The sequence below is a fragment of the Podarcis melisellensis genome, assembly GCF_964234715.1.
Source record: "Podarcis melisellensis genome assembly, chromosome: 6".
NCBI classification, from domain to species: Eukaryota; Metazoa; Chordata; class Lepidosauria; order Squamata; family Lacertidae; genus Podarcis; species Podarcis melisellensis.
Genome location: NC_138538.1, coordinates 18,602,146 through 18,674,234, shown reverse-complemented (window position 1 = coordinate 18,674,234; position 72,089 = coordinate 18,602,146). Strand labels below are relative to the sequence as shown.

The 72,089-nt window shown below is 46.0% G+C and overlaps 1 protein-coding gene across 1 annotated transcript; it reads right to left on the bottom strand.

The window, feature by feature from the left end:
- Positions 1-40,554: 40,554 nt before the first annotated feature.
- On the bottom strand, positions 40,555-54,533 carry LOC309372154 (uncharacterized protein; the record flags this gene model as incomplete). Its single annotated transcript, XM_081915457.1, has 3 exons — positions 54,155-54,533; positions 52,089-53,343; positions 40,555-40,580 (listed from the first exon to the last, which is right to left on the bottom strand). The coding sequence occupies exons 2-3, from the start codon at positions 53,269-53,271 to the stop codon at positions 40,555-40,557; spliced, it is 1,209 nt and encodes a 402-aa protein (XP_081771583.1). The 5' UTR covers positions 53,272-53,343; positions 54,155-54,533.
- Between the last annotated feature and the right edge of the window lie 17,556 nt (positions 54,534-72,089).

The window sequence follows — 72,089 nt, the reverse complement described above, 5'->3', positions numbered from 1 at the left end:
TGAAGGTCCCAGGCCACAGAGAGGTTAGGCTGGCCTCAACTAGAGCCAGGGCCTTTTCGGCTGCGGCTCCAACCTGGTGGAATGCTCTGTCACAAGAGACAAGGGCCCTGCAGGACTTGACATCTTTCCGTAGGGCCTGCAAGACAGAGCTGTTCCGCCAGGCCTTTGGTTAGGGCGCAGCCTGACTCCCTCCTTTGGCAACCTTTACAAAACTTTATGGCTGCCATCAATCTTGATTTTAATTAATTTTTATAATGTTTTTATAATGTTGCACTATTTTGGTGTTGTTAGCCGCCCTGAGCCCGGCTTCAGCTGGGGAGGGCGGGATATAAATAAAATTTTTTATTATTATTATTATTATTATTATTATTATTATTATTATTATTATTATTCTTTGAAGCGGTCTGAAATCTTATGATAAAGGGGGGTATATAAATAAATAAAAACAGTACTAAAATAATTGCATATTTTCCCTTCCCCCCTAAAATTTCCATTTCCACCCCCCCAAAAAACCCATAACCTGCCAGGCCCAAAATGTGGCAACTCTTATTTTATTCATAATTATTAATATTACCAGTAATAATGAATAATCGTATTATTTATATGCCACTCATCTGACTGGGTTGCCCCAGCCACCCTAGACTCTTATACATCTTGGCCTATCCTGCCTAGGTACAGAGGAGAAATTTGATTCCATACTCACCTGACACAAAACCTATAACATTTATACTTTCTGAAACAGTATGTGAACCGAAATACAACCATCTTTAAAAATTCACACGTAACTGAATTTTGCAATGCAGTTCTCGAAGCAACCAGTGTTTAAAAAGATGCACATTTCTGGGGGATTTAAGATCATGACATTAGTGAAAACAGCATACAAAATGCATCCCATTAAGGAAAATTGCTTGCAAAAATGTGTATGTGACTGAAAGCTGCATATAAAATCTGTCCATTAGGAAAAATTCACATTCAAATGTTGATGCTTTTTATCAGGATTTTTTTTTTTTAAAAAAATGCATTTTGCTGCAAAATGCGAAAAACTGAATTAAAAACTGGAAACATGAGAAACCAAGGGAGCCAAAACTGGCAGATCCTCCCATCCGTAGTACTGACTGCTGTTGGTCAATCTCAAGACCCTAAATTGGCTGAGCAAACAACATGATCCAGATGGGTGGAGGAAAACAAAACAAAACAAGAACTCATGGGGGATTACTTTAAATAGCTACATAAGACAGAAGTGAAACCAGCAATATCAGTGGATGAACCATCATGGAATGATTCATGCCATCATGATCCACCCAGGATCCCCGTTGTTTACAGGGCAACACATAATGTTCCAGGGTCCATCAGATCTGGTGGTTTGCCCAGCTGAAGCCTATGAAGCTCCAGAAGCTGATCAGCTGAGCATGGGTGCCCCAGCAGCAGGAGTGCAGAAAGCGAACATACTGGACTCTTCCTTTTGCCAGTGGCGAAGATTGGGGGTCTCAAATTTCAATGGCACCCTGTGCAACATCAAAATTCAAGACCTCTCTCTCTTTAGCACTCGATTCTAAGAACCGTAGATTCTGGAGTATTAGGTGACTGGGCATATAAGACAACCCCCTAAATTGGCAGCTGCCAGTCTTATTGCCAGTCTTATACGTGGCAGCTTTGCTGGGTAGCAGCAGTGGAGGGCGGGCTCTGCGCCAGGAGGAAGCTGCCAGGTGAAGCTGCCCAGCGATGCTAAGCCGGCAGCTTCCTACTGGCGTGGAGTCCGCTGACCACTGCTGCTGCCCAGCGAACCCATACCCGGCGTATAAGATGACCCCCGACTTTTTAGAGGATTTTCCAGGGTTAAAAAGTCGTCTTATACGCCAGAATCTACAGTAGCATATTTACTCAAATCTAATGCCCACCTTTTTTGGCCAAATGATTTGCAAAAATAAGGTGTGCATTAGATTCGATGGTGCATAAGACTCGAGTAAATACGGTAATAGTTGTGGCGCCCCCAGTGGCAGCTCGAGGCTCTGCGCCCAGTGCGCCCAGACCAGTCGCGATCCTATAGATCCACTTCAAAGCAGATGACTGGTGCTTTCTCTCTCTCCTTCTTATAGCACATTTATACTACTTTAACAGGCATGGCTTCCCTCAAAGAACAGAGCTATAATTCCCAGCTTCCTTAACGAACTACAGTTTCTAGGATTATTTGGGTCTGGGAGGGAAGGCATAACACTCTGTGTTAAATGTATGGTGTGGATGGAATGAAAAAGTTACAGGAAATGCAACAGATTCCGAGGCGCACCACCTAGGTTCTCTGTAATAAATGAACCAGCAAATAAGATAAAAAATGCAGAAAATGACTAGAATAAAAATTCCCAAAAAAATGGTCATTAGTTACACAGTGGAGGGAAGTGGTCTTCTTTTCTTTTTTTTAAGTGGTTCTGGTTTACGTTCAAGTTATTCTGTAATTTTTGCCTTTGATTTTTCTTACTGTTTTTAAAAATAATTGCAAGTTACTTTGCAAGGTGTCGTCCTAAAAGGCACTGAGCATAAACAACATTTTTTAAAAATAATAATAATAATAATACAACACACCTGTTCTTAAACAGATCTAACCTTTTATTACCTCTACATACAAAACCGGTACAAATGCGCAAAATTCTGGATATAAGTTATTTCTACAAGGTCAGTTTCCTCTTCCCCCTGCCTTGTATTGTCAAACAAGTCTGAAATATGTCCAGGTTTAAGGGTCCACACTACTTGAAAAGCAGGTTACCAGGGGTTTTTTGTTTTGTCTTTTTCTTTGCTTTTCGGTTGTTGTTTTTTTCCAAAGCAGCAGCAGCAGCAGTGGGGGGAGGAAACCTCACCGAAAAACCAAGCATGTTTTCCTTTCTGGTGCTGGGCCCTGTGACAGCCACTAGAATTAAAGGTCACAGCCCAATGTGACCAATGGGGTGTCAGGGGAGGAGATATACCAGTGTCCCGAAAGTTAGCAAATAGTGGCAGAAAGACGCACCAGTGCAACCCAATCCCTCCACAGAGGGGAGGTGAAAGCGTGGACTGGAAGAGAGCAGCAGTGCTCTGAAGGAAAACTCATGGCCTCAGTCCAGAGGAAAAACAAAGAAGTGAAAGGGCCCCAGGCTGGGTCATGCCTCGTGCAGATGACAAACAGCATATTTTTAAGTTAAACAGCTCAAAGAAGGGGGCAGGGGGAGGAAGAAGGGAAAAAATAATTCACTGCAACCCTCCCAGCCATCCTTTCAAACAAAACAATTGCAAAGGTTCAACAGGTGGGTGTTGGATGGTGCCTTTTCCAATAGGGGTGGGCTCTGTGGGCTTCCAGGTATTCCTGGACTGCATCTCCCCTCATGCCTCACCATTCGCCTTGCTCTTTGGGGCTGATGGGAGCTGGAGTACAGCAACAACTTATAGATGGCACCAGCTTCCCTATCCTTGATTTATTTGTGTGGAGGTGGGGCTTCAGAGTTCGCCATATTGTTAGCTTGAGCAACCAGCTACTGACGAAGGCATTTTTTTAAAAAAGGCAGGAAAGTGAAATGTGTATACATTATTTGACAGTTAAGAAAGCCTTGTGCATCATAAACAGGAAGGGAAGCTGTGGAATCTAGTGAGGCGTTTTCAGAGTTATTGTTAAGCACTTTAAAAACACAAGAAGAACCTGCTAAATCGGGTCAATGGCCCATCTAGCTTATCTAAAAGCTTGCTGTGCATCTAGAGTGCCATTTCCCGGGCCATAAAATCTCTGGCCTGCTACCCCGACTCTTCCCGCAAGATGAATGGCAGCATCCACCTGTGTCCAAAGAAACGTGACCAACGTAACATGTGATAATTCATGCATAAAAGTAAAGGAAAGGTACCCCTGACCGTAAGGTCCAGTCGCGGATGACTCTGGGGTTGCAGCTCTCATCTCGCTTTATTGGCCGATGGAGCCAGCGTACAGCTTCCGGGTCATGTGGCCAGCATGACTAAGCTGCTTGTGTTGAACCAGAGCAGCGCACGGAAATGCCGTTTACCTTCCCGCCAGAGTGGTACCTATTTATCTACTTGCACTTTGATGTGCTTTTGAACTGCTAGGTTGGCAGGAGCAGGGACCGAGCAACGGGAGCTCACCCGTCGTTGGGATTCAAGCCTCCAACCTTCTGATCGGCAAGTCCTAGGCTCTGTGGTTTAAACCACAGTGCCATACACCCAAATAAATACCTCTAAAACAAAACTTTCTACTTATGATACTTTAACCTTTGGTGTGTCGTCCCCCAGATGATTTGGTTCTTTGCAACCCAACATTTATCATTTTTTGCAGGTGAGATAAATGTCACAGAAGTCCCCACTTTTTAAGAAGAGGGTTTAATGCCAATGCATATCATCGTGTATCACCTGGCCAACACATTTTCTTTTCCATTTCCCAGCCTCAAACTCAACAAAGATACCAACTGACAGCAGTGCTTCAATGGCTGCTTCTGCATGTTCTTTCGGGATAACCATATCTCCTATAGGGAGATCATTCCCAGTGTTTGTGGTATTTCTTTTAAATTATGTTTAAGACTGCCTTCAGCTTTTCACAGGGTTGTACTGCTCCTTAAGCAAGGCAAGAGACCTTTAGCTCCAACTGGTTGTCAGGAGTCTTTAAAGAGCTGCACAAAGTAGGGACCCAGAGCTAAGCAATACGATACAATGAGAGAGCAAGCCTGCTATAGTTGTTTCTCTCCATTTGTTGAGAATGTGATTTTGTGACCAGTGCTATGCACCCAGTGGCGGAGCTTCATGCTCCAGCACCGGGGGGTGGAGAGCAGGTGGGATGGGGCTGGCGTGCATCAAGGGGCATGGCGGGCCGCCCACAGGAGCATGGTGCGTGTCCTGGGGTGTGGTGCACCACCTACAGGGGCAAAGCACCCAGTGGGGGGGGCAGCCGTGATGGCACCCTACCAGGATCACTCTGCCGGGGGCGGTGCGCTCCCCCGCACTCCTCTTCCTCCGACAGCGAACACATCCAGCCAAGCTACGTTTTATTGTCCTAAGCTCATCTGTTTTTGTTCCTCCCGGAAAAGTTCTTGTCAGCTCACCAAAGGCGAAAGCAAAACTGTTAGTACAAAAACGGGCTGTAACTCTACTGTCTGTTTTCTTGGAGAGATCTTTAACTGAACTTTGCATGCCACGCTTCTGCTTGTTTTACTCATGTGCAAAATGCCATTTTGAAAAGCTGTTGCCAAATAATGAAACTTCGTAATTTCCCATAAAATGATATAGACCATGTTAACTATACATGAAAATGAAAAACGAGTCTGCGGGTTGACATTTTCATGGACCCAGTACTATAGGAGCATTTGCTAGCTTCCATGTACATGGCTTAGTCTCACCAATGCACCTTCTATTGCTGGAGGTTGTGGACAGGGCATGAGCTGGACATGTGCATAATGTACTCAAGGAATAGCTTTCTCACTTGTCAGCAGGTTCAGAAGTGGCCATGTGATGCCCAGGGCATGTAAAGGGAAGAGCAGGAGTTTTCTGGAGAAGAAGGAGAGTCAGCAATACTTTTTACAGCCATGCTATCTTCCCCCATGTCTCTGGGTGTGCAACCAGAGGCAGAAGAAGTCTGGCCAACAATCTTTCTCTGGTCCCAGAAATGGAGATTAAGTAGCCTAGTGTTTACTACAGAGTCATAAATACTAAGACAGTAAATAGTTCAATGCTACCGAAATAGAATGAGACAAAGGAATAACAACTGTACAATGAGCAGGCATTGCCTGAAATCTGGCTGGGAGGATTTAACCTTGCCGCAGGAGTTCTTACACCAGTGAAATCAAAACAGAATGGTTTTTTCCCCCTCTTAGTGTCATACCCTAAAACTGGCCACACGTGGACTTTGGTTAGGACTACATCCTCTCCAAAGTTGCTGGGTTTTTCTGTGACACCTGATAGGAAAGAGGACCTAAAGTCAAATCCTCCATCACTATGTCTATTCTAAGCTAGGTGGGATCCTCTGTCTTTGTCTCCACCTTTCACTGGCACATACTTTGACCATGCAGATTTTAATTAGTCATTAATTAAAACAAACAAGCCAACCCTCACTTTTCGCCACATCTAGTTCTCAAAGCAGCTCACAAAAATAGAAACGCTGTGTACAAAATTTAAAACACAAATTAAAAATTCAGAGGCTAAAGCATTAGAAAAGGAGTCATGGCCTTATTTTCATAAAACATCTGCAGTTTGCTGGAGGTGTTGCATGGACAAAGGCTCTTTCAAGCATAAGTGTTGGACATGTAACAAAGTCTCAGATTTCTGGGATGTAATATTTGATGACAAAAAAATACCAATCGACAAATTATGAAGGCACCAGAACTGCCACAGCTTAAATGTATTTCTGAACGGCAATGTGGGGTTGAAAGATAGAACTTTTAATTGGTGTGTTGGCTGAGAGATCAATTCTTGCTTAAATTTGGAAAGCCCTTAAAGGAGGAACCTTAACTAATTGGTACAGGAAGATATGGCAGATAGCTCTTGCTGAAAAGTTGACACAGAATATGAGGATGGATAGGGGACAAAAGGACACCTTTACAGGGGAATTATTTCTTGGTATAAATAATGCTGATGAAAACAGAGAGCTTCCCAAAGCATTTTTGAATTTGTGGATAATGTAAAGTTTTTATTAGTACTGGATTTGAAGCAGCTCCTGCTGGTGGAGTTGAAGGAGCTATGCTACAATTCCCTGTCTCTCTGTTTGGGTATTGTTATTATTATTAATTTGTACACAACCCTTTATCCATAGATCTCAGTTCTATATTCATCTGTTATGCATATTTTGCATGTTCTATTGGGAAAACTCAATGGAAATTATGAAGGAAGGAAGGAAGGAAGGAAGGAAGGAAGGAAGGAAGGAAGGAAGGAAGGAAGGAAGGAAGGAATCGTTCATGATGCAAGGGCCTCCTAAAATAAAACCATTTTAGACCTGACATCTGAAATTCAGCAGGAATGGTGCCTGCCTGATTTCTAACAGGAGGGAGTTTGATAGAGCTGAGCACACTATACTGAAGGCACAACTCACTGGCGTGAATAGAGTAGACAAATGTTAGAATCTATCATTGTTCTTCTCAGGAGACCTTGAAGTGGGGATGCAGGAAGCGTGAATCATTCCCTTTCTTGCCACAGCTATGAAATGTGCGAAGCAGCCCTTGGTTATGAGCAAGACAGACCAGATAACTGGTGGGTATGATACATGGGGGAATGAATGCTGGCACTCTTGTGGTGTCCAGAGTTGCAACACAGAGAAGAGGAGCGGATGCTAAAATGTCAGTAACTGACCTGACTATTGCCCCAAATTTAGAACAATGCAACTGAGCTGGAAGAGTCCAAGAGGCTGCCTGAGCAGAGAGACCTTTAGCCTGATCCAGAAAGAACATTCTTACCATTTCTCTTCAGGCAAATATGAGGAATTTTTATGGCCCTCCAGAGTACAGCCACCATACCAACCTCCTGGCTCTGATGATGAGTCCAGCAGCCCCTGGCGCCTCAGAGTGAAGTTATAATGCTGGGCAAAATACTTGATCTTTGTTGCATAGTCATCCTTTGTATACACTGGAGTTTGAACTGGAGGCGACTAACTGCCAGGAAAGTGATCTTGGGGCAGTGGTTGGCAGCTCGATGGAAGCATCATATAAATATGATCAATATGTTTCATATCACTAGGCTGAGAGGAGACCCAGTACTATGACAGACCCTCCAAGTGTCCCTATTTTCCAGGGACAATCCCAGATTTAGGGAAGGTGTCCCAGTTTCTGATTTGATCCTGGAATGTCCTACTTTTCCTTTTGTTGTTGTTTAGTCATTTAGTCATGTCCGGCTCTTCGTGACCCCATGGACCAGAGTACGCCAGGCCCTCCTGCTCCAACACAAAATGCCACACCCCTGATTAGAATACTGTTGTTCTTTCACAAGCATCTTGTCTCTACCCTCATTAGTTCATGGTGTGCTAGTTCTCACGATCTTATGGCAAATTGACAGGCTTGGAGCAGGACATCATCAAAATGCTGATAACCTTCCTCTGTATTACAGGGGCCGGGTGAGGTAGGGGAACTAAGTTCTGTGCAGGTGTCTGAATCATAGCTGTCAACTTTTCCCTTTTCTTGTGAGGAATCCTATTCGGAATAAGGAAATTTCCCTTAAAAAGGGGAAACCTTAACAGCTATGGTCTGAATGCAGTGATAGACTGGCTAAAGGCATATAAGCTGAAACTTCATCCAGACAAGATGGTAAGATTCATGGAGAAGGAGACCCACAATTTCTGCAGTGTTTGACAATTACTGGGTTTTGCTTTTGTTTGTTTGTTTAGTCGTTTAGTCGTGTCCGACTCTTCGTGACCCCATGGACCAGAGCACGCCAGGCACTCCTGTCTTCCACTGCCTCCCGCAGTTTGGTCAGACTCATGTTCGTAGCTTCGAGAACACTGTCCAACCATCTTGTCCCCTGTCGTCCCCTTCTCCTTGTGCCCTCCATCTTTCCCAACACCAGGGTGTTTTCCAGGGAGTCTTCTCTTCTCATGAGGTGGCCAAAGTACTGGAGCCTCAGCTTCAGGATCTGTCCTTCCAGTGAGCACTCAGGGCTGATTTCCTTCAGAATGGAGAGGGTTGATCTTCTTGCAGTCCATGGGACTCTCAAGAGTCTCCTCCAGCACCATAATTCAAAAGCATCAATTCTTCGGCGATAAGCCTTCTTTATGGTCCAGCTCTCGCTTCCATACATCACTATTGGGAAAATCATAGCTTTAACTATACGGACATTTGTTGGCAAGGTTCCTTAGGGCATCCCTATTTTCAAGAGAGAAACATTGGAGGGTATGGTAAGAAGTCCCTATTTTCACTGGAAAAATTTTGGAAGGTATCTAGTTATGTGACCCCTGAGCCAAGGAGATCAGTAACTATACAACCTTTAGAAGATGTCTGAAGGCAGCCCTGTATAGTTCTTTTAATGTTTAATGTTTTTATTATGTTTTTATTTATGTTGAAAGCCACCCAGAGTGGCTGGAGCAACCCAGTTAGATGGGTGGGGAATAACAACAACAACAGGCATTCCTGTTTTAATTGGAGAAATGTTGGAGCATATGCCTTTAGTGGCATCAAGAGGAGGAGGTAAACAGGGTTTGCAGAGATGGCTTCAAGGCTGCAGATTTTCCCCCCACCCCCAGTTTAAGCTTCAGAATTTCTTGGCCTGGTCCCATTTGACCTTTAAGAAAACACTGCATGCATAACAGACATGTGAGTCCCAAGCAGACATATGACACTAGCTTTTTGTCACCAGATATCAATGGAGCAAAGCCGGATTTTCCCTTCTGTTGAATTTGTCCCAACCGCTCTTGGTTAACTGCAGGAGCCCCCGAGAAGCAAATATAGTTAAGATTAATGGCTCTTGACTGGACATGTTCCAGTCACACAAACTGGAGCCGACCCTATTATGGCACAAGGAGAAGCAAACAACTCAGGTGGCAGGTGCACGACATCACAAATGGAAACCTTGTGGGAAGCAGATCTCAACGGTGGGACTGCACCAGCTCCATTGCAATGAATGGGAGCTGCATGAGGGCAACCCACAAACTACACCATTGTGCTCCGACACAACACCAGTTCATTTCAATGAGGTTTGTGAAGGAGAACTTCACCACGGATTGTGCGCCATATGAATTAGCAGGAGAGGGGGCGTCCTTTGGATTCTCTACACTCAGACACCAAAGCATATTGAACACGACATGCTCAAAGCAAAATATTTTAATTTGGCAAATCCAGGCCATACACTTATACCACTTTAACAATCATGGCTCCCCCACCCAAAAAATATAAATAAAAAAATAAATAAATCATGGGAACTTTAGTTTGTTAAGGGTGCCAGGAATTGTAGCAAAACACTCAGAAAGGACAGCACCCTGCAGAAAATGGCACAATCTCTATTCCAGAATTAATTTTAGAAATCCTATTTCATAAATCAGAGCTAAGGAGGGGGTAAATGTAGCAACATTTCAGAATAATGAAAGTACAGGCTGGGGGCAGACCCACTTGCCCAAGACGGTTCATAATATCTATGCAACTGAGAGGAGATTGCGACTCTCACCAACATGTTGCCTGATTGTGGACTAGGCTGTACTAAATTATTATTATTACTGGACCTTGTCTGCTCCTTTTCTATGGGATTTGCTTGAACTAGGGTGGAAATGCAAAGACCTCTCCGCTACCTCACAGCCGACATTATTATTTCCATTTCCAGTTGGAAGATATTGCAGTTGTATCTATGCTGTTGCTTTAAAAGAACAGGATGTCATAAGAGAGAGAGAGAGAGTGAGTGAGAGAGAGAGCGAGAGCGAGAGAGAGAGAGAGAGGAGTACACACAAATAAAATAAAATCCTTCATCTTGCCAATTGGTCCCCCTTGGCAGCACTGATGGAATGAGGACCAGCCAGCTCAACATGCTTACTTTTGCCAACAGCCTGAGGCTTGTGTGGGTGATCTGAACAGTGTTCCATTTCTGAATGTAGAGATACGGTACCATAGCCTGACAGGAAGTCTTCTCCCTCACCTTCCCACTCCATAACCAACCCCAGGAACTGTGCTTTTTGCACATGCTCAGGAGCTTTCTCTTCTTCCTGACGGTTACATCGAAAACAGATTCTAGCCAGGGTTAAGTCCTAGCTCAGAACCAGACCTCCTTTTGAACTCAGCACGGTGATACATGAGCAGCATTCCTCTGTGGCTTTTCCTATCAGCTCTGTATACCCAAGTTGCCTTCTCCTGAGAGACAGGCAGGCAGTCTGATGTACAGAGATCTAGTGTGGTGCAGTGGTTATAATCTGGGAGCCCTGGCTATAAATCCCTACTTGGCTATGAAGAGTATAGAGGGACTGACTGTTAAACCACTGCAAATTGTAGCTCTGGGAGGGGAATCCTAACAACTTTGGGCACCCTTAACAAACTACACGTCCCAGAATTCTTTGGTGGAAGTCATGACTGCTTCAAGTGGTATCATAGTGCTTATTCTGTGAATGTGGCCTAAGTCCTACGCACTGGAGAACCTAGACTCGTTGCGATTAATGGATCTAAACTACTCAGAGCAAACTTCTTCAAAACAATGGGCTTAAGCTACTTATGACTATTAATTTCAGTGGGTTCACACTGAGTAGGACTTAGTTGAATACAACCTGTTGGCTCACGTCAGACAGCTACCTATAGCACAGGCAGTCCTGATGAAAAATGGTAAAACAATTTAAGATCCACCAAGTGTCCCTATTTTCAGGGACAGTCCCTGATTTATATCAGCCATCCCAGTTTCTGATTTGATCCTGGAATGTCCTGCTTTCCCTTAAGACGTCCTTATTTTCATCGGAGAAATGTTGGAGGGTATGCTATTATGTGAACTCCAAGCCAAGGAGATAAGGAACTATACAATATACAACCTTTAGAAGACATCTGAAGGCAGCCTATAGATAAGTTTTAATGTTTTATTATGTTTTTATATATGTTGAAGCTGCTCAGAGTGGCTGGGACAACCCAGTCAGATGGATGGTGTTTAAATATTATTATTATTATTATTATTATTATTATTATTATTATTATTATTATTGAATAGGATGTCCCTATTTTTACTAGTTTGACCAAACTGCGGGAGGCAGTGGAAGACAGGAGTGCCTGGCGTGCTCTGGTCCATGGGGTCACGAAGAGTCGGACACGACTAAACGACTAAACAACAACAACATTTTCACTGGAGAAATGTTGGAGGTTATGCAGTTTCTGTGGGTAGTGGAACTACTAAGTGGCACTGCCCTCTGCTGAACTTAACAGCCAAGACCAGGGGTCAGCAAGGTTTACCTCGCCTGGGCCGGTTCACTCCAGCGGAGATCCCTCCGTGGACCAGATCACGCATGAGCGTGAGCTTGTGTGACCGCGATTTCCAACGTCTGTGTCTGCGCAGGCATGATTTCCAATATCTGCGTCTGCACAGACGCGATTTTCGGTATCTGAGCATGCACAGACGTGATTTCCAGCACTGTGGAAGCAAGTCCCCACACTTTAGCGCAACGCGTGGGGACTCACTGAATGAGCACCTCGTGGGCTTGTGGCCCATGGGCCTTAGGTTGTCAACCCCTGCCCAAGACGTAGAGACTTCTGTAGAGAAGGGGGTGTCTCTGAGATATTTGGGGACTCCTCATTTAGGGTTTTAAATACTAGCACAAGTATCTTGAATCACAACTGGAAACCAGCTGGAAGCCAATGCAGCTGTTTTAGAGCAGGGTCAAAGTGGCTGGTGAACTCAAAAGAGAGAATAATCAAATAGGTCGTAAACCAAACAAAATTAAAATAATGAAAAACAGCACTAAGAACACAGGGACCAGGTGCTTTTTGCTTGCGGGGGAATGCCTTTCCACTACCACATGTGATATCTAGAAAACACCCAAAAGATCACCTCCAGCTCGTAAGTCCCATCAAGTAATTTCGAAATGTCATGTTTGAAACTGGTAAAACAACAATGCAATTGTTCCAGCTCTAGTCTGAAGCTCCTGTCCTGGGATTCTCTTTCATTTCAAGTTCACTAGTACATAAGCTTGAACATCTTCTAGAATCAATGAAACATTTCCTCTACGGGAAAATGTCTCATTAACAGATTAAACATTTAATTTGATAGTGTGTTGCTAAGTGTCTGTTTTTAAATCTATTGCCTTTTAGTAATCGATATTGTGTTTGGTAGTAGGAGTATGTGTCAATGAAAGTTACTAACTGTGTTGTGTGCATTATACAGTAAAAAAGAACAAAGGTCTGCACCAAGATAACTTAAATCCTATAAAAAAAACCAAACCAGAATTGGATTCTGCAACCTGCATACATTACAGTCATTTGTGATATTTCAGGTGGGACTGTGGAAATTAGTGAAGCCTCATGCACTAACCACTACTCTTTCCCCCAGGTGCTGAGATCCCTGATATTACCTTTCTCCCCGAGATGGTCTTAATATTCTTGGGGGCTAGAACCTTGAATATTAAAACAAAACAAAACCCTGAAATGATTTTTTTCGGGATGCCAAATTGTAGCAACAATATTCATTTCTGGGCTTGATCTTGATCAGGGGTCAGCAAACTCTTTCAGCAGGGGGCCAGTCCACTGTCCCTCAGACCTTGTGGGGGGCCGGACTATATTTTGAAGGGGGGAAAGGAACAAATTCCTATGCCCCACAAATAACCCAGAGATGCATTTTAAATAAAAGCACACATTCTACTCATGTAAAAACACACTGATTCCAGGACTGTCAGCGGGCCGGATTGAGAAGGCGGTTGGGCCTGATTTGGCCCCTGGGCCTTAGGTTGCCTACCCATGATCTTGATCATGCAAAAACATAACCTTGGTTACTATCACCAGCTCCGATCTCCTGCAGATGCCTTTGCAAGAGGGACACAAGGTGAGCTAGAGAAACGTTCTGAAAAATGTGCAGAACAGCAGCGAGAGAGTTAATGGGACCCCTGCATCTGTGTTAAAAGTCACTAGGCCAGAGCGGAACAAGATTGCCAAACTGGCTCTACTGCTGTGTGTGTGTGTGCGTGTGTGACTGCAAACCCCACCCCGTGTTGCCTGTCAGCACACAGCACACAGTGTTCTTAGCTCAAGCGACACAGTTCCCTCGCACACAGGAAAAGCCCAGCCGTGCTGCGGAGCACACAGCCTGCTTCCAGCCTTTGCAGGGGATTTCCCTTTGCCAGAACACGCCTCTCGGCTTCTTGTAAGCAGCCACACATGACTCTGACTCTTTGAGCCACTTACTGTTACTGCAATTAAGCTTGGTGGTAACTGAGACAGCATCACATAATTAAAGCTGCACTCGCAACTCCTTCTGTAAGCTGATCCCTAGCACCCGGCCTTCTCAGTGCTTGGCATTTGAACAGCTATATTTTTAAGTTGCACCTGTGCTGCATCTGGAGCAGGGAACTCACACACCAGGGCGAGGAGAACAAAGTGAGCCAGTGCCTGTTGTGTTGAAACAGAAGGGCCCAGCTAATACCTGGACGATGGATGGGAACTGCGTTCCATGATGCAAGGATGGAAGGATGCAGATGCAAGAAAATAAATCCAGACCAGTGTTCTGTTTCCAACAGTGGTCAGCCAGATGTTCTTGGGAAGAGCACAAGGGGCCTGAAGGCAACTGCCTTCACCTGGTGTTTTGTCTTAATAATGCAAGATGAGCATGTTGGGTCAGGCCAATGAGCCAACCAGTCCATTTTCCTTTTTCACACAGACACCTGCCAGAAACCAGCAAGCAGGATTCAAGCAAAGAGAACTCTCCCTTCCTGTGGTTACCAGGAACTGGCATTCAGAATCACTGCTGTCCTTTCCTATTCAGCACCAGGTGAATAGGGAGGAATACTTCATGGGAACACAGCATCACAGGCTAGGACCACAGAGTTAGAAGGGACCAGGCCACCTTATCCAAACTCTACAGCATCCCTGATGGGTGATGATTCAGCCTCTGCCTAAAAACCTCCAACAAAAAAATGCCACAGGAACACTTAGGGGTGGATTTAGATTTGATGAGGCCCTAAGCTACTGAAGATAATGGGGCCCTTTATATGTCCAGCTGTCCTTTGTCAACAACAAATTGTCACTGTTTTTTGTGTTGAATATATGCTATATGGTAATTTATGGACCTAATAGGTATCTAAAGCCATTTGCACATAACAAAATACGTATGTATTTTATCAATGTACATCCAGTTTTTTCCCTTTAAATTTTCTGGGGGGCCCCCAAGAGAGTGGGGCCCTAAGCTATAGCTTGTTTAGCTTATATGTAAATCCAGCACCGGGAACACTTTTCCTGAGTCATACCATTGGTCTATCTAGCAGTAATGAAGATTTCTCCTAATCTGGGGGTGTCAAAATTTGAAATTTTAACCCTTGGAAGCAACAGAGAACACATTAGCTCCATATTATCTATGTGATCGTTCATCGAATTTTGGGAGATGGCTATCACATCGCTCCTCGTTTAAGGCTTCTCTTGACTGAGTGTGCCCAACTCCTTACTTGGTCTCCAGGTCAAATGTAGATTCCACGTGACTATCGTGTCTATAGGTAAAGGTAAAGGTACCCCTGCCCGTACGGGCCAGTCTTGCCAGACTCTAGGGTTGTGCACTCATCTCACTCTATAGGCTGGGAGCCAGCGCTGTCTGCAGACACTTCCGGGTCACGTGGCCAGCGTGACAAGCTGCATCTGGCGAGCCAGCGCAGCACACGGAACGCCGTTTACCTTCCCGCTGGTAAGCGGTCCCTATTTATCTACTTGCACCCGGAGGTGCTTTCAAACTGCTAGGTTGGCAGGCGCTGGGACCGAACGACGGGAGCCCACCCCGCCGCGGAGATTCGAACCACCGACCATGCGATCGGCAAGTCCTAGGCACTGAGGTTTTACCCACAGCGCCACCATGCGTCTATAAAGCATCACTAATCCTGCCCGTCTTGGAGTTCTTCCCAAGCCTTCAAGTGGCTGCGAATTGCATAAGATAATTAGGAAGCAGTTCTTTTTGTCTGGGCTTGATCTTGACTTTGGTTGCCTCCAGACTGCCGGGATTTTGCGGGCAAGATGCAATAGCATCCCTGGAACATTTACGTTTGCACAATTAAAGTGAATTAAAACACCCTGGCATGGCAAAGCCACTTAAAGACAACAAACATGATGGCTCGGCTCTGCTTCCATGGTTGGAGGCGGCAATGTTTCTGAATACCAACTTCTGGAAACCACAAGAGGAGAGAGGGCTCTTGTGCTCAGGTTCAGCTTGTGGGTTTCCCACAGGTGTTTGGGTGGCCACTGTGAGCCACTCACCTGCTCCAGCAGAGCTCTTCAAATGTTCTTACAGCAAGAAATACACTATAAATAAGTGTGTTATAAATGACTAACAGGACACTGTATAACCACCATGCAAGCAAATCAGGATGAATCCTCTTTGTCACATATGTTGTTGTTTAGACGTTTAGTCATGTCCGACTCTTCATCACTCTATAGACCAGAGCACACTAGGCACTCCTGTCTTCCACTGCCTCCCACAGTTTGGTCAAACTCACGTTGGTTGCTTTGAGAACACTGTCCAACCATCTCGTCCTCTGTCATCCACTTCTCCTTGTGCCCTCCATCTTTCCCAACACCAGGGTCTTTTCCAGAGAGTCTTCTCTTCTCTTGAGGTAGCCAAAGTATTGGAGCCTCAGCTTCAGGCTCTGTCCTTCCAGTGAGCACTCAGGGCTGATTTTCTTAAGAATGGAGAGGTTTGATCTTCTTGCAGTCCATGGGACTCTCAAGAGTCTCCTCCAGCACCATAATTCGAAAGCATCAATTATTCGGCGATAAGCCTTCTTTATGGTCCAGCTCTCACTTCCATACATCACTCCTGGGAAAATATATGGTCACATATATGGTCACATATATAGTCATATAAAAAAAGGTGAAGGTAAAGGACCCCTGAAAATTAAGTCCAGTCGCAGATGACTGTGGGGTTGCGGCGCTCATCTCGCTTTACTGGCCGTGGGAGCCGATGTTTGTCTGCAGACAGTTTTTCCAGGTCATGTGGCCAGCATGACTAAGCCACTTCTGGCGCAACGGAACACCGAAACCAGAGCAGCGCACGGAAATACCATTTACCTTCCCTCCGGAGTGGTACCTATTTATCTACTTGCACGTTTGACGTTGTCAGGGGTTCAGGAGCAGAGGCACAGTGGAGAGAGGAAGCGGAGAGCGAAGGGGAACAATCCGAGGGCAGCGTAGGTGAGGATGACAGTGGGGCAAGAGATTCCATGAGCCTGTCCAGCGATTCGGAAGATTCCCAGAAGGGGGCACCGATAGCCAGAGCAAGGGGGGTCCCGGGAGGGACGCACCAGAAGCAAGGGGCCAGCGGTGACTCCCAAAGCAGCAGCTGGAGATCGGGACCAGTTTCCCCACCAGAGCGTAGCGGGGGGGGGGGAAGAGTCCCATGTGTCAGGACCGGCTTCCCCTCCAGGGGAAAGAGAAGAGGAGTCAGGGCTGACCACGCCCCTATCACTGAGTGAGGGAATGGAGGGGAAGTCAGATCCAGCTAGCCCCCCCCGAAGGGGGAAGCAGTGACAGGAGCAGTGTAACGGCCAGGAGGAAGGTTGCAGGCTGGGCGCGCCAAGTTCAAATGCACAGGCGCGCGGGACAGCCGGGAGCGCGGATTGGGAGCCAGGTCCTAAAGCACGCCGGAGGCAGGGGGAAGAATCCGGGGACTATTCAGCATCAGAAGAGTCCAGAAAGGGCAACACCCCAGCGGGCAGACGAACCCCAAGGAGAAAGGAGCAAAGGAGGAGGTGGAACAAGGCTAGGGTCTTGAACTGGTGTCTGGGGGGAGGAGATTCAGACCGAACTTCAGCGGTCTAGGGTTGAGACGTAGAGCTGTGCGCCGCGGCTTTGGAATCGAAACTGAACCTTAATAAAGACTTTTGTATATAACAAGAACTGGCGTTGGTCCTCTGTGAGCTGGGACCTTGGGCAGCTCTGACAGACGTGCTTTTGAACTCCTGCTAGGTTGGCAGGAGCTGGGACCGAGCAACGGGAGCTCACCTCATTGCGGGGATTCGAATTGGCATGCCCAAGAGGCTCAGTAGTTTAGACCACAGTGCCACCCGCGGGGTCATATAACCTCCCCACAAATAAAACAGAGTAATTGCATAATAAAGACAGGATATAGTCTAACTTCTGCATAAGCTTTGTGGATCAATGTTGAAGAAACAGGCTGTTTGGAGAAGCCCAGGGAGATGTGGGTTTGAGTCTCAACTCATCCAGGAATCTTGCTAAATGAACTAGGGTCAGTCACAATGGGGGAGGAGGGGGTGTGTTTCACAAGATATCCATATGGAGCCACTGCATGTAGGAGCAAAAGTACAGTACAATAGTACATATAGTGGTACCTCAGGTTACATACGCTTCAGGTTACAGACTCCGCTAACCGAGAAATATTACCTCGGGTTAAGAACTTTGCTTCAGGATGAGAACAGAAATCGTGCAGCAGCGGCAGCAAGAGGCCCCATTACCTAAAGTGGTGCTTCAGGTTAAGAACAGTTTCAGGTTAAGAACGGACCTCCAGAACAAATTTAGTTCTTAACCCGAGGTACCACCATACAGCAGAATAGATAAGACTGTCTTCCGTTCCCACACTCTTTCCAGACAGGCATGTGATTTACACCAATCTCATCTGCAGCATCGGAGGCATGAAATACTAACAGGGGGATCTTGTTTGTGAACAGCCAGAATTAGAGAGCCAGACCTATTTCATGGAGTTGTCGTGAGGATAAACTTGGAGAATGCCCTCTCCTAAATCTCATCTGTATGATGAGGTACAAACCCTCTGGAGGAAAAGGGTGCATTTTCTTTTTGACTATCAAAAGTGGGAATTGAGAGCCTGAAAAAGGAAGATGCATTTCCCAAGGGAAACTCCAAGTTCAAAATCGAGGACATGCAGACAAATGTAGACAAAGCTGCACCGGTCCCTCAATGAAACCCATCACGTTTGTGGATATTATTGATGTATTGAGTTCATATCTCATCTTTTTATATCCAAGGAGCTCAAGGTGGCACACAGGGTTCTCCCCACAAGTAGCCCTGTGAGGTAGGCGAGCCTGAGAGGCCCAAGGTCACCTCACACTTCATGGCCAAGTGGGGATTTGAACTCCGGTCTCCCATATCCTAGTCTGGCTACACCACCATTACACCACCCTGACTCTACATGAGATACAGTGGGACTAGCACAAAGCATGCTGCAAAAGTGTACAGTCCAGAGGACTGGAGGTGTTGAAACAGCACATGTGATTTCACAACTAGGGCATGAGACATCCCGTATGTTCTTTAACTGCAGCTGTGATGTGATCAAAAGTAAACCCTTCAAAATGTTCAGTTCAATAAGCCAGTCCCGTTGCTGCCCTGCACTGGTGGTATCCGGAAACAAATATTTGCTGGAAGGGGAAGTGAGCTGTTGTTCATTTGAAAATGTGCAATAACTTATTGTCCTCTATTGCTAGTACAGGGTCTAAGCAGAAAAGAAGATCTGGTTCAAAACAGACTTTATTTGTCAATGTATCATTGCTGTTGCTGTTGCTATCGTCCCGTCGTCAAGCTATCAGAGTCCCTTATTCGGCCTTTAGAACTAAGCACATTTATCTAGGAAGCAAATCCAGATGAAATTAGATTCCTGTCACACAAATGCAGAACCAAAATAGCCGTTTTCCTTCGGTGTGTGGATTTTAAAAACCACATGGTTAGGATGAACCAATCCATTGAGAAGGAGGGTTCTGACTGGGTAAAAATACACATGAAAGACCCCTTTCCAGCAGTGTGCGATTGCCCCACAGAAATGTAGTTCCCATGCTGCATTCAGAAAGACAACTTACTTCTGAATACTGAATGAATCTGTCATTTGTGGTTCTCTAAGTTTCTCATTTTTCTAGTCTTTAATTCAGTTCTCCACATTTCTGCAGTGATTTGCGGGCCTTAAAAAACAACGCGTGAAAATTCAGCAGCATTTTAGTACTAATGTCTCTCAATAAATACAGTTCCCCTAACAGAAAGCTTATTTTTTGCCCACATTTCTCCTTAAAACATGCATTTCTGTGCATATTGTTTGGTTGGAGAACTGCATCACAAAATTCAGGTAAGTGCCAATTCTGAAGGATTGCTGCTTTTTGTTTCGGAAAGCGAGCATTCTTCTCATTCTTCTGAGAACAAAATCAAATTTCTCCTTTGTCCCTACTTTTGAGAGAACATGCTTAGGATTGTGCTACAGTTTTCTGAAATATGCTTTGGAGTTCTGTGGATCTCTACAGGATTTCTCCTTTTTGTGAAATCTTAACCCTTCCATCTGTTTTGCTGTTGAGAACTGGAACTGAAACATGGGGAGAACGCTTTCACTATTGCTTGTGTTCATTTGAAAATTGGTTCCTGACACCAGGAGCCTGTCCCATCCAGTGCTGAGTCTTCCAAACCTCCAAAACCCCAAACAATGAACGTCCTAAGCCAGAGGACTTGTGCTTCGAGCTGCCTAAGGGCACTTTTGGCTGTGCTGCTGTTTCCCACTAGCAACTCGTGATGTGCAAGAACCATTATTCTACTTGGCTTCGGGTAGAGTCTTCTCCAAGCCTCTTCCACTGCCTCCTCTGAGCCAGCCAGTTCTGCTATGCTCCTCAGAACTGTGGAACTGGAAAGCTCACAAGTGTCACAGAATACTTGTTGTGCACTTGTGACAGACTTTATCTGTCAATCTATCATTGCTGTTGCCGTTGCTATCGTCCTGTGGCATCCTTGCTCTTTTAGTGTGGAAGCACCTGTACCTAGGGAAAGGTACCCCTGACCATTAGGTCCAGTCGTGACCAACTCTAGGGTTGCGGCGCTCATCTCACTCTATAGGCCGAGGGAGCCGGCGTTTGTCCGCAGACAGCTTCCGGATCATGTGGCCAGCATGACTAAGCCGCTTCTGGTGAACCAGAGCAGTGCACGGAAATGCCGTTTACCTTCCCACTGGAGCGGTTCCTATTTATCTACTAGCACTTTGACGTGCTTTCGAACTGCTAGGTTGGCAGGAGCAGGGACCAAGCAATGGGAGCTCAACCCGTCACGGGGATTCGAACCGCCGACCTTCTGATCAGCAAGTCCTAGGCTCTGTGGTTTAACCCACAGCACCACCCACGTCCTAGCACCTGTACCTAGGGGCATCAATTCTGTGCTGCTAATGCAGAAGTTTGAATTCACTGTTGGAGATGCACTCCGCTCTCTCTCAAGATAGATGGATACCAGCAAAACCAAGAGTTACCAACACTTGTATGATGCCTGAATCCAATGGTCCAGTTTCCACAGACAGAACGCCAGTCCTCTTTGCGATGTCACTATAAGCATCGATTGAATTGCAAGTGAAGCAACCGGTGCTTTAAGCAATTCCCAGCATTCCCAGCACATAAATTTGGTGGTGTGAAATAACTAGTGATTGCCATTGTGCGATGTTCAAAGTGTTGGCTTTCTGTGGTTAAAGATTCCTTTTGACTGTGCCCTCACATGGTGAAAGCTGGTCATTGCCAGAGGAAATCAAGGTCTTCAACATGTTACCCTGCAAATGTAAAACAGAGAACATGACTAAGTAGGGGGAAGGGCTACAGCTCAGTAGCAGGGCATCTACTTTGCACACAGGAAATCCCAGTCACAATCCCTGGGATCTCCAGGATTGGGAATGTTTCCTGCCTGCAATATCTCCAGCTCTCCCAGTCAGTGTAGAGAATACTGAGTGGCCTGGACCAACGGTGTGACTCAGTACACGGAAGCTTCCTTATGTTCTCTTTGTGCTAACATATAAAAATGTAGCATGAGGATTGGCCCATGGCTTTCCTTGTTAGCTAATTGTTTGAGGTGAGAATGGGCAACGAATCAAATGTGACTCATTGTGTATCTTCTGAAATTTCACACGTTCAGCCTATCAAGCTATGACTGTAACTCTCCAGTGAATAATACGAGGTGTGAACTCCCGCTTAGTAAGAGCAATTTGGAAAATCACCACCCGTTCAACCTGACCTTCCTACTGTAAAGCGATGGCCTCTGAACGGGTGGTATTTTGGCTGCACCTGTTCAAGTCCAGCACCTTTCATCTGCAGATCAAAATGGGCTTTAAAAGCATTTATTATGCTTCATAAGAAGCAAGAACGGTGTTATTATCCTCATTTTATAGTTGATGAAACTGAAGCCGGAGTTATGATTCCTGGCTCTGTGCTATAACCACTAGAGAGCACTTCCTCCTTTCATGCTGACACCTGCCAAGCATCTGCTTTCAAAGAGCTGGGCTTTCCAACTGGTTTCGTAATGGGAGGATGACACATTTGGCATACCGGTGTAGATCAAAGCACATACCTTCCCAGTTCAATATCTTGTCTATTGTAGTAAACCAGGGCCTGGTGCTTCAAAGAGAACAGACCACTCCTTCCATAATGCAGCCCAAGAATTGTGCAACTCTTCGCAAGGGGGGGGGGGGAATCACAATGTCTAAGCTTAGCGCACAGCTGCTTCTTACCCTAACACATGAAATCGCCAACATTTCATTTTTTTCTGCCTACTAACATGGATGAAGCCCATGTAGAGCTGGAAGGAAGTTTCCACTTCTATTCGTGAGAGTCTTACTTCCGTTCTTACTCCTAATAAATGTAGATAGGTTTGCACATTCAGTGTACCAAAAAAAGTAAAAATAAATAAATATTAAAGCCCAAAATTACATCTATATATATGACTCAGTGTCATGGGGGCCCTGCAGATACCCTTTTTTTGTTGTGAATTCATGATGATTTTTCAGGGATGTTCTATATACCATCCCACTTTCAAAACTGTTTCCAATCAGTGCATGGCTAGCAACTTCCTGCTGAAATCCTGCAACTTTTTTATACCACAAATGTTCTGACTTATTTTTGTCCTGCTCTTGTTGTGCAATATAGTGTGAGAACATTGGGGAAGCGTCACAGGACAGTTCATAAAGCAGGATGCTGTGTGGACAGTTAAGTATAAATCCACTAAAGGTAAAGGTAAAGGGACCCCTGACCATTAGGTCTAGTCGTGGACGACTCTGGGGTTGTGGCGCTCATCTCACTTTATTGGCCAAGGGAGTTGGCGTACAGCTTCCGAGTCATGTGGCCAGCAGGACTAAGCCGCTTCTGGTGAACCAGAGCAGCGCACGGAAACACCGTTTACCTTCCCACCAGAGCGGTACCTATTTATCTACTTGCACTTTGGTGTGCTTTTGAACTGCTAGGTTGGCAGGAGCAGGGACTGAGCAACGGGAGCTCACTCCGTCGTGGGGATTCAAACCGCCAACCTTCTGATTGGCAAGTCCTAGGCTCTTTGGTTTAACGATACTAATGCACTATTAACGCATAAATAATGTGTTGCAAAATAAACCGAACCCCCCCTCCCCGCAAAAGCTCACCCATTCTGGAGGGGCTCATTGATCCCTCCCGGCAATTTATTTATTATAGGCCAAATTAGATTTGCCTTTTATAACACTGTTTGACACTGGATTCACAGGGGCAGCAGATCCAGCCTCTAAGCTATGTTGCTGCCGCCACGGTATCAGAAATGGCTGTGGTGCACTCCTTGGAGGCTGACTGTGTCACCTGCTTGGCAGCTCCCCATGTTGTTTTTCCCGCGGCCTCTCCGCAAATAGGAAGGATTGAAGAGGTACGAATTCTACCAAAAACAATTTCGGACCACAACCCGGTTTTGTTGAGAATAAAACCAGATTGGACAACATGAATGCGGAGATGGAAACTAAACGAACTTCTGTTGAAAGATGAAAAGATAGTAGAGGGTGCAAAGAAAACATTGAAGGAATACTTTGAACTGAACAACAAACAACTTAGTGAAGTAAGAACAATATGGGACACGAGCAAGGCGGTCATCAGGGGATATTTTATAAAACAAAATGTAATATTAAGAAAAGAAAGTGAAAAAGAAAAAAATGGGATTGTTGGAGGAAATAAAGAAAAAAGAAATTAAATAAACAACCATGCGACGACAAAATTGAAAGAGAAATTTAACTATTGCAGGCAGAATACACATAAAAAATAGAGCAAGAAATGGAATCAAATTTGAGAATGGGTAAACAGAATAATTTTGATTTTGCCAACAAACCAGGTTAATACCTGGTATGGCAACACAAAAAAGAGGAGAAATGAAACACAAATAAATAGAATAAAAATAAATGAGAAATGTATAGATGATCCTAAGATAATAATGCAAATAGGAAGTGCTTCAGGTCCTCACCCACCCCGAGGGAGGAAATGACAGAGACTGCCCTCTGGGGTCTCCTAGGGTCTGCACAGACCTGGTGTGATTCAGAGTGGGCCTCTTTCTACCCTGAGATGGCCTTTGATTCCCCTCATTCTGTTCCTGCTGTAGACCTTCACTGCACTCCCCTTTTTCAAAGGTGGCAGACGTAGCGGATTGTCAGGGAACTGCCATCGGAACAAGAGGAGGAGGCGAGGCTCCACGACGATGCTGGAGAGGGGCCAAGTAGGGAGAGAGGCAGGTCTCCTGTTGGGGAAGAAAATCAGCGCAACACCAGGGATGGAGGGGGGCCAATGGGGGAAGCAGAGAGCAGGCTCAGAGACTCTTCACTGGACACCAGCGGGGAGAGCACAGGACTTCCGTGCAGGGAGAGTAGGAGGAGACTGGGCGTCAAACAACTTTTATGTTGGAAAAGGTTGAAGAAACGCCCACTGTCGGATTCTGCCAGCGACTGAACAGCCACGAAGTGAGGGGCTGTCCAGCCAGGAAAGGTTTAACCAGGCCACCTAGCCAGGAGTGGCAGCAACTTACGCACGAGCAACCCCATATAGCCATTACACGGATGTTTGGCGACATTGATATCTACCTCCCTCTCAGCCTCAACGACTCCTAATGTAGAGCTTCACTCCCCCCCTTGTTCATTGGCGGGAAGGCTCCATTTTGTGGTTTGCCTCAGGTATCAAAATGTATTGGGCTGCCTCTGCCTCTGGGTGACTCCAAGAACCCTTGCACGGAATGTTATTCAAGGACAGAAAACGTCCAAGAAACCAGAGCTTGCACCTGACATCTTGAGAAATCTGCCATGTTACCTCAAAACCCACCACCAAAAGGCGAGAAAGTTCCTGTTAAAAACCCCTGTGATGGTGCCTATTGTTGGGTTAAGGATTATAGCTGCTTAGTTGCACAAATTCATGTGCAAAAAATAATGGTAATAATAAACTGCACACTCATCACGTACATCAGATAATTGCATGCCCTCCCATATGTATTTATACAGTCAGACTGAAGCAATTAGCAGAAATTAGTGTCAAAAGAAGCATCACATTTTGCATGTTCAGGGTTAGTAAAGCTTTGCAAGACTCTGCTCGGATTCTGGTAGTTGGAACTGGCTGTGAATGTATTAAATATTTGGACAACTTTTACTACCACAGCCCTTTCTTTTGCATAGCGCTGCACCAGCCATGTAGCTAATCTGGTTGAAGCAGCTTCAGTTTTTGTCCTGCTAAGGCATTTTGTATTATCAGGAAGAAGGGAGCGAAACACTGTCCACCTGCTTTCCAGCTGCTTTGAATCTTTTCTGTAACCATAGGACGGTCGCCTCATCTGTACCCTCGAACATCTTGAGTCCCAAAACTGGGACATGCTTCTGTGAGAGCCATGTGACCCATGCGAGATCACAGAGTCCAAAAGACACACTTGGGGGAACAGACGTGCTCTCGTGCAAGAAAACAGGATATCCCATTGTGGGGGGACGGGACACTTGCAGGTTATGCTCATTTCAACCCCCATGTAGAAGTGGAGAAGAAATTCATTTGGTCTGTGCAGCTTTAAGCAAGTTGAATTAATTCACACCTCCCAAACTAAATGCACAGATTGAGTTGTAATTATCCTTCAGTTTTTGCACTTCTCCAGATTTCGTGCTATGCTTCTTGGCTTTAAAAGTGTGCCAGTATGCATTTTTAAAGTATGTACTTTAGGTTTTAAATGTGTTTAGAAGCACATGCATGGGGATAAAATATATATATTTAAATACGGAAATAGATTTCTATTCCACACCATCACCTGCTGCCGCCAGGGAAACATGTAACCTTGCACAGTGATAGCCTCACATCATCAGACACATGTTCCCACATGTTATTGGGAAGTTCTGGATTCGTGCATTACATGTTTAGGTGTACACTTGAACCATTGGTGTACATCTAAAAACATAACAATGTGGAGCAGCACTTTTAGTTTAGATTAGTGATGGAGAAACCTTTGCAGTCCAGGGGCCGCATTCCACCATGGAAAACTTAATGGGAGCCACAAGCCAATAGTGGGTGGGATCTGAAGCAAAAGTGGCAGAGCCACAGATGTGATGCTTACCTTTCTAAAAATAGGCTTCATTCCAGCTCAAGTTCACGGGCTCTTTTTAATGCACACATGAGCACTGGAAAAAGGGTGTGGCCAGTGAGGGATGCTACATGGAGTTGTATGATTGGGTGAGAGTCCCAAAGGACAGATGAAGGAGCCCACAGGACTGCATTTGGTTCCCTAGCCTGAAATTCCCCACCCCTGGTTTAGATGGCAGGACAAAGAGTCCTTGTCTCTAACTCCAGGTAATGCTCCAAGGCTGTGGTTCCCAATGTGGGGCACAGGGAGGCAATTTGATTTTTAAGTGGGAGCACTTCGAGAATGAGTTATTAACAGTGAATGGCCTTTTAGGCTTCCTCCACGTGAATAGGAGTTCACTTTTTAGATAATAATAATAATAATTATATGTCACTGGGGGTGGGGAGGAACATCGGGATTTTAGAGATGCTTAGGTGAGGCATGGCCCAGAAAATGTTGGCAACACTGATCTAAGCAAAAGAAGAAGGCGCTCCACCAAGGGCGAAAGAATGGTTTTTCCCAAATGTCCCTAGGCATGTGTCACTGCCGTTAGCCCATGGTGAATAATGCACTTGATCCCTTTCGCAGAGACGGGACCCATGCAAGGCAATAAAGGGAAGGGGCTGGGCTGGGGTGGTCGGGACACAGTCATCTCCTGTTTCCTGGAACCAAGGGGGTGCCACTTCTCCTTTCTAACTCCCATCACTGAGCTAACAGGAAGTCCATTTCCACCCTAAGCCCGGACGCTGAACTCTTGACATAGGCACGCACCCAGGGCTTGCACAAGATCTCAAGGGGTTCGCTCTCCTTACTCACTCTTCTGCCTTAATCTAGCTCCCCTATCTGTTCTCAGGGTCTGGTCTCCAGCTTCCTCTTTGTCACCCTGCTCTTGCACAAGATGAAACCAAAACCTAACTGGATAAGTGGTGGCCGGGGGACTCCAAAGAGGGAAGGGATCCCGTACATCCTGCATCGCTGAGGGGGGTGGAGGTCATTTACGGGAGTTACAGTCAGGCAGTTTCTAAATGCAGCACCCTACAAACTCCATTCATATCCGCTTCCCCAAATAGCGTTGGGTAAGAACTTTCCTGGACGATACAGGAGCTGGAATCGGTCTGCTCATCCCTCATCAAAGCTAAAACTGAAAGTTCTAATTTACCAAAGATTAGAAAAGAAGAACAGGCTTGTTGTCAGGGGGTATTGGAGAGAGTATGTACTTAGGAGGAATTTGATTCGATTTGCGTCTGTGCTTCCCAAAAAATACAATAATTGAAACAAAGCCATTCTTCAAAATTCAAGCTTCTCTGAGCTGTGCATGGGAATATTCCAGCCAAGTCTTGTATACCAATATGCATATACTAGAGTAAAGTGTGCAGGAAAGCACATATAATAGTGAACAGTGCATACAAAAATGCATTATGTTACAGGGAAATTGCTTTCCAAAAATGTGTATGTTGGGGAAAACTGCATTAAAATTTGGTATGTTAGGAGAAAGATACACAAAAATGCTGGGTTTTTTTTTTAAAAAGTCACAAACTGATGTGGAAATGTAGAGAACTGAAGACTGGAAAATGAGAAACTGCAAATGACAGATTTGATCGTTTTTCTCCCCCCCCCCCCCCTATTTTTTGAAAGCACATGACTTCCCCCAAAGAATCCTGGGAATTATAGAATTGAAAGGAGTAAACTGCAGGACATAGGATTCTTTGAGGGAAGATATGACAGGTACAGGTGTGTGTGTGTGTGTGTAATTTTCAAGAAAAAAGAATAAAAACATAAATATAAACATTATCAAAACAATTAGTCCCCACCCCACCCCTTCCTTTCCCAGAACAGAAGTTTTATGTGTCAAATTTTCTGCCATCTTAAAGGAGAGGGACAAAACAAATTCAGAACTGGAATTCACACACATACACCAGAAACAATACTATAAGATCAGCCTATTTGGAAAAAATCTGGTTGGCTGCAGGTCCCAAGAGTTATGTGAGCTGATCATGGTAGCCAGCTAGACAATATTTTTCATGATAATAAAATGTTTCCTCTTGGCCCATCGGAGAAGTAAAGCACCAAGAAAAATGCAGCGGGGGCATTTTCTTTATTTATTTTTTGCTATGTCATAAGTGGTGCTCACTGCCCATAGCCTCCCTGTAAAATAATCAAGACCAATGCTCAGCAAAGAACAGATATAATCTAACCTCCATGTAAGTTTTGTGCAGGCAAAGCAGAATGAATGTTCAATAAACAGCTATTCTGAAGGAAGCCACAGTCCACTGCATGCCAAAAGGGCATCCATTTTGTGAACAGAGAAATATGGAAAAACATAGGCACTTATGGACTGTGTGTGTGTGTGTGTGTGTGTGTGTGTATAGCATGCCCTTTGTACATGGAAACTGTTGCACCACATATGAAAGGCAAGGACTCCCAACTGGTTATGCGACAGTCATCGGTTGATTGGCATGTGACTAGGGTTATGCAAGAGCAGGACTTGGCACTACCACTGGACAACATAAATGTTTCTAACATGTGTGGCATCTTCAACTTGATCATCTCACCGCAAGCCCTGATTGGCACTAGGAAGTTTCAAAACTTTAAATGTGTCAGCCAGGTAGAACAGGTATAATGCAGATTTAGTTGAGTTTGATTTAGATGAGTTATTATTATTTTTTTAAAGGAGTGTGACTAATCTGTCAAAGCATCACGCAGACGAGGAAGAATATCAGCAATGGAGCGCTGCATCAAAAGCCCCTTCCTACCATTCATAACAAGTCTGCATTGGGTAAGACTCCACCTTTCAAGTGCCATAAAGCAATAGAGTGACTTTCCCCCTAGTAAGGGCTTTGTTGTTTAGTATGTCCCACGGAGGACCTTACGGTCTTCAAACAAAAACATTTTGAAGGTCCTGGGCCACAGGGAGGTTAGGCTGGCCTCAACCAGAGCCAGGGCTTTTTCGGCCGTGGCCCCGATCTGGTGGAACACTCTGTCACAAGAAACTAGGGCCCTGTGGGACTTGACATCTTTCCTCAGGGCCTGCAAGACAGAGCTGTTTCACCAGGCCTTTGGCCAAGGCACAGTCTGACCCCCTCTTTTGGTAATCCTCATAAAACTCTAGCCCATTGATTGCCATTAATTTGATTTTGAATTGATTTTAGAATGAATTGATTTTAGAATGCTGTGTTACTTTTATTGTTGTTAGCCACTCTGAGCCCAGCTTCAGCTGGGCAGGGCAGGATATAAATAAAATTATTATTATTATTATTATTATTATTATTATTATTATTATTATTTTCAATTCTTTAGTGTGAAAAAGCTTTGGGGAAAATACGTCAAACGAAGCTCTTGGTTTGATTATTTTTTAAAAAAAGGAAGCTAGTAACCTACAAAACTGCATGGTGGGAGCACTGCAAATTCTAAAGAAAATGAAAATGAAAGAAAAACTCCCTGTTGTCATGGTTTGACCAACGTTGTGAATTTCAAAGAAGTCATCTTACTTGGAAAACTGTCTGATGTTATTTCTCTTGCTTTACAAAAAGAGCTTTCCCCAAACTGGTGCCTTCTCGATGTTGTGGACTGTATCCAACTATGTCCTAGTTGGACCCAATGAAATTAATGGAACCACAATTGCAGGCACTCCAAGAATCCTGGCCACTTCCATACGATGAAAGATTGAAGAGTTTGGACTCTTTAGGGAAGAGGTGAGTAAGAAGAGGTAACACGTTGGAAGTTCATAAAATTACGCATGGTATGAAGGAAGCAGGGCATACTGAAGCCGCACAATTCACACCCACAAGTGATGGCCACCAACTTACATTAAAAAAGGATTAGACAAATTCTTGGAAGGCAAGGCTATCAGTGCCTCTTAGCCAAGATGGCAATGTTTTGCATCCACTATCAGATGAATCCTTCCTCTGAGTTGCTGGGAATTGCAAGTGGGCTCTTAGCTGGCAAGGCTTCCCATAGGCCTCTAGTTGGTCACTGGAAGAAGAGTCAAAACAAAGAAAATTCCTTCCAGTAGCACCTTAAAGACCGACTAAGTTAGTTCTTGGTATGAGCTTTCGTGTGCATGCACACTTCTTCAGATACACTTCTGAAGAAGTGTGCATGCACACGAAAGCTCATACCAAGAACTAACTTAGTTGGTCTTTAAGGTGCTACTGGAAGGAATTTTTTTTGTTTTGACTATGGCAGACCAACACGGCTACCTATCTGTAACTGGAACTGGAAGAAGAGAATTTTGAAGTAGATGGGCCATAGGCCCAATTGAGCAGATATTTGTTAAATAAGCAAAACCCAGAGACATCACCTTGCCAACAAAGGTCTGTATAGTTAAAGCCATGGTTTTCCCAGTAGTGATGTATGGAAGTGAAAGCTGGACCATAAAGAAGGCAGATTGCCGAAGAATTGATGCTTTTGAATTATGGTGCTGGAGGAGACTCTTGAGAGTCCCATGGACTGCAAGAAGATCAAACCCCTCCATTCTGAAGGAAATCAGCCCTGAGTGCTCACTGGAAGGACAGATCGTGAAGCTGAGGCTCCAATACTTTGGCCACCTCATGAGAAGAGAAGACTCCCTGGAAAATACCCTGATGTTGGGAAAGATGGAGGGCACAAGGAGAAGGGGACGACAGAGGACAAGATGGTTGGACAGTGTTCTCGAAGCTACAATCATGAGTCTGACCAAACTGAGGGAGGCAGTGGAAGACAGGAGTGCCTGGCGTGCTCTGGTCCATGGGGTCACGAAGAGTCAGACACGACTAAACGACTAAACAAACAAACAAAAGCAAAACCCAGTAATTGTCAAACACTGCAGAAATTGTGGGTCTCCTTCTCCATAAATCTTACCATCTTGCCTGGATGAAGTTTCAGCTTATATGCCTTTAGCCAGTCTATCACTTCATTCAGACCATAGCTGTCAACTTTTCCCTTTTTTAAAGGGAAATTCCCTTATTCCAAATAGGATTCCTCGCAAGAAAAGGGAAAAGTTGACAGCTATGATTCAGACACCTGCACAGAACTTAGTCCCGCCACCTCACCCGGCCCCTGTAATACAGAGGAAGGTTATCAGCATTTTTATGATGTCCTGCTCCAAACCTGTCAATTTGCCATAGGATCGTGAGAACTAGCACACAATGAACTAATGAGGGTAGAGACAAGATGCTTGTGAAAGAACAACAGTATTCTAATCAGGGGTGTGGCATTTTATGTTGGAGCACTGAGATCAAACCTTGTCCTTGGCTGGATTTCCACAGGTATAAATCAGTTGATTACGCACTGGGGGCAGCTGTGTAGCCCTTTAAACTGATGCTCTGTTGACCCTCCCATATGTGTTCCCCAGAACCAAAATGTAAGCCTCTGAGATGCCATTAACAACAAATAGGCAATATTTAACTTTTTCATCTTTCGCATATTCTTAATAACAAGCAACGCAAGTCTATAAAACCAGATGCTTACAGTTTGTTATTTTAGAGCTGGGTTTTTGGCAACAGCAAAGGGGGTAAAGTACTTCATGGTGCTTGGAATCCTTACTTATTGAAGGATAATTTATCATGTTCATAATGTGCCATTGTGCCTTCTGCAATGCTATGGCACTGCTGAAGCTAAGCAGGCATTGACATGATCTTTGCCTAGTCAGGAAAGCTCCGGGGAGTCACGGAAGGTGTTCTGAGGTTTTTCTTTAAAGAGAGAACTGAATGATTAATATCAGCAGTATTGCATATATCAAATGGGAATTGCAACAAAATGTTGCAGTGCAAAATTAACTTCAATTATAAGATATCAATCAAATCAAAAGTTAAGAATGGAGTGGAAGTATTTTGAAGATTATACAGTGGTACCTTGGGTTAAGTACTTAATTCGTTCTGGAGGTCCGTTCTTAACCTGAAACTGTTCTTAACCTGAAGCACCACTTTAGCTAATGGGGCCTCCCGCTGCTGCCATGCCGGTGCCACGCGATTTCCGTTCTCATCCTGAAGCAAAGTTCTTAACTTGAGGTACTATTTCTGGGTTAGCAGAGTCTGTAACCTGAAGCGTATGTAACCTGAAGCGTATGTAACCCGAGGTACTACTGCATGTCAAAATATTGTTCTAAAAATGACATGTTAATAGGCTTAGTGTAAAAAATGTCCCAGAATTTTTTTTTTTTTACATTGCACACTGATGCTTTCCCCCAAGCCTGCAGATATTTCCTGTTTGGGGTTAGGTAGTGCCATCTTGACTACAGAAGAACAAGCACTTGGAAAATGAGTTCACGGTTAGTATATAGCAGGGGTAGTCAATGTGATGCCCTTGAGATATTGTTGAATTTCCATCAGTCCCAGCCACCATGTGAGTTGGAATTCAACATCTGGAGGATTGGCTACCCCTGATATGTAGGGAAAAATAGGAAGTAGTAGTGGAGGTGGCTCAGAAGGCCTATCTACTAATACCTTCCACATGCAAAGCAGATACCCTGCCACTAAGCTACAGCCCCACTCCACCCCTGTTGCACGTGTCGAAGTGCATAGGCCAGGAGGCCAGCTGGCAAGCCCCAACTCGGCCGACTCCTTCCATCTGCTCGTGCTCTGACGTAAATCAGCAACCCAGGCTTCAAAGCCAGGGCACGCTATCAGCAGAGAGAACTGTGCACATAGGATAGGCATGAGGCTTGTGGAAGCATAATACAACTACAGATTTATTAATCATAAATCAGGACAATGAAACATGTCATCTCTCTTTCTCGTTGTATCAGAGAGAACAGGTAAAGGCAAAAGCTATACACAACGGAAGTTCCCAGCAAGCTGTGCTGGAATGTAAACAGACATGTGACACGCAACAATTCCATATGTCTGCTCCTTAAGGTGGAATGGAAATGTCAACATCACGTAGGGGGTGATAAGTCAAAACTGCTCAAGGACCCTTCAAAAGCTTGATACAACCCCATTGGTATTGATGGATTGGGTTGGGTACTCTTGTTATCGATGGAAATGCCAGTCTGGTTCTTCAGATCATAGAACACCTAATAAGCACTTTATTTTATTTTATTTGAGATAGGAAAGCAGCAAAATAAAAATAAGCAACGGCGGCATCAGCAGAGGGGTTGAGGAGACTCAACCTGAATGACTGTCGGCTGCATTCCTGCCTTTTATCTGCCTTTTAAAGACATTGAAAGAGGTGTGTGATGGCCTGGGATTCCGAGTCTGAGAGCGATCTGGAGGAACCCCAGCCGGCACAGGAGTCCCCGCCTCCAGGGCCGGCTGAACTGGGGCAAGGCCTAGTTGCTGAGGAAACTCAAGAGCAGGCACCAGGTGAAATCATTCAGGCCCCAGAGGTGCTGGAAGACTCAGTGGCTACAGGTGAGCCTCCTCCAGGACCCAGTAACCCTTCGGCCTCTCCTGATCTGCAGAGGCTTAGGGCAGAGAGGCGAAGGGAACTGGTGTCTCCCAGGAGGAGTGCTCGCCTTAAGGCCAAGAGAGGCGGGGCTTCTGGGGGCCGGGACCGCCCCCGGCCTTAGAAGAAGATAAAGGTCAGGCAGCCCGGTCTCAGGTTGCGGGAGCAACGTCGTTGTGAAGTATCTGCTTTACCCAGTCCTTGTTTGGCACTCCCAGTGTGCCTATTCCTCGCCTGGATTCCTGCTTCTGCCTTACCAGTGTTCCTGTTTCCCCGCCTGGATTCCTGCTTCTGCCTTACCAGTGTACCTGCTTCCCCGCCTGGATTCCTGCTTCTGCCTTACCAGTGTTCCTGCTTCCCCACCTGGACTCCTGCTTCTGCCCTACCTCCGTTCCTGCTGACCTGCCCGGCTCCCTGTTGATCTTGGCCTACGGTAATAATACCTCATCCCCCCTGGGACCAGCACAGTTTGCTCCCGCCACACCCGCACTCCCTCTTTGTTGGGGTGCGTTCGGGAAGATTCAGAGGCCATGGCTGACCAAGCGGCTACATTGTTGGCAATAGCCCAGGAGAACCAGGCCTTGACGCACACCGTGCAGCAGCTCAGTAACGTGGTTGCGGCACTACAGCAGCGTTTGGACGCCCTACCGGCTCCTGGGGCCGACGCCCCGGCTTCTGGCAAGTACCCAGTGGCCTTGCCTGAGAAGTTTGATGGGGCTCCGGCCAGCTTTCCCATGTTCCTTGCCCAGGCCAAGCTGTATATTCAGGGGCGCGCCCGGAACTTCCCCGACGACCGCACCAAGGTGCATTTTTTGATTAGTTTGTTAAAGGACCAGGCGGCCAAGTGGGCGTTGCCGCTGCTCAGGCAAGACTCCCCCTTGCTGGCAGACTACGGGGGGTTTTGCAATCTGTTGGAGGCCGCGTTCGGCAACCCTTTGAAGGGGAGTCAAGCCAACCGGGCGATTCGGCGGTTGAGACAGGGCAAGTCCAAGGTGGCCGCATACACCACAGAATTCCGGCTGCTGGCACAGGACTTGACCTGGAACGACTCTGCTCTTCGGGACCAGTATCTCGAGGGGCTTTCAGATGAGATACTGGACCAGCTGGCCACAATGGAACGCCCCACCACGCTAGACGCTCTTATTCAGCGGAGTCTACAGATAGACGATCGGCTAGAGGACCGGCGTCAGGCTCGGGGCCGCCGGCACCTCCAGTTCTCGGCCCCGGGGTCCACCAGTAGCCCCACAGGCCCAGCTGAGTCATTGGAGGAACCCATGCAGCTTGGGGCAGTGCGGCCACGCCTCTCCCCCGCAGAGAAGTCGCGGCGTCGGGAGGGGAATCTATGTCTCTATTGTGGCGGAAGCGGACACTATGCACGATCCTGTCCTGAGAAACCGCCAACCCCAGTAGCTGATGGCCCTGGCTCCCTGGGGTCCCAAACAGCACAGAATGGGACCGCACCAATCGAATTACAACACCTTATGGTTCCGGTACATCTATACCCTCCAGGAGGGCCATGGATTCTTACCCATGCCCTGGTGGATTCAGGGGCAACCCGCTCTTATATGGACGCTGCTTTTGCTGCCCAGCATCGGGTGCCACTTCGGAACAAGCCAGAACCGGTACAGGTGGAGGCAATCGACGGACGGCCACTGCGTTCGGGCGCCGTCACTCGAGAGACCCAGCCCCTGGTCCTGTGCCTCCAGCAGCACCGTGAGATGCGAACTCTGGATATTGCCTCCATGCCCCGGTTCCCCCTGGTGCTTGGGATGGACTGGCTAGAGGATCACAATGTGCAGATTGATTGGGTCAAACGGACTGTACACTTCCCAGACCCCAGTTCGTCTACTGAGACTGAGATGCTAGCAGCTGCGCCCACTGAGGAGGCTGCTGCAACGCTCCCCGCGGAGTACCGGGACTATCACGACGTGTTCGAGGAACGGGGGGCAGACCAGCTGCCGCCGCATCGGTCCTTTGACTGCGGCATAGACCTCCAGCCCGGAGCGCCTCTACCGGTGAGTCGCTTATACTCGTTAACAGAGCCAGAGCGCGAGGCTTTGCAGGACTTCTTGCGCAAGAACCTGGAGCGAGGGTTCATTAGACCTTCTACCTCGCCCACTGCTGCGCCAGTGCTCTTTGTTAAAAAGAAATGTGGGGAGCTCCGCCTTTGCCATGATTACCGGGCCCTGAACAAGATTACCATCCCGGACCGGTACCCCTTGCCCCTTATTTCGGAGTTACTGGAGCGGGTGCAAGGGGCGCAGGTGTTCACCAAGCTAGACCTCCGGGGAGCCTACAATTTGATTCGGATCCGCGCCGGGGATGAGTGGAAGACAGCATTCGGGACCCGGTACGGACAGTTTGAATACCTGGTTATGCCCTTTGGTTTGTGCAACGCGCCTGCTGTGTTTCAACGGTACATCAACCACGTATTTCAGGACTTGCTAGACAAGTACGTGGTGGTGTACTTGGATGACATTCTGGTTTACTCTCGTGACCCGGCGTGCCACGAGGGCCATGTCCGGACCGTGCTGCAGCGCTTGCGCGAGCATCGTCTGTATGCAAAGCTCAGCAAGTGCGAGTTCCATCAGCAGTCAGTGGACTTCCTGGGTCATCGACTCTCACCAGGTGGGGTGCAGATGGATCCTGGGAAGGTGGCAGCGGTTCGAGAATGGGCGGCACCTCGGAACCGCAAGGACCTACAGCGTTTCCTGGGGTTCGCCAACTATTACCGGACCTTCATTGCGGATTATGCTCACCGCACCACCCCGTTGACCCGGCTTCTGCGCCCCAAGACGCCGTTTTCCTGGGACAAGGAGGCGGAGGAGGCATTTCAAGGGTTGAAGGCCTGTTTCCAGAGAGCGCCAATCTTGCAGCATCCGGATCCTTCTCGACCCTTTGTGGTAGAGACTGACGCCTCCAGTACGGCTCTCGGTGCCGTCTTGTCTCAGCAGCACGAACCGGAAGCGCCACTCTTACCCTGCGCCTTCTATTCCCGCCAGCTCCTTCCAGCGGAGCGTAACTATACCGTGTGGGAGCGGGAACTGCTGGCCATCAAGGTGGCCTTTGAGGTTTGGCGCCACCATCTTGAAGGAGCAAGACACCCGGTGGAGGTGAGAACCGACCACCGGAACCTGGAATACCTCCAGACCACCCGCAAGCTGAACCAAAGGCAGATCCGGTGGGCGTTGTTCTTTTCCCGGTTCCAGTTCCGGATCCGCTACATCCCTAGCTCCCAAAACCAGAAGGCGGATGCCCTGTCCCGGAAACCTGAAGACAACGCAGACACGGTTCAGCAAGCAGCACCCACCACGATCCTACCACCAGCTGCATTCCTGGCCACCCAGGAGGTTGAGCCACTGCAGGCTCGGGTGCGGGAACAGCAACGGGTCGACGCTTGGGCCCAGGAACGACTCCGGGAACTGGCCGAAGGATCATGCCCTCAGTATCCAGGGCTGGTTTCGCATCAGGGTCTTCTGCTGCACCACGGGCGCCTGTACATCCCACCAGGGCCGCTGCGGGCTGAGGTTCTCCGGATGACCCATGACGCTCCAGTGGCGGGGCACTTTGGGCGGTATCGGACCACCCATCTGGTAAGCCGTGAGTTTTGGTGGCCCCGCTTGAAGGCTGACGTGGCTCGCTACGTCGCTGGTTGTGACGTCTGCAGGCGGGCCAAGGGGCCTACCGGGCGACCCCCCGGCCTTCTTCAGCCGTTGCCGGTTCCACCACGTCCTTGGCACACAGTTTCTCTAGACTTTGTAGTGGAGTTACCCCCGTCTCGTGGCTGCACCTGCCTTCTAGTTTTCTCCGACCACTTCACGAAGATGGTCACTGTGCCCCCTGCCCATCCATACCCTCAGCTAAGGAAACCGCGCAGCTGTACCTTCAGCATGTCTTCCGCCTGCATGGCCTACCTGAGCGGGTAGTATCCGACCGCGGCGTTCAGTTCACGTCCCGGTTTTGGCGTGCTTTGCACCAGGCCCTCGGAACAGAGGTCTGTCTCTCATCTGCTTACCACCCACAGACTGATGGCCAGACAGAACGGGCGAACGCGGTACTGGAACAGTACCTCCGGTGTTACTGCAGCTACCAGCAGGACGACTGGGTCGACCACCTAGCATTGGCGGAGTTCGCTTATAACAACGCGGTGAATGCGTCCACCCAGCAGACCCCGTTCCAAGCCAGTTATGGGCTTCACCCACGGTTGTTTCCGGATGTGCTGCCGGCATCTGCGGTCCCTGCGGTGACAGAGTGGCTTCAGGAGCTCCAGTCCCAGCAACAGCTGTTGATGGAGCAGCTGCGCCAGGCCAAGGAGGCGTACAAGGTCCAGGCCGACCGCCACCGCCAGGTGGGGCCGGAACTTCACGTCGGTGACTTGGTATGGCTTTCCACTCGCCACCTCCACCCTTCTCGACCTTCGCGGAAGCTGGACGCCCGGTTCACCGGCCCGTTCCCTATTGTGGACCAGGTCTCGCCTGTGGCATTCCGTCTCCAGTTGCCAGCAAACCTGAAGGTTCACCCGGTATTCCACAGGTCCCTTCTGAGTCCGGTGGCCCCACCCGACGAGTTCCACCCAGACCGTCCCCGACCGCAGCCAGTTTTGGTGCAGGGAGAGCCAGAGTACGAGGTGGAACGCATTCTGGACTCCCGATACCGCAGGGGAAGGCTGCAGTATCTCATTGACTGGAAGGGGTATGGGCCAGAGGACCGCTCCTGGGAACCAGCGGTCAACGTCCACGCACCTGCCTGCATCCGGGAGTTTCATGCAGCGTACCCCAGCAAGCCGGGTCCGGGCCCTCAAGTGAGGGGGGGGGCCTGGGAGGGGGGATGGTGTGATGGCCTGGGATTCCGAGTCTGAGAGCGATCTGGAGGAACCCCAGCCGGCACAGGAGTCCCCGCCTCCAGGGCCGGCTGAACTGGGGCAAGGCCTAGTTGCTGAGGAAACTCAAGAGCAGGCACCAGGTGAAATCATTCAGGCCCCAGAGGTGCTGGAAGACTCAGTGGCTACAGGTGAGCCTCCTCCAGGACCCAGTAACCCTTCGGCCTCTCCTGATCTGCAGAGGCTTAGGGCAGAGAGGCGAAGGGAACTGGTGTCTCCCAGGAGGAGTGCTCGCCTTAAGGCCAAGAGAGGCGGGGCTTCTGGGGGCCGGGACCGCCCCCGGCCTTAGAAGAAGATAAAGGTCAGGCAGCCCGGTCTCAGGTTGCGGGAGCAACGTCGTTGTGAAGTATCTGCTTTACCCAGTCCTTGTTTGGCACTCCCAGTGTGCCTATTCCTCGCCTGGATTCCTGCTTCTGCCTTACCAGTGTTCCTGTTTCCCCGCCTGGATTCCTGCTTCTGCCTTACCAGTGTACCTGCTTCCCCGCCTGGATTCCTGCTTCTGCCTTACCAGTGTTCCTGCTTCCCCACCTGGACTCCTGCTTCTGCCCTACCTCCGTTCCTGCTGACCTGCCCGGCTCCCTGTTGATCTTGGCCTACGGTAATAATACCTCATCCCCCCTGGGACCAGCACAAGGTGGAAGACTAGGAGATGGTTCTCCAGCTGTCTAGTTCAGCTCTTACACAAGCCAGGATATTCTTTGCCCCAAACAGAAAGCATCAACCATGCCAGAGGAACATCCCTTGGTCTTTGGGTGGGGTCTCACAAACTGACAAATGCAGCATTTGTGTTTAATTTGCATTTCATATTCCAAAGGGGTCTTTTCTTTTTGCTTTTTGCTTTAGCAAGGCCCAGAACACACCCAGCCTTGAGCGTTCTTGCAAACACATAGCGCTTTCTGCGCGGCTGTGTAATAATAGGGCCTTTATTGCTATTGTCTCAACAAGTGCAGATCGTTTATACCTATTTTTGGCTCACATGGCTGCCCTCATTACTCTGATTTATAAAATCTACTTTTGGCAACCAATCCCTTCACAAGGTATAATAAGGCAACCTGCCCTCCCTGTTTCCCTATGGTAGAGATAAGCCCTGTGGGTATATGGAACATGGTGAACATTGCAAAGAATAACAATGGGGGTACTGTGGTGCTCGGGAGTCGAACGGGTAGAACACAGAACAATGGAGTCCATTATTGTCAGCTTCAACAACACATGAAGTGTTAAGGAGGATATCTAAATGGAGTTTATATTACAGGTCAAAGTATGCACGCCACCTGTGTGAAGAAAAACAACAACATCCGGACTCCAGTGTACTCATAAGGAAGTCCGTTTGGCACCATTCTCAACTCTGCTCTGTAGTCCCAAGGCAACTGTATTAGAATTTGTCTAATAATTACCTTTTAAAGCCGTCTAAATTGGTGTCCATCTCATCTTGTGGTTGTAAATTCCATGGGTGGTATTCAACTAAGTTTTACTTTAATAGAGCCCACCCATTAAAATTAAGGGGTCTATTCTGAGTAAAACTTAGCTGAAACCCTATAGTTTCAACCAGGGCCAGCCCAAAGCATTTTGCTACCTGAGGTGAAGCTCAAAATGGTGGACACTCACATGCCTCCATTCTTCATACAGACGCTGACTGGACCGACAGGTGAATCTTACTTCAACACTGGTGATTAGAGAGCACCTTCCATGTACCTGAGGACGGTGGGCTAGCTTGGGAGGCCCAGGGCAGGCCACAGGGCAGTTTTATCCTCCAAAGGCGTGCTGCTGCTCCCTGTACAATGGTGACTACTGCGTGAGGCAGCCATCTGACAATGCCTAATGGTGGCGTTAAGTTCTATCTGTATCTTTCTCTGTGCCAACTTCTCTTTGCCAACTTCCATAGTGTCCCCTACTGGGCCAGTTGAAGCAGAACAGCAGAAAGTAAGGAGAAAGGCAGAAAAAAACAACATACTGGTTTATTCTTTCTTTCCCCCCCTGCTATTGCTCAATCACGTGGCACCACTGAAGTTGTCTCTGCCTTCATTTGGAAAGAAAGAGTCCTGCTCAGTCAGGCCAAAGGTCCATCTAGTCTAGCATACTTTTCTCACAGTGGACAACCAGATGCGGATGAGAAGTCCACAAGCAGGACCTGACCACAACAGTCTCCAGCAGTCTCCACCTGACCTCTTGCAGTCTCCAGCAGCTGATATTTAGAGGTTTACTGTGCTCAGCACTGGAGGTAGAACATAACAGCTCTCAGCATCCTTCACAAACCGCAATTCCCAGGGCATTTGTGGAAACCTTGGGTGCTTAAAATCATATTATGCTGCTTTAAGTGCGCATTGCAGCCAGGGTCATTGTCTCAGCTATCCTCCAAGATCAAATCCCTTTCAATTTCAGTTCACAGAGTGTCATGATTAAGTCTCAGAGGTGGATGGTCTTCGTTGGGACTGGTGGGGAAGAAGGGGGAAAGGCCAACAGTAGGGGGACCCAGAGCCAATGAGAGCTGGAATGAATTTATTCAAGTTTGACCTGCATGCACCTCCCTGCTGAGTTCGACAATGATTCAAGAGGAGGAAGCTAACAGTCAGTGGCACCTCTTGGACTTGATGAAAGCAGAGGGGCAGGTAAATGGGGCAGACTGTGCGGTGCGGACAGTGCCCCATTCCTCCTAATAAACCAGCCTTCACTGTTAATATATACCGTATATTAGGCTCGAGTCTAATGTGCAACCGCATCTAATGCGCACCTTGATTTTTGCAAGGGTAATTTGTCCCCAAAAAGGTGAGTATTAGATTCGAGAAAATATGGTAATTTAATTAAACCTAATAGACAACAACTGGGAAAAGTTTTAAAACCAACTCCATACCCCTTATCAAGGAAAAGAAGAAAGGGTTGTGACTCCTGGGAGACATTGGGTGCAGCCTCCTCCCATACGTAACTCCTTGGGTCCTGAGATCATCTTCACAGGCCCTTCTCCAGGTGCTCCTGCAAAGCGAGAGGAAGGCCTTTTTGGTGGTGGCACCCTGACTGTGGGACACGCTCCCCAGAGAGGCTCACCTGCTGCCTGCTTTGTGGTATTTTTGTCATCAGGTAAAAACTTATTTCCCACAATTTAAAAAACTAATGTCTGTTTACTTCTTGGTCATCTTTTATGTTTTTTAATAGTCCTCTCTCTCCACCCCTTTTCCTTCCCCCCACCCCATCACCATCTGTTTCCTCTTTCTCCCTCCTTCCTCCCCCCCTTTAACTCTTGTTCTGGGAAAACATAAAGAAGAAGAAGAAGGTGGCAGCCGTATTCCTGGCATGACCCACCTCTGGTTGCCTTGCACACAACCCACGGGTTGAGGACCCAGTCATGGACTAAAGAGGTGGAGAAATGTATAGAAAATTCTAGAAGTGCAGGAAAGAAGAAAAGTGTGTGCATTTGGGCCCTAGAGGGAAGGAGATTGCACCATCAATCTGCAAGGGAACTTAGCATTCTCCGCTCCGAGGGAGGGAGAGTGAGAGGAGCGAGGAGGGAGGGCCCTGGGTTTGTCATGCCTTCAGCAGGCAGAGCATTCAGCCCCTGGGTAGGGAGCAACCAGCATCGTTATGTTAGGAGAGGCTCCCTACTCCACACCAGCTCTGAGCTTGGCTCAGAGACTCCCTAGCTCAGCTCTGGAAGAAAGATCCTTTTGCATTGTTAACATAGGGAAGCTACTGGTTGGACTCTCAAACTCCCCTTCAGCCCTGGCCAGTATGGCTAACAGTTGATGGGCATTGCAGTTCAACAACAGTCAGGGTACCATAAGTCCCCCTAGCCCAGTTATACAGCAAGGGGAACAAATCCCCCGCCCCCTTGGCTTTGAATCAACTTCTTCCAAAGTGGTGGGCAGGTGCATGTACAGGGACAAAGTGTAGTGGTAATTTTAGACCACAGACTTCATGGGATACCTCAGTCGGTAGAGCACGAGGCTCTTAATCTATGTTTCTATGGTCTTACAGAATGGTCCTCTTTAGATGGCAGCCTGCATTACTTCACTTGTTTTAAAAAGTGTGGTAAACTCAGTACTCACATGGCAGCAGGCTTTGTGTTCCCCACTATCTTTTTAAAATGTATTTATTTATTATTTATTTTTATGAACAGAAATTTACAATCAAACTATTTGTGTAAGCATTTTGTGAGATTCTCTGAATCTCGTGACTCCCCCCCCATACCCTACAATCATTAAGACTACATATCAATATGTTCTCCACTATTTTCATTTTTCCAGATAAATCGTCGTTACTTTACAAGCGATTCTTATAGTCCAGCTAAAGTTTTGATTTGCTTACAATGGTCTCCTAAGTAAATTATCAGTTTTCCCCATTCCCTTTTAAAGTCCTTGTCTTCTTGGTTCCTGAGTCTCCTGGTTACTTCTGCCATTTCGGCATAGTCCGGCAGTTTGGATTGCCATTCTTCCCTCATTGGGGTTTTTGCTTCTTTCCATTTTGGGGGCTAGTAGCATCCGTGCAGCTGTGTTTTAATGTACCGTATTTTTTGCCCCATAGGACACACCGCACCTAGTTTTTTTGGGGGGGAATAAAGGAAAAAAACAATATTCCCCCCCCGAGCTTCCCCCGACCCTAGCCCCAGAACAGCCTGCTATCCGCAAGCCTAGGGAGCCGCGCCGGTCTCCCCAGGCTTGCGGAGAGCTGCGCGAAGCCCGGACGCGCTCTTCAGCGCACCCGAGGCCTCGGAATGCAGGCAGCTCTGCACAACCTTTGGGAGCCTGGCGCAGCTTCCCGCCAGGCTCCCGAGGGTTGCGCAGAGCTGCGCGGAGCACGGGAATGCAGGCAGCTCTGCGCAACCCTCCGGAGCCCGGCTTGGCTTGGCGCCGGGCTCCCGAGGGTTGCGAAGAGCTTCCTGAAGCCTGGAGAGCGAGAGGGGTCGGTGCGCACCGACCCCTCTCACTCTCCAGGCTTCAGCGAAAGCCTGTATTCGCCCCATAGGACGCACACACATTTCCCCTTCATTTTTGGAGGGGAAAAAGTGCGTCCTATAGGGCGAAAAATACGGTATTTTTAATCTCTTGTTGGAAGCTGCCCAGAGTGGCTGGGGAAACCCAGCCATATGGGCGGGGTACAAGTAATAAATGGTGATGGTGATGATGATGATGATGTCACGTATATGACACAGTGTCACTTTAATGTGTTCCCTACTATCAATCCCCCCTTCCCAATTCAGTCTGAAACAAATACAACAAAGGTTATAGTTCTCCAAATCTAGTGCCCCAGCCACGAATTTATCTTTCCTGTGGCCCTCCTATTTCTGCAGTATCAACTCATCGGTACATAGTGCAGGATGCTATGTTCTAGGAAAAGAGACACATTCATAGGAGACTCAGTTGGAGAGAGAGGCATGCTGAGGTTGACTATGGTTGCCTAAGGGAGATGCATCATTCTAACAGGGAGGCTCTCGGAATCCACTTCTGCTTGAAATTCTAGACATAATACTTACAATGGATTTCAACGGAAACAAAATCCTGCAGACTTTTACACCTCATTGAAGAATACCTTGCCTGTTTTGCTTCCTCTTTCCTTTGGCTTCCTTCATTCTGCTTCCTTCCTTCCTAAGAACAGATAGAGATCCCTGCTGAATCAGGCTAAAGGCCTATCTAGTCCAGAAGACAGGAATGCCTGGCGTGCTCTGGTCCATGGGGTCACGAAGAGTCGGACACGACTAAACGACAAAATTCTGTTCTCACAATAGCCAGCCAGATTCCTGTGGGAAACCTGCAAGGCGTGATCTTTACCTCCTTTCCCCTCTTTCTGCGGTTCCTCAAATTTGTTTTTAATATCGTCTGCAATCCAAATTAACTTAATTTGCTCATTTATTCATCTTCTTTAAATATAATGCAGGTTGTTACAACAATCCTGCCAATGTTTTTATCTGTTTATAATTTATCTGTAAATATTCAATAAACCATTTCCATTCTTTTGTAATAATAAAAAATTGTTATCTTGATTTCTTATTCTTCTGGTTAAGTTTCACCAATTCTTCATATTCCATAAGTTTTTGTATTCATTTTTCCTTTGCTGGGACTTCTGCTTCTTTCCATTTTTGGGCAACTAACATTCTTGCCACTGTAGCCGCATACATAAATAAGTTTCTATACATTTTAGTTAGTTCTGTCCCTCTAATTCCCAAAAGAAAGGCTTTTAGGGGTTTTTACAAAGGTTATTTTAAACATCCTTTTCATTTCATTATATATCATTTCCGGTAAGCTTTAACCTTACTACAAGACCACCACATATGATAAAAAGAACCTTCTTTCTCTTTACATTTCCAGCACTTATTTGATTTAGATTTATACATTTTTGCCCACTTATTGGGTGTTAGCTGTAAGGCACTGTTTCCCACTCAAATTTGGGAGCTTGGTGATGGTGGTGAGAGGGATCCTGAACCCTCAATGACACCACTCACCTCCCTTTTCAGTGCCACTTGGTCATGTGTTCATGTCAGTGACATCCAGGTTTCTTCCAAGGAACCAGGGGCCTACCCATTGGCTACCATGAAGGCAGTTGGATGAGAGTTGACCTATGATTACAGTTGGGATTCATCTAAGGAAGGCAGATAAATCTAACTCAATCCACATTTTAACATGAACTTAGCTAATTTGCAGTTCCCAAAACAATATGTGCATTTCCTCGAATTTTGCAGTGCAGTTCTTCAACGAAAGGAATACGGAAATACATATTTTATGAGAAAGTGTGCATTATGTTAGTGAAAATAACATACAAAATGCATTATATTAAGGGAAATTGCCAGCAAAAATGTGCGTATCAGAGGAAATTGCATACAAAAGCTGTATATTAGGAGAAATGGGTGCAAAAGGGCTGGTAAATGTTCTTTAATTTTAGTGATTTTTTTGTTATATTTCCCATCTTGAGTGTTTTATTGCTATTGATTTGCATCATTTGTATTATGCTTTGATGTTTTATCATTGTTTTACATTTTAATGTGGTTGTAAGAATATTTTCTGACAAATGAGTCAGAAATTCATTCATTCCACCACTCACTGAACAAATGATGCTTATGAATATCTGCTAGCCTGGGTCGCAGTTTGTTACTTGCGTTTTAGCCTAAGGGCCCAGGGCAGTTTACAATGATTAAAGCACAATATTTAATGTTAAAACACAGTATAGTGGTACCTCTGGTTAAGAACTTGATTCGTTTCAGAGGTTCGTTCTTAACCTGAAACTGTTCTTAACCTGGGGTACCACTTTAGCTAATGGGGCCTCCCACTGCCTCCGTGCCGCAATTTCTGTTCTCATCCTGAAGCAAAATTCTTAACCCAAGGTACTATTTCTGGTTTAGCGGAGTCTGTAACCTGAAACGTCTGTAACCCGAGGTACCACTGTATTGCATAGTTTAAAACAATTTAAAATTATAGAAATAATCTGACCCCAAAGATTATTCTAAGAGGTTTAGGCTGTAATCCTTAACTGAGAACCAGGACAAAGCATCCTATATCATTTTGTTGGATATCTGAGATTTCAGCAGATGTGGCTTGCAGGTTGCCACCCTCCTGGTGATGCTAGCCTTCCTACCATTTGTGATTTCATCCCCAGCTTTTGAAGACTATGGGAGCATGATTTGGCTAACAATGGGGAAGGTTAAGGGCTTAGATTTCAGCTGCAAACACACCATGCATTATTTTAAAGCACATTTGAAGCATGCACCTCTGCAAGAATCCTGCGAACGGTGGTTTACCCCTCACAGAGCTGCAATTTCTGGCACCCTTCCCAGGATTCTTGGCGAGTGTGTGCTATCAATGTACGGTATGCGTGCCGCCTTCATTAGGAGCTCTCTTGCCGCTTCCCCTTGCAAAATCTGCCTTGTGGAGAGAGCTCTCTTCCAAACGGTTTGGAAGAGCATCTCCAAAGAGCTCCCTCTCAGAGGTGAAGTGGGAGGCAACACCATCTCTGCATTGGCAGTAGACATTCCATCACACATGCCTTCCTGATTCCCTGCATCACATTCTGGGAGAGCCAAAGGGGAAAGTTTGACCCCAAAGGACTTCCTTCTAGGAAAGACCCTGTGCTCTTTCACCCGGCCTCTCTGTGAAGCGTGGGGGAACTGACTCAATTTGTGAGGCAGAGAGCTGCCGAGTTCTTAGATTCCAGGGCCAAGAAATACTAATAGGATCCATAAGGTTTGGAGCCAGTTCTGGGAGGTTTCCGAACCTTCTTTGCTTTCCCCCGCAGAGTTTTGATGCATATTCCAGTAAACTCATTCATTATCTAGACCAGCTTTGATTCTTTGGTGCAACTGCAGATGAGTCAAATGAAATTCAGAACGGAATTTCCCAACCAGCTCCTCTTGAGGTGAAAAATTTCACTGATCCCCTAAGAACATAAGAAGAGCCAGCTGGATCAAGCCAGTGACCCATCTAGTCTAGCATCCTGTTCTCACAGTGACCAGCAAGATGTCTTTAGGAAATCCACTAGCAGGATCTGAGCACAGGAGTACTTTCCCTAGCTATCATGGTTAGCAGTCATTGATAGCGTGATCCGCCATGGATTTGTCCATTCTGAAGCCATCTGATTTGGTCCCCATCCCTGCCTTCTGTGGGAGTGAGTTCCATAGTTTAACTATGTGCTGCATGAAGAAGTTTGTTTTGTCCTTCCTGTATCTTCCAACATTCAACTTCATTGGGCGTTCACAAATACTCGTGTTGTGAGGAGAAGAAGAAGAGGAGTTTGGATTTGATATCCCGCTTTATCACTACCCGAAGGAGTCTCAAAGCGGCTAACATTCTCCTTTCCCTTCCTCCCCCACAACAAACACTCTGTGAGGTGAGTGGGGCTGAGAGACTTCAGAGAAGTGTGACTAGCCCAAGGTCACCCAGCAGCTGCATGTGGAGGAGCGGAGACGTGAACCCGGTTCACCAGATTACAAGTCTACCGCTCTTAACCACTACACCACACCAGCTCCACGTTCAGCCCACATTCTCCATGCCCTTAATTCTATAAACTATCATGTCACCTGTTGCTTGCCTGGTCTCTAAACTAAAAAGTCCCAAATGCCTTCGACTGAGCATCTAGCTTTGTATTATCTACAGCAGGCATAAATCAACATGATACCCTCCACATGTTTTTGAACTCCCATCACCCCTGAATGTTGGCCATGTTGGTTGGGGCTGATGGGAATTGGAGTCAAACAACATCTGGAGGGGCCACAGATTCCCGGTCCCTTGTCTAGAAGTGATTAGAAGCAGCTCTCCAAGGTTTTATATATGTTTCCTCCCCGCCCAGTCCTACTTGGAGGTGCTGGTGCCAGATCCTGGGACTTCCTACATGTAAATCATGTGCTCCATGGGTGAGTTACAGCCCTTCCTCAAAACCATCCATGCTACACGAATTCAGTTTTGAGTGCTACTCAGGTATGTTTGTTCTTTCCCTCACTTCAGGAAGCACCTTGACAAAACATTTGGAGGGGGGAGAGGCAGGCTGTGCGTGTGTTCAGGGTGGCCAAGAGAAAATTATCCTTGATGTTTCCAAGTACATGCAGATAAGTGAGGAAGGAAGCTCCATTTGCATGGAGGGATATTTGCAAGGTTTCGGCAATTTAGTTTTGCAGCAGAAGACCAGAACAGGATGGGGACGAGGCATGTTAAAAGAGAAGGAGTTTTCACTAGGCAGAATGCCAAAAGAACTTGACAAGAAATGGAGACAATCCCAGAGGAGCTAATTCATTTTCCCTTATCTGCATTTGGCAGAGCTGCACGGCGTGAAGACCACTCGCTGTGCATATGTTCTGCAGCCTGCCGTCCCTCAAGCTCCCTGCCTGCGAACGGCCTCCCAGGAAACACATTCTTTCTAAGAAATGCTTAAGAAATCGGATTAAGAAATGCTTGTTAGCTGACTCAGTCGTTCTGAATCCCCTCCCCTCCATACCGTTAGGTGCTCACTATTATTTCATTTATTTAGAACATTTTTTAATCCCACCTTTCTAGTGTGTGTATGCGCCACTCGGGACAGCTCACACAAAACTTAAAATGCTATTGCAAAAAAAGAAAGAGTCAAGAGTTTTTTATTTAAAAAAAATTGATCCCATCCTGATATTTGCAGAAATCTCTGTGACAAGGGTGGGTGCCCTCTAAGTGTTTTGGGCTTCAACTCCCATCAGCGCCAGACAGCATGGTCAATGGTCAGGGGTGATGGGAGTTGTAGTGCAGAACATCTGGAGAGCACCAGGTTAGGGAAGGCTGCACTAGAGCAACAATGATGTTAACATCAATATGGCACTGTTATTCCAGTGTGGTGTAGTGGTTAAGAGCAGTAGACTCGTAATCTGGGTAACCGGGTTCGCGTCTCCGCTCCTCCACATGCAGCTGCTGGGTGACCTTGGGCCAGTCACACTTCTCTGAAGTCTCTCAGCCCCCCTCACCTCACAGAGTGTTTGTTGTGGGGGAGGAAGGGAAAGGAGAATGTTAGTCGCTTTGAGACTCCTTCGGGTAGTGATAAAGCGGGATATCAAATCCAAACTACTACTACTACTACTACTACTACTTCAGCTTACTACCAACTGTGTCCAATTTTGCTCATCTCCCTTGCTTATATTTTTGTGCTTTGCTTATCGCATTCTGTTCTGAGGGTGCTTGTTCCTAAATACGGCAGTGTGTCCCAGCACAGGACAATGTGCTTCTCTTTGGATATGTGTACCCAGAACTGGAAAGTTTTATTAGAACATTCTTGGTTCTGTCAGATGCCCTAGTGCAATCTTGTGACAGCTTGTAATACTATCTGGCTGGCATTCAATGTGCCAAGTTCACGGCAGGACAACCATCCCACCTACTTGGTCAAGGCTTTAGAGCAGCCCCAGGAGGAACTCCTGAACTTTGAAGAATCCATTTCAAGTTTTATACAGAATCAACTGCATGCTGTTTCTGAGGTTGGCTTCCCCACACTCCTACTTTTTCTGGTCAACACTAGATTATAACTATCACCACCACAGTTAATTGACTGCTCCTTCAAACATGGTAGGACATGCTTAGAAATAAAAACGTAAGTTGAACTTTTCCATATAAAATCAATGGTCTAATTGGAGAAAGGGACAGGTGAATCTGTCAATTTTGGTTTCTCTTGGTTTCTCACTTTTAAGTTTAATTCCCCACATTTCCACAGCAATTTGCAATTTTTCAGAAAAAATAGGCTTCATGTGAATTTATCAGTATTTTCCTAATATGCACATTTCCGTATGCTATTTTGCCTGATACACACATTTTTGCAAAACATCTCCCCTGATTTCAGGCATTTTGCATGCGATTTTCACCAATAAGTATGAATTTATGCACCATTTACTCCCGTCAATGCATTTCTGAACACATTACTTGGCTTGAGAACCTGCAGAATGCAAGAAGTGCCAGCATCAAAGAATGGCTGCGATTTCGCTTGCATAATGGTTTGGAAAGTATGAATTACGAAGGTTCTCCTTTCAATGAGAACTGAATCTAATCTTGTGGTTCGCATGAATGTTTATTGAATATTTTATTGTAAATGTTCTACATTTTTATTATTGCAATGTTGACTGTTCTGAATTGCTTTGGTATTCCCTGAATGAAAAGTGGCCTAAAATGATCTCACTAAAGAAAGACCTAATATTATGAACACACACATCAGGCCATGCACTCGTTGAACATATTTCAACCGCTGGTCTCAACCAAAAGCATGCCGGTAACAATCTTCATGTCCAAGTAGAGCACACATTTTGCAATTCTCTCAAAGAGCCAGCTAGCTTTTTAAAAAAACAACAACAACAAAACCACCATTCCTTTCCAAACCTTCCATCCTGAAGCTAGCTTCATAGACCTTGTTCTAATTCTCAAGCATTAGCTGCACTGCCACATATATGCAGATGCATGTTCAGCAGGTTTCTTTAAATAAATAAATAAATAAATCTGGAGGAAAATATATAATTATATACAGTAGGCTAACTTTGATTCTTTGGTGCAACTAAGGATAAGACAGAATTTCTCAGGAAATAATTTTCTGACAATTTGTTTATTTCAAGGGCCTCTTGAGTTGGAGAATTACACACATCCCCCTGCAGAGTATTCAGCAACGCACACATGCGTGAATTCTTAATATCGTTTCATATTATTTTAATATTGTTGAAGGGAGCAAAGGGCTGGGCCGTGCTCGGAAAACATTGTGAAAATGATATATAGGTGGTACATGACCCCAGTCAAACTTGCAAAAATATATCATCGGTCTGATAATAAATGTTGGAAATGTAAGGGGGCTGAAGGCACATTTTTTCATCTTTGGTGGACATGCCCAAAAGTGAAGGCCTTCTGGGAAATGATCTATAATGAGCTAAAAAGGGTGTTTAGATACACCTTTCCTAAGAAACCAGAGGCCTTCCTATTGGGCATTGTGGACCAAAAGGTGTTAAAGAAGGATAGAACTTTTTTTATGTATGCAACTACAGCAGCAAGAATACTAATTGCAAAATATTGGAAGATACAAGATCTTCCCACGCTGGAAGAGTGGCAGACGCAGTTGATGGACTATATGGAACTGGCTGAAATGACGGGCAGAATCCGAGACTTGGGAGAAGAAACAACGGAAGAGGATTGGAAAAAATTTAAGGACTATTTACAAAAATATTACAAGTTGTATGAATGTTAAGAATCTGCATGACTCGGAAATTTTAGCTCCCGCAATTAGATTGGGAAAGTAGAAAATTAAGTGATAAGTAAGAAAGAGTTGAAATTTAAAGTTATTTTATATATTATTTTAAGGTATAAATAATTGACAAAAATACTTTAAATTTAGAAGTGAGATATTTCGAAAGATACAAATAAGGTATGAAACAAGGTAATAACTTGCTGATATGCTTTATTGTAAAGAACGCAAGGTGGGGGAGATGTGGGGAAGTCCAGCTAGTAATGTAAAAATGTATTTGAAAGTTGGATTGTTCTTCTTTTTCTTCTTTTTTTGTTTTTTTTTCCCCTATCTGTTTTTCTAAGATTCTACATTTTTGATTTTGTAAATTGAAAACGCAATAAAAATCTTCATTTAAAAAAAAAAAAGGGCTGGGCCGTGCTCCACCTTGCCATCGTTCTCTCTTAACCCAGAGTTTCCTTCATCTGCCAACTAGCAAGAGCATTTTTGCTACACCTTGAGTTGAATTTTCTCTCATAATGAATTTTCCCTTCTGACAAAGAATAGTCAGCAATGAACCCACCCCTTTTGCACCACAAGTAGACTGGAGAATTTAAGGAGGCCATTTTCACTCAGCTCTAGATGAAACATAATTGAACATATAAAATTCAACTGTATTATTTCCCCTCTCCATATAGTTTTAACACGAGAAAAACTCATACTCCCAAGTGTTTGAGAATGTCACACATTACATCAGTCTTCCGTTTTCCACATTTCAACATTAGTTTGCAATTATATATATATATATATATATGCTTTCGTAGATTTTCACGGGTACAGGAATGCAGGTTTTGGTGTCCTCGGGTGTCTTCCCGTGTAAAAGTTGGGGTGTCTAGGCGACGTTTCGACGAGGTCTCACTCGTCATCTTCAGGCTGGTGCTTTCGGCTTCTTGTTACTGGAACAGAGCAGGATCTCAGTGTTTGAGTTCCTATAAATACTGTTGAGGGGGTGTGGTGTATAGCCTCCAATGTTCTGGGCAGAGAGGAAGTTCCCAGGCTAGTGTGCCTTTTCTTCTTTTGTTCCTTAATTACTTGAGGGATATCTTGAGTGATTTCTTGAGTGATATCCTGAGTACCACTTAGGTGGGTCATTAGGTGTGGATTAGTTGCTAAAGTCTTTGTGTCTTGACCTCTTGAACTTTGTGAAGAGTTTTTCTGAGAAGATGGCTGTACTGCACTTAGTTGTGCTCTGGCTTGGCTTCGTGTATAGGGGCGAGCTGTGGTTTTGTGGCCTGTGTCAGCCAGATCTGTGTAGGGATTGCAGGGGGGTGCAGCATCCGTAGTGTGTCCTAGGGAGCCATCAGGTTTTTTGTAGATTAGGACGTCAAGGAAGGGAAGTTGGTTGTTGGCTTCTATTTCCATAGTGAATTGTATTTTGGGGTGTAGGCTGTTGAGATGTGTGAGGAAGCTATCCAGTTTTTCCTTCCCGTGTGGCCAAATTACAAAGGTGTCGTCAACATATCTGAGCCAAAGTTTGGGTTTGTGTTCTGACTTGTCTAAAGCATTGGTTTCAAAGTGTTCCATGTACAGGTTTGCGATGACCGGTGAGAGGGGTGATCCCATAGGTGCTCCTTCTATCTGTTTGTATCTTTGTCCATTGTGGATGAAGTACGTGTTGGTTAGGCAGTGGTTGGTCAGGTCCAAGATGTATTCGGGGGGATTGTATTTGTTTTGAATGGCTGTCAAGGCTTCATTAATGGGCACTTGTGTGAAGAGAGATACAACATCGAAGCTCACAAGTAGGTCATTAGGATGTAGGTTTTGCTTCTTTATTGTTTCTATGAACTGGAAGGAGTTTGGAACGTGTGAAGAGATGGATTCTGCATAGGGCTGAAGTTGCTTGGCGAGAAATTTAGCGAGATTTTGTAGAGGTGAGCCTATGGAGCTGACTATTGGTCTGATTGGTGTTCCTTCTTTGTGTATCTTGGGGAGGCCGTAGAGTTTGGGGCATCTGGATGATTTTTCTCTGGGGATGATTCTTAGCTGGATTTCTTCACTGATAGGAGAGGCTTTTATTTTGGATTTGGTGGTTTTTTCCAGATAGGTGGTGGGATCTGTTTTTATAGGTTGGTAGGTAGGATCTTGGAGTAGATTTGATAGTTTTGCTTGGTAGTCCGATGTGTTCATCACAACAGTGGCATTACCTTTGTCTGCTGGGAGAATGATTATGTTGTTGTCTTTCCTCAGGTTGGTGAGTGCTTTCTGTTCTTCTTTGTGTAAATTGCTTCTGGGTGGTTTGCTGGAGCAGAGGATGTTGGTGACTTCAAGTCTGATTTTATTGGCTTCATCTGGGTTGATTTTGGTTAGGCTAGCTTCGACTCCGCATATGATGTTTTCCGTGGGGATGCGTCTCGGGGCGACTGCAAAGTTGAAACCTTTGGAGAGTACTTTGGTTTCAGTTGTGGTGAGGATCCTGTCTGATATGTTATGTACTGTTTGTTTCATGGGTTGTTGTGGAGGGTGGCTGGGCTTCTGGCGTTTCTCTAGTTTGTGGAGTTTGTTGGTGTGTGTGTCTGTCTTATGTGAGGTCTCCGTTTCAGCTCTCCAGACGGCTAGTTGTTTGCATTTGTCCCAGAGTGCAGGGTGGATTTTGTTACAGAGTTTGAGGTGAAGAGTGAGCAGAGTGAGCAGATCTTTGTTGGTTTGGTTTAGTAGGTATCTTTTCTTGTGTAGTTCGTTTCTGATTAGGGATAGTTCAGTTCGTTTCAGGATCCTTTCGGTAGCTGGGGTTTTAGAATGGAATTTAAGTTGGAAGCATGTGGGAATTAAGTTGTTGTCTCGGCAGTTGCGTAGGAACAAGAGATCACATAAGATGGTGGCTCTTCGGACTTCTAGTTTCTCGTAGGTTCTTGTCAGCTGGAAGCAACTCTCTTGTCAGCAACTCTCATCTCCAGAACCAAACGCCTGGCTGACAAAGACCACTTGACAACTGAGTTACAGAATCTCTCAAATGTGTTAATTGCCAATGGATACCAGCAAAACAGGGTTACGAAGCTAATCCAAAAAGAAACACCCCCCAAAAACCAAGACACAGAAGAAAACAATGGCATGGCCCTCCTTCCTTATATCAAGGGCACTACAGATAAAATTAGCAAAATCCTCCATAAACACAATATCAAAACAGCCTTTTGCACCAACCAAAAAATAGCCAATATCCTCAGAAACCCCAAGGATAAAATCCAGTTGGAAAACCAAGGGGTCTACGAAATACCCTGCAAAGTCTGCCCAGCCACGTACATTGGACAAACAAACAGACGAATAAATGCACGTATCGCAGAACACAAGAATGCCGTCAAAAAAGAAGAAAAAACTTCCTCTCTTTTCCAACACATGAAAGAAACAGGACACGAAATTAATTTTGCAGATTCCAAATTGCTCTTTAACATGGAACATCACCACAAGAGAATAATCATGGAAGCCATCGAGATAGAGAAACACCCTCACAACATGAACAAGCGTGACGACACATCCCGCTTGCCAGACATCTGGAAATTAGCCCTCCCCACAAAAACTGACACCAGATCCAGAGGCACACAGAACGCCATCACCAATCAACCACACCAGACCCAAACCCAGACCCTCTCCACAGATAAATTACAGACACCATCCAGTAGCCAAACCATGGTGGCACCTCCGGATGCTGCACCCCCCTGCAATCCCTACACAGATCTGGCTGACACAGGCCACAAAACCACAGCTCGCCCCTATACACGAAGCCAAGCCAGAGCACAACTAAGTGCAGTACAGCCATCTTCTCAGAAAAACTCTTCACAAAGTTCAAGAGGTCAAGACACAAAGACTTTAGCAACTAATCCACACCTAATGACCCACCTAAGTGGTACTCAGGATATCACTCAAGAAATCACTCAAGATATCCCTCAAGTAATTAAGGAACAAAAGAAGAAAAGGCACACTAGCCTGGGAACTTCCTCTCTGCCCAGAACATTGGAGGCTATACACCACACCCCCTCAACAGTATTTATAGGAACTCAAACACTGAGATCCTGCTCTGTTCCAGTAACAAGAAGCCGAAAGCACCAGCCTGAAGATGACGAGTGAGACCTCGTCGAAACGTCGCCTAGACACCCCAACTTTTACACGGGAAGACACCCGAGGACACCAAAACCTGCATTCCTGTACCCGTGAAAATCTACGAAAGCAAATATATATATATATATATATATATATATATATATCCCTGCAAAAATTCATTAATATTTCAGTGCAAAAGTCTCCTAATATACACATCTTTGTATGCAATTTTGCCTAATGTGAGCTGCCTTGGATCCCAATCTGAATAGTAATACATTAAAATATATGTACTTGCAAAGCCATTTCCCCATATATAGTGCGTTTTTGCGCACATTTCACTGCAGTATTGTATATGCATTTTGTACTAACCGGAGAGCTACGCTGCAGAATTTGGAAAAGCGTGGACTTCCAAGGATGGCTTTCTATGCACTGTTTCAGAAAGCACTTATTAGGGAGGTTTGCCTTTCCATGTGAACTGAATCAGATTTCTCCTGCATTCCTAGCACTGTTCACTTCTAATTTGCCTGTGATCATTGTGTGGCAAGGTCCTGAACCGTCCCCCATTGTAGAATAAAGACACTTGACACCAGAATATAGGTTAATGGGCTGAAAAAGGCCACAACTTTATTGATTACAGAATGTGAGTGGTATTGGCTTAGGCATGGGAAACAATGACTATATCTGACTCTTGCCCACCTGCCGGGAGTCTAGTAAGGGTTAACCACCGATAGGGTGGTTGCACATCAACTAGGAATTCCCACAGGGCCACCAACGGGGGTCATGGTATGGCCCTGGCCCCTGTCTGGAAGTTAAAAGAGGGTGTGAGCCTGGCCGCAGCTTGTTTAAATTGGCTAAGCCACACCCCCTTTGGCCGATTGGACTGACCAATATGAAAAGACGTGGCCAGGAACTCCATGTGACAAGGAACTATCTAACCCTGTAAGACAGAGTTGTTCCGCCTGGCCTTTGGCTTGGAATCAACTTGATCCCCTCCCCCTCTTTCTTTTTTCCTTTCTCCTTCTGTGATGGAACTCCTATTTGGGGACTTCCCTGGCTTTTTTCTGGCCCACGTAGGACCAGCCTGGATAGTTGGCCTTGGTGAAGACTTGACATTTTCATCCCCCAAAAAGTTTTTGATTTGAGTTTCTACTGAAATGAGGCTGCATTTTAATGTTGTATTTTAATCTTGTTTTTAAGTTGTATTTCAATCAATTGTTTTTATACCTGGTGTTAGCCGCCCTGAGCCCAGTCTTGGCTGGGGAGGGCGGGGTATAAATAAAATAATTTATTATTACTATTATTATTATTAGAACTGTGTGCACGGGTCGGGCTCATGATCTGACCGCAACGTCGACTCCCTGCAAGGAGAATCGGCATTCCACTAGAGACATTCACTTTTTGACCACCCCTCACCAGAGACATTCCTAGAAGCAGATTCTCTGTAAGGTGATGAATTGTGGAAAACATGGAGCAAGTGACAACCCCCGAGAAAGTTTCCTGGGCTTTGTCCTTTGCTAAACAAAAAAAGGGAGAAGTCATCTGAGCAGCAGCGCCTTGTTTATATTTTGTGGCCATATGAGTCAAAGACATTGGGGTGGGGGAGGGGGGAGGGAGCAAGGCTGCCACAAAAACCGTTTCAATGAAATTAAACTAAAGCAACCCATGACTCATTACCAGGCAGTAAAAACAAAAACAAGATCGTTTAGGGCTAAATCATGACAGTGAAGTTACATGGAAAAATACAACAGGCTGGATAAATGCTTCTAGTGTAAATAATCGTTCGCCACTGATTATGATGGGAGAGCTGTAGGCGTACAACCTTTCTTCAGTGTAGAGCAGCTGGATCCCAAACATATAGCTGACACCCTACTCACATGGGCCCCAGTTAAATCTCCGCAGTGTGTATTCCTTGTAGATCAGTTTCATTGTTGGATTGTGTGTCCAGTCTTGCCGTTAGCCATTTGCCTGCTCGCCTAGGGTGAGTAAAAGTTCTTTGTAGGTGAGTAGATGGCCTTGACGTTATGTGCATTATGACATTATGATGCATATTTTGTACCCTGGTAATCCCTTCCCCTCGTACTTATCCACAAGGCTGCAAAAGGGCATAGAAACTGATCAGGAAACTGATCAGGTAGAAATAAAAAGAGACTGTGAAGAGATCTGAAAGGACATTTCCAAACTGTGTGAATGGGTGGTAAAATGGCAAATGCAACAAGCATAAACCTATGCAGGTTAGGGCAAAATTTGACATATAAGCTTACGGTGTCTAAACTGGCAGTAACTAATGAGACCTTTGCTGTTGTATGAGATGGCTCTGTGAAGATGTTGACCCAGTGTGCAACAGATGAGGAAAAAGGCAAATTTCATGCTAGGGATCACCAGGAAAGGAATAAAAAATAATGCTGTTATACAAATTTATAGTGTGACCACATTTGTAATCATAGCTGCCAAGACTCCAGGGGGGCAAGACTCTTTGGGGCTCCTCAATCTTCTTTCTTTCTTTCTTTCTTTCTTTCTTTCTTTCTTTCTTTCTTTCTTTCTTTCTTTCTTTCTTTCGGAGGTTAGGCCCCTCCATTCGTTGTTCAGGCTGAACACAGAGTCAAGCAAAGAGCAGTGTCAGGATGTTGAGTGACATTGTGTGTGCGACGTCCGGACATCACTAGCATTTTCCCTTCCCTTTGATAATTTTTGAAAGTAATTTCTTTCTCGTCGAAGTGCATAGAACCACCAGAAAAAGAACCCAGGATACATTTTTGACTCAGCATGTGATTCAGCCCCCGTCAATTCCACTGCAGAAACTGACCCAAGTGCAGGGAAGTGCACACTTAACAGGGCTCTGGAATTTCATCTTATTTGGATCAGGCCTTGGGTAATCTTCCAGGCAACCCTCAGATGTGATCACAAGCCAACACACTCTTTGGAAGCGCTCTGGAATCTCTGCCAGGAAAACTCTGGCACTCAGATACCCAGGCTGCAAGTCAGGACTGAGGAACGTTACCGCCAGTTTGGGAAAAATTTTCTAGTGCCTGTCAGTGGCATAAATGATTGCACCTAAACACAATCACTCACTCCCACGCCAAAAAAGTAAAATAAATCCTCTCCTTTCCTCTCTCTCAACTATTTTCTTCCTGCAGTGAAATTGCCTTGTGGCTACTTTTCCCTTGGATTTGTTCCCCTTGCCAATGGCAAATTTGAACTTCGAGTTCATGGAAATAAATTAGCAAGCATGTCATCATGCTTTCAGTGAACTGGAGATAGTGCCTGCCATGTAAACTCTATCTTGTTTTTAAAAGGCTGGAAGGTCTATTGTTATTGCTGCAGCTTTTAGGGACCGCCCCTGAAAAGAAAAATTGTCTTCTACCCCCAAGACCCACTGATTTTGGCAGTAGGTGGTAAAATGAAAAAGAATTAAGAATTAAGGTAAATGCAACACAGAGCCCTGGGCTGTACCTTAGTGAGAGAGAATTTGCTTTGCTTGCAAAAGTTCAATCTATGTCATGAAAACCCTTCCAGGAACTCAGAGTGGCATACATGGATAGACCTATTCTCCTTGCATTTATACTGCAGATACACACACACACACACACACACACGGTGGAACCTTGGTTCTCGAACAGCTTAGTTGATGAAACAATCGGCTCGCAAATGCCGAAAACCCAGAAGTACATATCCCGGTTTTCAAATGTTTTTCGGAAGCCGGATATCCAATGCGGCTGTCAGCTATTGTTTCCGGGGCGCCTGCACCAATCTGAAAACCGCATCTTGGTTTTTGAACGTTTCGGGAGTCTAACACACTCCCGGAATGGAATGCAATCCACCCTAGAAAAGGTTATGTTGTTTTGTGGCATACAAATGGTGTACATGAATAAGCTGAGTTTTGGAAACTGCTGCAGTAGAAAGTGGAAACAGCCTCCCCTGAATGATGCAAAGATGTAAGGCGATAGCCTAGATGACTCCTTCTCCAAGTGCTGGTGCCTGTCTCAAAGCTGATCTCTAGCTTGGGGTAATTCCACTCTAGTTATCTAAAATTCCCAGCGTAGTTTTGAAATAGCTTCACATGCCTTCACTTCCTCACCTAAAATCTGCTGGGTGGTTTTTTCCTCCATCCCCCACTTCGACAAACATTCGCTGCTTCTCACAGTCACCCAAGATGTACCAGGACCTCGCTGGCTAGGGGTTGGGTGGAGTACAGGGAGACTAGTGCCCAGAAGATTCTGGCAAGCGTTTCTCAAACTCTTGAGTTGTATCATAGGAATTTTCCCTTTCTTGTGAACTTAAGGGTGCCTTCCAGCTTCGGGCAGTAGTAAAACGCATTCGGTTTCTCGCGTTTCAGATTAAAGTCTGAGCCAGATAAGATTTCCCAGTTTACCCCCAGCCCTCAACTGTGATGAGGACTGCTTTGCCCAGTGAAGAAAACCCCTGCAGGAATTGTCATGGCCACACAAAGCTGTCAAAGGGAATTGGGGAAGCTCATAATCTCTGGTTACCTTTGGCTATAGTCCCTGCAAAAAGCTCTGGTGGGAGAGGCAGCCTTCTCCACTGAGGACCCTCTTGCCTCAAAGCTAAGCGCTCCCTCCCTCCCACCAATTCAAGTTCCTCCTTCACTTCTACATTAGTATTCCAAGAGAAACATGAGGTTAAGAACCCCAGGCTGCTGTCTCTTAAGCAATGCACAAATGGGGAGGGGGGGAGAGAGATAGAAGGCACCTTAATGCCTCCCTCCCAATAACCAAATTGCACACCTACCCAGAGCTGCTGGGCAGCTCCATAAAGCCTACCTGCCCTGGGGGTTGGGTACCTCCTAGCAAAGGGGGTTGTCACTTTTGGGGTGGCACTTCAAGGTTGGGGTGAGGGTGTGGGCCAACCCCCTTGTGTTAAAATTATTGTTTTAACAGGGATGTGGTATTAACGTGGGTGGGTGCTGTTTTATTTGGAGGGTGGGGTTGTTTTCAATGGTTAACTGCTATATGTTAATTTGGATCCTTGTATATGTGGGTCGGGGTATTGTTTGGGGGTTTTTGTTGGGGAGTGTATTGCTTAGTAGTGTGCATATATTAGTATTGTTTTGATTATATTTATTTTTATGTATTTTGTGCTTTGTGTTGTAACCATGGGTATAGGGCATCATCATCATAATTTATTATTATTATTATTATTATTATTATTATTATTATTATTATTATTATTATTATTATACACAATAGCAATAAAGCCTAGTCTGGCACCCCTTTTAAAAGTAGCCAACACTCATTTTCAGCTGCTAGTTTCATAAATGGGTTGTGGGCCCTTGCAGGTGATGTTTCCAGGTGATGTATTCATGCTGGTATGTTTCCAGGGAGATGAGATGATGTTGGCTGTTGAATGGGCATTCGTTCCTATTTGTTTACAGGGAGGTTAGACGATGATGTGTGTGTCAAAGCAACATATTGTATTGCATCCCACACATTTCCTAGTGCATTTCCCCAGTCATTTTTTTAATCACAGAAGAGGCTGCCCTTTGGGGGAAGCGGTTTTGTTGACAAGAGCACCTAACCTTGAACTTACTGGTATGTGACTGCTTCTCAGCTGAAAATAGCAACAGCCCGGAAGCTCCTGAGGGGTTTGAATGAAGGGATTGGGCTGGGTGGAACCACTTAGGAGATCTGGAAGGGACTTGCATGGACCAGGGGGAGCAAGGGAGAATGGGTGCAGCTGTTGATTAGACTTTAACATTGGGGTTCTTATGGCCGCTGGCAGGTAGCCGAACTGGAGGAGTAGAGGTCACAGAAAAGGGTATAAGGCAAAGGTAGGGAACTTGTTTCAACCTGAGGGCTGCATTCTGTTCTGGGCAACCTTTTGAGGGTCACATGCCAATTTGGAGCAGGGCCTGAGGCAAAAGTGGTGATGAATGCTACCTGTGTACAGCAGGCTAGTTTCTTCATACACTCACACACTCCTCTTTGACCTGCATCTGGACGAGCAAGAGGTGTCCTCAGAATTCATGGATGCTGTCCAGCCAGGCAGACCCACCAAGTGTCCCTATTTGCCAGGGACAATCCCAGCTTTACAGACGCTGTCCCAGTTTCTGATTTCTCTTTTTTCCTTAGGGCATCCCTATGTTCACTGGAGAAATGTTGGAGGGTATGGAGTTATGTGGCTCCCGAGCCAAGGAGATAAGTAAATATACAACCTTCAGAAGACATCTGAAGGCAGCCCTGTATAGGGAAGCTTTTTGAAAATGTTTGATACTTTATTATGTTTTTATATATGCTAAAAGCCATAACCCAGTCAGAAGGGCAGGGTATAAACAGTAAAACGATGCTGATGAAATAGGATGTCCCTATTTTCATTGGAGAAATGTCTGCGGGTATGTGGTGGTAGCCAATCAGAATGCGGAGAGCTGCTTGGATAGTGATACATATAAGGATGCACATGACATGAATTTTATTCCCCCTAAATTCCACTGGATTTTAGCATGTGCAACAAGCTACAGTGCTGTGGCCAACACTTACAGTACTTCTGCTCAGCAACTACGGATTCAGAACAGGGCTGGTGTGACTATTAGTCTGGTGCTGAGGCACGCTGGGGAGAGCTGGGAGGAGTGGCTGATCTGGAAAGAAAGAGAGGGGTGTATTATGCGCCTTTGCTGCTCATTCTTCGGCAGCGGATGCAGCGCTGTGGGGATCTCGCCACCACCTGCCTGGGTAGCACTCTAGGTAGCCCAGAAGCTCCCCAAGCTGCCTCCGATTGCCTCAGGCTGTGGCTTCCTCAAGAGGCCGTGGGGTGGTGGTGGATGGGTGTGTGGGCCCCAGCTGCTGCCCCATGGCCATGTCGGCCCCTGGCATTCTCCCAAGCCAGAGCTCCTGCTGCAGCTTGTTGCTGGTAGAAAGTATGAAAAACACAGTCACGGAACTGAGAAATTACACAAAACAAATGAAATACCGCGAAAATCCCTGAAACAAAAAGTAATCGACTAGAAATATTATCTTATAGAAATAACCTAAATAATTAAAAAGTTTAAGGAAAAAAATAGAAAAACCTAGAATTGTACAAAGCCTTAACGGGATGCTGGCTACAAACCTCATTTCACTGAACTATTCAGTTTCCTCAGAAGGAAATAGAAAAATCATGAATCTTAAATGACCAAAATTCAAAAGGGGGGGGGGTAAAACTCCCAAAAATTCTAAAGTATTATAATCCTAGCTCGACCTAGGTGAAGCAAAGGCTTTGTACAATTCTAGGTTTTTCTAATTTTTTCCTTAAACTTTTTGGTTTTTATTATTTAGTTCATTTCTATAATATAATATTTCTAGTCGATTACTTCTCGTTTCAGGGATTTTCATGGTATTTCATTTGTTTTGTGTAACTTGTTGCTAGTAGGGCTGCAGAAAAGGTGGGAGGCGAATGTGGAAAGTAACACTACTCTGTGTTTTACATGCAAACGTACACACACACACACACACACACACACACACACAACCTTTAACAAACTACAGTTCCCAGGGGGAGGGGTGTGTGGATTTTCTGGTTTGCCTCTGGCGGCAAAATGTCAGGGTCGGACAAAGATAAATTATGCAACAAATCTGACCTTACTTGGCAGCGATTGCCTCCACTCTGGACAGAAATGGAGGTGAAAAACAGCCTTTCTTGTCTGAGGATGTGTGCAAAGCTTTTAGTTTTGAAAACCCATCTCTCTCACACACATATATCAGAGTGGGGGTGGGGGGTTAACTTTCCTGGCCATTTATATGTTCCCCAAGACAAAAGGGGCAAAATCAATTTCAAAACAAAAAATAGCAAAAAGAAAAAAAGCCCCAACCGTAAAGATCAGTAAATGGGAAACGTTTTGGTCTCTGTTCAACTCCTAATAAAACCTGTTTACTGAACTGGTTGACCTCTTTCCTGGAATCTTCTCTGAGTTTCCCAGAACTTTGTATCATGTGGTTCTTTGGTCATTAATAACTAAGTATGACACAGCAGTTTAGACGCACAGCAGCCTTGCCTCCGCGTGGAGAGCAGGCGCCAGGACGGAGCATGCAGAACATCTCAGCTGGGATCCAGGGCGGCGGAGCTGTGCTGCCGTGATGCAGCAGTCAGAAAAGAAAGAAACAAACGTGGAAAGAAAGAAAGAAAACAGGGCAGAGGCAGGAAGTGATTCATCAGTGTACTGTACAGCTTGCTGGAGGCGGACGGTCAGAGGGGGGGCTGGAGATCTGCCTCTAGCCTGTCGCCACTATGAGAACTGAACTAGCAGCCCAGTCCGCTAGAGGCTCTGGCTTGGCTCCCCCACCCCTCAAATCACACACTGATCAGGAAAACAGGAACCTTGCAGGGACAGTGGGTCAGAGAAGCAGAGGACTTGTGAACACAGGACTGCTCCCTGTTGAGCCACCCACTCCTTGGGCCTTTCCACCCCCCCCCCTTTGCACACCATATGGTTGCTGCCTGGAAATGTTTGGCTTTGAGACTGGCCATCCTCCAGCTCCTCTCTTCTTTCCTTTTGGCCCAACTCACGGCTCCTTACGTCAAACTGGCTTCTGCCTTCGAAGCTCACATTTTTTTTTTCAAAAAGAAGGGATCAGGGTGAGATAACAGGGCGGGCTAAAACAAACCATATTCAGAGGGGGAGGGGTGCAGCTAAAACACACATTGCCCTGTGTTGAAAGGGGGCAGCCAGTACAGTGGTACCTCAGGTTAAGAACTTAATTCGTTCTGGAGGTCCGTTCTTAACCTGAAACTGTTCTTAACCACTTTAAGCACCACTTTAGCTAATGGGGCCTCCCGCTGCCACCGCGCCACAATTTCAGCTCTCATCCTGAAGCAAAGTTCTTAATCCGAGGTAATATTTCTGGGTTAGCGGAGTCTGTAACCTGAATCGTCTGTAACCTGAAGCATCTGTAACCTGAGGTACCACTGTATTTGGCAGGTAACTGAGGTGGGTAAACACAGGGTAAATACATTTGATGCAGATGCAACACACACACACACACACACACACACACCTCCTGCCTGTGGTTAGGAAATCAGGAGGACCCTACAGGATCACACACTCCTTTCCAGAGTTGTCCCTGATGGAGCAGGGTGAGACCTGGGGCAAATCATGCCGGCCACATCTATGCTATACCTTCAAAGCAGTATCATACTACTTTAAAGAGGTATGGCATCCTCCCAAAGTGGGAAGTATGGCTTGTTGAGGGTGCTGAGAGCGGGTGGCACTGTGGTCTAAACCACTGAGCCTCTTGGGCTTGCCGATCGGAAGGTCAGGGGTTCAAATCCCTGCGACAGGGTGAGCTCCCATTGCTCTGTCCCAGCTCCTGCCAACCTAGCAGTTCGAAAGCATGCCAGTGCAAGTAGATAAGTAGGTATCACTGTGGCGGGAAGGTAAACAGTGTTTCCTTGCACTCTGGTTTCTGTCACTGTGTTCCGTTGCGCCAGAAGTGGTTTAGTCATGCTGGCCACATAAACCAGAAAGCTGTCTGTGGACCAACGCTGGCTCCCTTGGCCTGAAAGCAAGATGAGCTCTGCATCCCCATTTGACTGGACTTAACCATCCAGGGGTCATTTACCTTTTTTATATATTTTCCCCACAGAGCTACAATTCCCAGAGTGAGCTAGCAATCAGTCGCCCTCCCCAGGGAACTCTGGGAATAGGGGTTCTGCTAGGGGCAGCATGCTCCCTCTGGACTTTGGCAGGTTGGTCATTTGCCAAGGGGGGGGGGAGCATTTTCTGAGCAGCTGCTATGTATATGGTAAAATCCTTCTCACTTCTTGACAAGGTGGCACAATTTCCATATGAGGAATGTGGAACCTATGGCCCTCCAGGTATTGGCCTACGTTTCCTATCATCATAAGAACATAGGAAGCTGCCTTATACCGAGTCAGACCGTTGCTCCAAATACCCCAGTATTGTCTACACTGACTGGCAGCAGCTTCCCAGGATTTCAGGCAGGAGACATTCCCAATCCTCTCTGGAAAGGCTGGGGATTGAACAATCAGGCCTTCTGCGTGAAAAGCAGTTGCCCTACCACTAAGCAACAGCTCTTCCTCAAAGCCTGACCATTGGCTATGGGGATCCCGAGAGTTGGAGTGCAGCAACATCTGGGAGGCCACAGGCTCCACATCCCTCTGCTACATGGTAACATCATTCATCTGCAGATGACTGATTAGCAAGAAATAATTTACAAGGAAACAGGAAAATGATTAACAGATGTATCTCGGTTTTAAGTTTTGTGGACACAGAAAATTGTTTACAGTCGGGCCTTAAGCGGCTGAGATGCAAAGGTACTATTTGTGATGTTTCCATGCTAAAGGCAGTTGGGTCAGCAATGGTGGCCATTCCCAAGAGCAGCGATTGGTGACAACGTGCTCTTCCTAGCTGTGCTTTGCTAACTCTGACACCATTTGTGGGCTAGAAAACCAGTCTCAACTTGGTTCTAACCAAAGAGAATTATTTTTTATTATTATTATTATTATTATTATTATTATTATTATTATTATTATTATTTAATTTATACCCACCCATCTGGCTGGGATTCCCCAGCCAATCAAGGCTCATCCACACTTAACTTTGCTCCAATTTCTAGGGATAGGTCCAGGTTTTCTAAATGTGCGTCCAAGTGCTTTCCCCCTACTCCTCATGAAAATCCAGTCTTCACCTCTGAATCAGAAACAACAACAATCAGTAGAAAACATGAATTGTCGTTTGCTCAAATTCAGTGGTAAATATTGGGGGGGTGGAGTGCTCCGACAGGGACCGGGAAATGCATGGAAATGGCAAGAGAGAGGGCTGCAGATTTCTCTGTTTGTCAGGAGGTTAAAGACAGTAGACTTACCACATGGTGTTGTGCAGATGGTCAGTTTTTTAAGGTAAAGGTAAAGGGACCCCTGACCATTAGGTCCACTTGTGGCCGACTCTGGGATTGTGGCGCTCATCTCGCTTTATTGGCTGAGGGAGCCGGCGTACAGCTTCCGGGTCATGTGGCCAGCATGACTAAGCCGCTTCTGGCGAACCAGAGCAGCGCCCGGAAACGCCGTTTACCTTCCTGCCGGAGAGGTACCTATTTATCTACTTGTACTTTGATGTGCTTTCGAACTGCTAGGTTGGCAGGAGCTGGGGCAGAGCAACGGGAGCTCACCCCGTCACAGGGATTCGAACCGCTGACCTTCTGATCAGCAAGTCCTAGGCTCTGTGGCTTAACCCACAGTGCCACCAGTGTCCCACGGTCAGTTTTTTTACCACTTAGTAAATCATTATTATTTATTATATTTGTACACCGCCTTTCATTCATAGATCTCAGGGTGGTTCACAACAAAAATGGCTGTTTGCGGCGGTGGCTGGTGCTCAGTGGAACAGGTGGGGTGGAAGGTCTGGAGACCAACCGCAGGTGGAGTCAGTGCCAGTAATTGGCAGAGCCAACAGAGCCAACCCCTGACAAGTTGTATATAAGACGGCAGGCAAGTGGGGGATGGAGTTGATGGGACAGTCCCCCATTTGCCCCGATGGACCAACTTCCACTGGTGTATCCACCCCTAGTGACTGTAAATGACCACAAAGAGGGCTGGAAACAGGAGACTCCACCACAAACAACAGGAATCTTTAGGTCTCTAGCAACAGAGCCTCCAATCTGCCTTATTAAAGGCTTGCTGACATGTTTCAGATAGAGCACGCAGTGGGACTCCTAGGAAGACCTACTGTTATGGATATGAGTCATCATCGGCTAGGGTAGCAAAGGGAAAAGAAATGTCCTGAATTGTGAAAGAGGGTGGATCAAATGAAAGGGCAACTGTGGTGCTCCTGTGCTCTGTGGGTTGATGGAGCATGTGATGTTTGCCTCCACCTGCCTCAGAGTCTCACCTTGCAAAGGAAATCAACACAAAGAGGCTACATTGCAGATAAAACTGCAACGAAATCCAACAATCTAATCATAAACATTCAGTGGAATCCCAAGATGGGGGATCAAAACATATTCTAACAAAGACCAGTTGATCTATCAACTTCCAGTAGAGAGCTCCTGAAAGAAGGAAGACATGTCCTTGAAATACTCCATCAAATCTTGTGGATCTCATAAATGCAGGTGGATTGTCTTGGCTTCTGTTATTGTTCTCCTTTATGCATTCAAGCCTCCCCCAAGGTCAGCATCATCAAAGTCCTTTCTTTCGCCCTCTAGCAGTTGTCCAAAGGGTTGGAATAAAGGAATGGGGCCTATTTAATAGTGTCTGTGTCCCCTTCCCTCATGTAGCAAATGCTCTCCCAAAGAGGCTTGCCTGGCACTGGCATTAACTTCGCCAGGCAAATATGTTTTTTCATATCACAGGCTTTACTGCCTGCCAGTAAATGTGTGGCACCCAGCAAGCCCCAGCAAGTGGCTGGTGGGCTTAGCTTGAATCAGAGGGTTCAAGTGGCATTTGGGTGTTCATTTTTTTTTTCTTCTGTCCAGGAGTTGGTGGTAGCTTTTTTTCTCCTTGGCAGTTGTTTGTGGTGGTTAGAAATATGTTAGGGAACAGAAGTGTTGCTTTTATGGTTACCACATATTGTGCTTTGCTTTTTGTAATGTTGTTTTTCACGTTGTATTATATTATTTCTAAATCACTTTGCCTATTGTGTGAAGCAACTAAAATACATTTTTATTAATATTAATATATTAATTTCTCCAGTTGTTTATTTGCAATTGTAGCTGAAAAGAAGGAAAGAAATATAATTATTATTATTATTTAAAACTCCAGCAAAAATCCATGGACAGCTGACAATGACAGTAACAATATTCCACCAATTCTATTTTAATTTTTTAGAATCATAGAATTGTAGAGTCGGAAGGGACTCTGAGGATCATCTAGTCCAACTCCCTGCAATGAAGGAAAAAGCAGCTGTCCTATATGGGGATCAAACTTGAAACTTTGGTGCTATCAGCACCAAATCAGCAGTCCACATGTCCAAACAGATATCTAAATGACATTGATTTATTATAAGCCATCCATTATATGTAGAAAGGGCAGTGAGATCTTCATACCACCGTGAAATGGTGGAAATATATTAATATTATAATACTGTATATACTCAAGTATAAGCTGACATTTTCAGCACATTTTTTATGCTGAAATCGCCCCCTTCGGAGTGAGGGTCCTTTCAGGCTGCTCCTTCCTCCTCCTCCACCTTTGCTGCTGTCAGCGGCGGTGGCAGAGGAACGAGCAGCCCGAAATCAGCCCTTTTGGGCTGCTTGTTTTTCCTCCGCTGCTGCCCCCACCACCAGGTTTGTGGTGTGGTGAACCGGCTTATACTCGAGTCAATAAGTTTTCCCAGTTTTTTGTGGTAAAATTAGGTGTCTCGGCTTATATTCGAGTCGGCTTATACTCGAGTATGTACGGTAATTAAGGTTTTGGTTGCTTTCCACAAGCATCTGAAAATAATCAATCAATCAATAATGCTGGGTGTTCTTAAAAGCAAAGGCAGTTCTGCCAGAGGATTTTGCAAGATCCAGTGTAGGAATGATACAATCAGGAAAAGTTGAGTTGCGACAGGAGTCACAGTGAAACTATTCCTGAAACACCCATCAACACTCTGTACTTCCTTGGGGTGAGAATCCGTACCAGAAAATGATTTATGGATTTCTCCCTCGAAAAATAAAACCGTGTGAACTTTCTGGAGCTGGACTCACGTGATCCATTTGATATGGTGGTGGCTGTTACCGTAACCAAAGAGGCAGAATTAGTACAGCATTTTCAATATACATCTTTGCTTTCCCAATTCCTGGGGAAGAGGCATAATACACAAAGAAGAACAATATTAACACAAGACATGCACATTTTTCTAAAACAAGTTTGAGGTCCACCTCTTCCTTTGCTTCTGGAGGTATCTTGAAGAGCCATCGCAAACTGCCTGTGTTTGTATTTGTTGCCGGTCTTGAGAATCTGCTCCAACGCAGGCCAAGATGGCAACTCACCATATCATGGCCCATTCCACATTTTCTAAGCCCATCTGTCAGGTGCATATGAAGAGGTGGAGTTATGCAGATTAAGCAGGAGGAGTTTCCAAAAGGGAAAGTGGTTCTCATTATTTGCCACTAGGTGGCAATTCCAAGAGGACTACCGTACATACATGAAGTAGCGACCTAAGACTTTGGCACATCAGCATATTCACAAAAGACCAATAGCATTAGTTCATCTTATCCTTGACCCTGTTACCTCCTTTACCTTATGATGCGAACCATCACAAACTTTTTTTTAACTGTTTTATTCAATTTGCTTAGTAACATAACATTATTATATATATTCTATAAACAAAGAATACAAAACGCAATTCATTCATACTACAATGTATACCTACATAGCATTAATATATATGGTTTCTGAAAAAGGATTTACATAAAAAAATCCATTCAAAATACCACCCGGTTTACCTTTCCCTCCCTCCCTCCCTCCTCCAGCCCCCCCACCCCCCGGTCAGGCCTTCCTTCTTCATATCTTCATCCATGTACGCAGTCTGTTCATTCAAGCTTGTATGTTAGGGTTGGCTTCCCCTCTTTCTATCCATCACAAACGTTGGCACAGAAAAATATGGATTGTATTTGTGTTTCTTCATCACTTGCAGCACATGCAATTTTTAAATGCTGCTCTTTGGGGCTTGTGCATATGCATATCTTTTAGCCAAGCAAACAGAGCCCTGTGTAGGATCCGTGCTGCGTGTATCCACAAATATCCCGCCTGCAAGACAAATATTCTAATAATATCAGTTGTAGGCTACTATAGGAACTTCAGGGTGCATCATTTTTTCCTTTACTGTCAGCACAAACAAACAGGGTGACACCAGGATGAGCTGCAATTCCCCATAGCTCAGCTAATTTCCTTTTTCTTTCTGGTGGGTCATCTAGTTTTCTTTTCCTGAGGCTGTACACTTTCTTTTTACCAAGCCTTTTCGTTTTCCAGGCTCTTTTGCTGAAATATGTAGAGGGTAGCTTAAGCAATAAAGGGGCTATTCTCCAAAAAGATTAATGGATGTGGGGGTGATTGCCCAAGGAATTCAGTTCTTGTGAATGCTGGTAACAAACTGACCTAATAACACCTCTGGGATTAATGTGTGGATCAGAACTTACTTGCCCACTGGCTTTCTCCCATGGCCCAAATATTCCAGTGCAGTTAGAACACCACCAACCCAACAAAACACATTTTCAAATGTGCATTGTGTGGCGAGTTCCCGCCTCCCCCCAGAAGAAATAAAGAATATAAGGTTAAATGGGCGAATTAGGCCACAACTTTATTGATTACTGGAATGAGTGGTATTGGCCTTAGGCATTGGTCCTATCGACTAGGGCTTCAGCCCAATTGCGTGAAGACTGGCAAGGGTTAACCACCAGTCGAGGGAGTCCAGCTGAGGCACATCAACTAGGAGCTCCCTCGGGGTCACCGCTTGGGGGGCGTGCCTTAGGCCCACACCTCCATAGGCTTCGGACAGGGCCACCCCCCTCCCCGGAGTCCTTTATCGGACTACCCTTTGTTGTGGGGGAGGCGATGGCGCTTCCTCCCCCCCTCACATACTCTTAACCCTCCCTAACCAATGCCTAACCACCAAACTGGAAGTTGTGACGAGTTGCTACGAGGTAGGCGCAAAACCAAATGGCTAAAATTTGCCAAATGGGAAAAATTCCTACCAGGCCCCTTGCTGCAACCAACATACGCCCATAGCAATGTTAAGGAGCCTGCCTAAAGGGAGGGAGGGTGGGAAACGGAGTGAGCTGGCGCAGCGAAAAGAGGGCGAGCCTCGGCTGCACTGGCCCTAAATAGGGCAGGCCACACACCCCCCCAGCCACCCGATTGGATGGCTGGGTGGGTGACGTGGCCGAGGATTCCCCTTGGTCTTGCAGGGGCTGGGGCAGCCCCCATGCACGTGGGGTGGGTGTGAAGCCCACAACCCCACCTCCTCCCAAGCTTAGAAGTGGCTTTTTAAGAGAAAAAAATATTTTTGGAATACACATTTAAATACGACTTCAGGTGCAAGCCTTCATGAGGATTAAAAATGCAGACTGGTGTGGGAATGGGATGAAACAGGCTTACCAGCAAATACATGCAGAAGCATCAGCAGTGCATGGGGATGTGTGGAGCGGCAGAGATGCTCTCCCACCAGCAAAAGGGCTTCTCTTACCATGGTGTGGAGGGAACAGAGACAATGGGGCTCCCATTGTGTGCCCCCTGCACTCCCCCCAAAAAACCCCCAAAAATTACTTGGGGTCAGGGTCAGGAGAACCTTCAGAACAGCACATGGGGAGAAGAGGGGAGGTTGGCCAGCTGAAATGCTTGCGCTGACAGAATGATGGTCATAACACTATGCTGAATTGCTCCCCAAGTATTGAATAGGCCTGAGTGTGATGTTAGGTACAATGAGACTTGCACACATGCCGTACCCAGGTGCCTTTAGCAAAGTCGCATGTGTGCTGCAATGCACAGATGAAGCTCTAGAAAATGTGCCTGCCTTTATTTTCCTGGCCAGTGAAGGCAGTTCCATTGAACTGAATGGAGAAGCCCTCTTCCCTTCCTCTCCCATACCCCTTGCATGAACAAAGGCAGTGGAATATACAGAGTCAGACCACTGGCCCAGCTAATATTGCCCAAGCTGACTGGCTGTGGCTCTCAGACAAGAGACTCTCCCTGGAGATCCTGGAGATTGAACTTGGACCTCTCTCCTGCAGGCCATGCATTCTGTCTCTGGCCCTCTCCCAAAGTCATAAAGAAGTCCAAAAGCAGCAGCGTATCATTGTGCCTCTCCAAAACTACTTCCGGGAAGCCCACTGCCACACTCAAATGACTTTCCCCTCACTCTGGTCATGTTGAAAGCTGCCTTTCTTCCACCCCCTTGCAGAATCTTCTCCCCACCCCCGTTGAACGCACAGGAGCCCTTAAAAGTCCACAAGGCAGTGATCCTCATATCAGAGCAAGTTCTCATTTAAAAAAAGAAAAGAGCAAAGGATTCACACAAGCAGAATCAACTGATAGTGTGGGAAGCAACCTAGAGGTAAAGGTAAAGGTAAAGGTACCCCTGCCCGTACGGGCCAGTCTTGACAGACTCTAGGGTTGTGCGCCCATCTCACTCTATAGGCCGGGGGCCAGCGCTGTCCGCAGACACTTCGGGGTCACGTGGCCAGTGTGACAAGCTGCATCTGGCGAGCCAGCGCAGCACACGGAACACTGTTTACCTTCCCGCTAGTAAGCAGTCCCTATTTATCTACTTGCACCCGGGGGTGCTTTCGAACTGCTAGGTTGGCAGG